Here is a 72,089-nt window from a genome sequence, read left to right as displayed (position 1 = left end):
GACTCTTGCGAAGCGGGAGCAGCGGTTGGCTCTAATGTGGAGTTGGGAGCGGCACAACCACGTCTGCTTTTATCTTGGAGTGGGGGCTCCAGCGTGGCGGGATCCGCTGGAGCCTAAGGCTGCCGGGAAATGAGTGCGTGCTGCTCTGGGCCCAGCGGCCTTCTGTATCTGAAGGTTCGCAGACTGGCTCGACGGCTTAGTCATCCGAGGTACTGCTGGTACGGGAAGCGTCAAAGGTGGGCTGGGTCGCGGGTGACTTGCCTGGTGGTGATCGATGGCGGTGGTCGGGGGAAGGGCTTGGCCTCTCTGGACATTGCTGGCCATTGCTAGAGCCAGAGAGGAGGTATGGCCTCCGTGGAATACGATCTTGGGTTCGCTGGTTCAGATGTTGATGATATCACGGGCCCTTCTACGAGAGGGTTAGGAGGACTTGGTGAGGCGTCATTGCTTCGTTAGTTATATTCGGTTTGGGTCATGCACCAGGATCTTGACCTTGTGTTTCATGGTATTTCGTAGTGACCGCTGTAGTGTATGTGTCTTCGACTCCCCCTCGGAGGCTGGGGAGCTCCGGCAGGGGTCGGGGACTTCTCTGGAGGTGTCCCCGAAGGCCACCTTGGGGGACGTGACCTTGTCTCTACAGAGCCCCGAGCCGGCTGGTGACTTGGCCCAGGCGGCCAGTGCTGGGGGCACTTTGCCCCCCGCCGGTGCTTCCTATGCGACGGTCGAGGGGGGGCCCGGCCTTGGGGTATTGATTTTGGATGACTTCACGCTGCGCCGGGAGGCGTCAAGGGCCTTCGTCAAGGCCTCCTCTCTTCTCCGGAGTGGAGAGCTCGAGCGATCCTTGGCCCAACGCCCTTTGGAGGAAGTGGAGACACGTCTGGTAGCCGCGGCCCTACAGGTTTAGTGGTTTAGTCGTGATTTACTGGTTCTGGTGCCTGATTCTAAGTAGCTTATTTTGTCATTTTCCCTTCTTCTGTTGTGCCTTGTGGCAAGTAATTTTGACGAGGGCACTGGGAGATGGGGGGCGCCTGGCCTTCGTTGTGGCCATGACGAGGTTGATAGCCTTCGTCAAGCCTTGGAGGAGGCTCGAAAGTGGGCGGAGTCTTCGAAGGGTTGTCTTCGGGAGGAGATGGCGCTCGGTGAGCGTGAGGGTCTCCAGTGGGAGGAGGCTTTGAAGCGGGAGCATGCAGAGGCTGAGGCGCAGAAGGCTGCCGAAGGCCTTCGGGAGGCCAGGGAGTTTGCTGATGCGGCCACTGTGGCCTGGGTGTCGACCGAAGGTGACGCTAAGATCCTTCGGGCTGCGGTGGGCGAGGTGCAAATAGAGCTGGAGGAGGCTCGGGCATCGGAGGGAGCACTACACTCGGAGTACCATTGGTTAGCTGTCCTTACGTTGGAGGTTGCCCAGATCACCTCCGATGCCCTGAGCGGCCTTGGGCCAAGTGTTCGCCACTCCCTTCTGACTCGGAGGCGTCGGTGATGCCGCTCTTCTGGCTTCGATGTGCCGCAAAGGTAATGGTTAGGGCTGCGAAGCATACGCGAGGTCTAGCACAAGCGTGGCTACGGTGCTCCAGCTGACCCTACTGCACCAAGCGGGGGTTTGGCCCCTCAAAGTTCTAGAGCAGCCTGTGCCGGAGTCCGTGATTGAGGGTTTTTGGCCGGAGGCACCTCCGGTGGACATCCGGGCAGCTCTGGAGAACTTTCGGCATAACTTGTGGGCAAGGCACGGCCAAGGCATGACGCTGCGCTAGGTGCTACGGGAGGTCTTCGTCCACGTTCTTCGTCGGGGGGCCCAGCACCTCAGCTGGAGCCTGCAGGCGCGTTGCAGCTCTCTGGAGACCCTTCGCTTCACGACGTTGTCCCGCAGGAGCAGTCTTCGTGTGTGGATTCCCCGAAGGTGTAGCTCTGTTGCAGGCCGTCTGTTTTTTGTTTCTTTCTTTCCGAAGGGGGTTAAGGTCTTACTATGTTGACTACCCCCTTCTTCTTTATCTATTTGGGCTTTTTTTCTTATATAAATGGAGTCATGTCTGCCTTCTTGTGGTTCGCCTGTGTTGTTCTGGAGTGTTCGTACCTTCGAGGCTAACTGGAGCATGATCTGTGTGTATAGGTGCGACGGCCCGAAGCCGGAGGGGACCTCGCTCGGATCTGGGATGGTGCCTCAGGGGAGGGATCAAGTGTGTCTGGGGCCACGCCATCTGTCCGACGGCAGAGTTGCTTTGTTATGCTCCATGATTCTGAGGGGCGTGTGGATTTGAAGGTGGCTGCCGATGTCTTGGTCAAGGTCGAGCAGGAGGATCCCCTTGTATCTAGCCCGGATGTATGTTTTGCTGTAATGGATGACTAGCGTGCAACTTGAACAGCATGGGAGGTTGCTAGTTCACGCTTCTTCCAATGCCTTGTCCTCCCTCAGGATCCTGATGGAAGGGTGGCTTTGGAGATTCTTGAGCCTATCCTAGCTGAGGTGAAGGTGGAGGAGGTGCAGGCTGTAGAGTCCCCACCGGAAGAGCAGGAGGAGGATGAGTTGGATTTCTCCAACTTTGACTCGTATCACTTCCTAGCGGGCCCTTCGTCTTCACGAGGCCGAGGGGTCTCTGCTTTAGGCATTGGTTCCCTCCATGGAGGGGATTCGCGTCGACCCCCTGTGCGTAGTTACCAGGCTCCATCTCCAGGTCCTGTGGTGTTTCTAGGAGGCATGGCGGTAGAGCGCCCTCGTCCTCCCATAGTGTTCCAGGGAGGCGTAACAGGTTACTGAGTTTGCTAGGCATAGATTCGATGTACAGTGGTTAGCTAAGTGTAGACTATTTGTCTGTCGTGTATGAATAAACATACGTTGTGTTAGTTTTGTTTTTATAATTTTATCGCATCAATGCTTTGATATCGTATTGACGTTTCGCATGTGCCCCCTATCCGAGCTCGTTCGCATTTTCTGGCTTGTTAGAGGCCGCGGGGTGTGACATCCGAGGGGTACAGCGTAGCGTTAAGTGTGAGCAGGGAAGATATAGTAGGGGTGAGATGATTTTGGCACAGAGACATTTAGTATTCAAAGTGCCGAAGGATCAATACATTTAGTCTTCAAGATGACGGAGGGTCTTATGCCTATCCGGCACGGAGGCAATGCCTTCAAGATGCCAGAGTAGTCTTTGCCTCTCCGTCACGTAGGTTAGCTAGACCTTAAAAATATTAGAGGGATAAATGCCTTTTTAGCATGGAGGCTTAAGCCTTCAAGATGCCGGAGCGGTCTTTGCCTCTCCACCACGTAGGTCAGCCAGGCCTTAAAGATGGAGGAGGGATATACTTCTCTGGCACGGAAGCACTGCCTTCAGGATGCTGGAGGGATTTAGTTCCCTTGGCACGGAGGTAGTGCCTTCAACATGCCGGAGGGTCTTACCCCTTCAGCAAGGAGGCAGTGCCTTCAAGATACCGGAGGGTCTTAGTAGGCTCTGTGTGGGTTTGATTTTGCGGGGTAGGTGTTTTCTGGGTGGTGATACCTCAAGGTAAAGTGGTTATTTGTGGATGGGTAATCTATGGTTTTATTTGTTTTTGCACCTTTGGAGAGGGCGGAGTCTGGCCCCCCTACACATAGTATTTCTGGAGGGTCTCCGCATTCCAACTGTGTGGTAGGGAGTTCCTTCTGTGTCGGCCAGGTGGTAGGAGTCAGGTCTGTTAGACCTGAGGACTAGGTATGGACCTTCCCATTTACTGTGCAGTTTTTCCAGAGCCAGTGCACGTCGAACTACTAGGTCGTCGGGTTCGAAGCTTCGTGGCGCCACCTTAGGATCATACCACGTGTTGGTTTTCGCGATGTAGTGATTGAGCTTCTGGACGGTACGGAGCCGCGTTACTTCGATGAGATCGAGGGAGAGTTCTCTGTCTCCTGTAGTTTGTGGGAGTTGTACCGTAGCGAGCATCCCTTGACCTCGGTGGGGGTCATGGCTTCGTTGCCATATAGGAGGTGGAAAGGGGTGAACCCTGTGGCTTGCGTGACAATGGTGCGAAGGGACCATAAAACCTTAGGGAGTTCCTCGACCCACAAACCTTGAGCTAGGCTGATGAGTCGGCAGTTTAAGTCGGAAAAAATGTTGCCGTTGGCCCGTTCAATGGCCCCATTAGACTGAGGATGTTGTTGGAGCAAGAGTTCGTCTTACCCCAGCAAATACGGCGATAATTTCTTCTAAGGAGGAGACTCAAGCTTGGAGACGAAGTTTGAGCGGAAGGAACACCACAAGTATATTGATGGTAGAAAAATGGATCGATCTCGGGGGAGAATCATAGGTTTGCTGTGATGCGTGTTCTGTGTCCGTCACCACCGCTTTTTGTTTGCCTTGTCTCTCTCTCTCTATGTCTTTTTCTCTACCTCTTCCCCAGATGACCATGGCCCCCAATTTATAGGGTCATGTGTAGCTTGGCGTACAAGTTATCATAATGTATGAATATTTGGGACCTGACCGAATTACTGGGACTTATCTCGGATAACTACTTTCTATCCTATCAGGGAGGTAAACATCCACTTTGGTAACTATCGTGGTGCCTGCCCTCTTGAGTGCGGCGAGCCAGTCACCAATTGCGGCCCGGCGCCGCACTATCAGGGGTGTCAGATAGCCTCCATTACGCCAAGGTGTCAGAGTGGCACCCATTAACCTAGGCCTTTAATGTCGGTCACTTCTTGGCAGGCAAAGCACGACTGGCGCTCCCATTTTGGTAGATCTTCCCAGAGAATGCTGAATCACCCTGCTGTCTTCGGGAAGCAGGGCACCAGAAGACTGGGGGTTCGAGGAGGCTGAGGCTTCGGGAGGCTGAGCCAGTTAAGCCAAGGGAAGGCTTCGCAGGTACGAAGAGGTACCATGAAGTGATCTGATGACCTCGGAGGTCGAGCTTTTAGTTGAGGATCCGTAGATCAAGGCTCCGGGGGGACCTGGATAGTAATCTTCAACCATTATCCTCAGGCTGGCTTATTTTCCCCCCAACAGATGTCAAACTGTAGCGAAGTATAATTCAAGGCTGAGGTTGTCGCAGGATTATCTAAAAGGCCCGGAGCTGAATTGTGTGCCGTTGTCAACCGTGAGTTGTGATGGGACACCGAAGTGGCAGATTATGTTTTTCCAGAAGAATTTCTAGACATTCTTTGATATGATTGTCGTGAGGGGTTCGACCTCGATCCATTTGGAGAAGATCTCCAATGCTACCACCGCATACTTAAGGTTGCCTTTGGCACGGGGCAATGGGCAGATTAGATCCATGCCCCAACGAACCATGGGCCAGATGGGAGCGATTGGCTGTAGGGGAGCTGGGGGCCGGTGGGTTTATCGTCCCATCCATTGGCATCCTTGGCAGGTGCGAACGAGGTCTTCTGCATCGGACATGATTGTAGGCTAGTAGAGCCGCTGGGAGAGGGCCTTTTCGGCTAGGGCGTGAGGCGCCAAATGGTTGCCGCAGAGGCCCTCATGTATCTCCCAGATGAGGTTTGCCCCTTCTTGTCTGGCGATGCAGCAAAGGAGGACCGTAGACACCTATTTTGTAAAGGGCACCTTCTATGAGACGGTAGCCCTTGGCGCGATGCTGAATGCGGCGGAGCGCAACTAGGTCATCTGGCTCTTATGTTCTACTGAGGAAGGTTAAGAGGGGAGTTCTCTAGTCAGAAGTTTCGATGGGGAGGATGGTGGTGGCCGTCTTGTCAAGAGTTTTAGCAGCGGCTAGTGTAGAGTCTCGAGAATGGTGCCCAACAGTGGGTCTTGGCCCGTCGCGGCAGCTTTTGCCAGGGTGTCTGCCTGGCCTTGTCCGTTCGTGGTATGTTGCGTATTGATATGCCGCGGAAGTGTTCTTTGGCTTTGCGAATGGCTTCGAGGTATCTTGCCATGTCCAGATGTCAAACTTGGAAGCTTTTGTCGACGTGGCTGATGATGATCTGAGAGTCGGTCCAAATGCTAACTCTGGTTGCCCCCAATGCTCAGGCCTTCTGGAGGCCTAAGAGCACAGCTTCGTACTAGGCTATGTTGTTAGTTGTCTTGAAGTCCAGGCGAGCATTGAACTGGACCTGTTGGCCTATGGGGGAAATGCGGACCTCGCCGGCTCTGGCGCCCATGGAGCCATATGCTTCATCAATGTAGATAGTCCAGATGTCTTCGGGAGGGGTAGTGGTTAGTTCAGCGGGCGCCAGAGTCCATTCGGCGATGAAGTCTGCCAAGATTTGGGATTTGATAGCGGTGCGGGCCACAAACCTTACCACAAAGGGGGCTAGCTCTACCACCCATTTGCCTATGCGTCCCGTCGCCTCCCGGTTGTGAAACATGTCGCCAAGTGGGTAGGAGATTGGGACAGTGATGTCGTAGGCGAGGAAGTAGTGCCAGAGTTTGCGTGAGGACATCAACAAGGCGTATGCTATTTTTTCAAGCTCAGTGTAGCACATCTTGGCCCCGGCTAAGGCCTCCGAGACATAGTATACGGCCTTCTAAGCAGAGTGATTGTCACTATTTTCCTCTCGTACCCGGGCAGCACTGACGGCAAAGGCAGAGATGGATAGGTATAGGAGTAACCTTTCACCGGGGAGGGGCATTATGAGTGTCTCGAGGCGGGAAAGGTGGGTCTTGAGGGCCTCAAATGCCGCCTGGCACTCTAGAGTCCAGCTGAATGGTTTGGAGCCCTCAGCATTTTGAAGAAGGGATGCTCGGCGGATTTGGCGAGGAAGCGGATGAGGGCTACGAGGCGGTCGGCCAAGCGTTGTACATCTTTTGGATTGGTGGGAGGTGACATCTCTGCGATGGCATGGATCTTGCCATGGTTGGCCTCGATGTCTCTCCTGGAGACGAGATATCCTAACATTTTTCCCGCCTTGGCGCCGAATACGCTTTTCTCCAGGTTCAGCCATATGCTTGCAGCCCAGAGGCTATCAAACGTTTCTTGTAGGTCGGTGACGTGGTCGGTTTTGAGTTGGCTTTTCACCACGATATCATCCACATAGGCTTCGACATTACGGCCCAGTTGCTATTGCAGTACCTTTTGTACTAGGCGAGAGAAGGTGGCCCCAGCATTTCGAAGGCCGAAAGGCATCCGGACGTAGTAGTATACCCCGAAAGGGGTAATGAAGCTGGTATTGCTCTCATCCTTTATCGCATCCACACCTGGTGGTACCCAGAGTATGCATCCAGGAAGCTCAGCTATTCGCAGCTGACAGTGGAATCTACTAGTTGGTCAATGCGAGGAAGGGGGTATGGGTCCCGAGGGAACACCTTGTTTAGCAATGTGAAATCGATATGCATATGCCACTTTTTGCTGTGTTTCTTGACTAGGACAGTGTTGGAGAGCCAGTTGGAGTGGATTACCTGTTGGATAACACCGGCCTTCAAGAGCTTCTAGACCTCCTCTTTTGCCGCCTCTGCTGCTCTGGGGAGAGTTTGCGAAGCCCCTAGCATACGGGATGGGCCTTCGGGTCGACCTGGAGAGAGTGTTCGATAATGAAACAGTCGACTCCCTGGAGGTCCTGTGGTGAACATGCGAATGTGTCAAGGTAACCCTGTAGAACGGCCAGGAGCTGGGCTTCCTGCTAGGAGGTGAGGTCTGCCCCTATTTGGAAGGCCCGGTTAGGTTCGTCTAGGTGTATGAGGACATGCTTTATGTCTCCCTCTGGTTGTGGCCTCGGAGGGCCGTGGTGCCCGGGATATGCCAACGGAGAGTCCTTGGAGCCCTCTTGGGTTACTGCATGGATGTGGCGACCGGGGAGTGTGGCAGGGTGCCCGTACTTGATGGGCCTAGCCAGGTCCTAGTCGCCGAGGATAGCTATTAGTCCCTAGGGTCCAGACATTTTAATGCAGAGGTAACTTTGATTGGGCACGGCTCCGAATTTGTTCAGGGTTCCTCATCCCAGGATGGTGTTGTAAGCGTAAGGTACATCACAATGTCATAGGTGATTACTTATGTTCGTGCTGCGGGGCCTTCGCTAAAGATGATTGGGAGATCTATTTGGCCCAGTGCGTTGAGGGGGCCCATTGAACCCTTGGAGGTCTCTGTGGCCTGGTGAGAGTCGGCTTCGCGGGATTCGAAGCTGGTCGAAGGCCTGTATGAATAGGAGGTCCACCGAGCTGCCTCTGTTAACCAGGATTTTCCGGACCTCGACTTCAGTGATGTTAGCTGAGATGACAAGGGCATAGGAGTGGGGAAATTTCACTCCCTTGGAGTCATCGATGGTGAATGTCACAGGGGAGTCGGTCCATTTGGGGGCCTGTCAATGGATGCTGGTTGCTCCGATGTGGTACACCCTGTGTGCATAGTCTCACCACTGCCATTTCAAAGCGTAGCTGGAGCACCCTGCGTCCCCTCGTCATTGTATCATCTTGCGGATGACTAGGATGACCAAGGTATTCTTCTCGGAAGGTAGTGAGGATCCAGCAATTGTCGGTGTTGTGTCCCCATCCCGCACATGTAGAGTGCACTAGGATTCCTCCTCGGAGCGCTGGTTCGGACCGCGGCCTCGCTCGGGATGCCTCCGGGGCGTCCATGGCTGTGTCCCCTGGGGTGGTTTTGGTTTGGAGCCCCGCAGCTGGGGCTGATATTGTTGATGTTTCGATATTGCCGCTGCCGCCCCCTTTGGGGCCCGGAGGTATGAGCCTCCTCGAAGCCCCTCTTCGCTGGGGGAGAGAGGGCGTGTGATGGTCCTACCTCCGTGGGTGACTTCTCGGGGTTGACACGGGAAGTATCGATAGCTCGTGAGCGCCTACGGCAGAGGTTTTCCTCCTCTACGTGTGCATATTCCTTGAATTTTCTCATGAGGACTTCCACCGTGCGTATGGGATGTCGGTTTAGCCGATCGTACAGGGGGCCTTCGGCTAGGCCCTGGGTCACGGCATCGATGACCGAAGAGTCTGATATGCCACTAATCTGGGCCTTGGTCTGGGAGAACCTTCGGAAGTAATCCCGGAGTGTTTCGTCTGGCTCCTGTCTGATATTGAACAGGCTTCCAAGGTTACAGGCTCAATGAAAGTTGCCTGGAAATTGCTGCGCAATAGGTCTCATAGTTGGGACCAGGCATGAATAATGCCATGGTCCATTGCCCAGAACCAGCGTATAGCCACCCCTTCCAAGGCGAGAGGAAAGTATTTAGCCATGGTGACCGGTCCGCCCCCGTTAGCTTCTATGGCGAGGGCGTAGGACCGGACGAACTCATCAGGATCTGAATCACCCTGAACTTTGGGAGCCTTAGGGTCTGAAAGCCCTCTGGGAAGGGCGTCCTCTGTAGGTCAGTCTCCAGGGGAGAGCCGTAGTGTTGCATGGGATCCTCGCGACATCGGCTTCATGGCTCCAAAGGCCGAACATGCGGGGCCCTAGTGTTGAAGGGTTCATCCGCCAATAGAGCTTGGATTGAAACAGCGCCGGTCATCACAGGGGCGACGATGGTCATGCGAGTAGCATGCTGCTCGACCTGCAAGGCTGTTTGTAGTTCCTACATACGGGTCAGGAATGCCGCTAGGCATGATTGACGCTTAGATGGAAGGGTGTTTTCAGCGGTGGTGTTCGCCGCGGCCCTTAGGGGTGCAGCGGGGACCCAACCCTACTGGTGCTATTGCTGTGTGTTCTCCGGGGTAGGGAGCCCCTCGGTGCTGACCACAGCTGTGGTCATGGCTGGGTCAGTGGTGATTGTAAGGCCCTCGTTCCCCCCAGTTGGGGGTTGTCGTCGGTGCGACCTGCGTCTAGTCGCCTGGACTGCCGTATAGGTGTGACCGGGGGGTCAGTTGCCATCACCGCGACCTTAGTGGTCTTCTTCTTGGGTGAGCATCCTACCTCTTATAGCACTTCTGTGCTTGAGTCCCCATGGACGACGCGATGTTGGAGCAAGAGATCATCTTGCCCCAGCAAGTACGGTGAGAGTTTCTTCTAAGGAGCAGACTCAAGCATGGAGACGAAGTTTGAGAGTAAGGAACACCGCAAATGTATTGATAGTAAAAATATGGACTGGGCTAGGGGGAGTATCACAGGAAGACTTGTGATTGTGCTCCTCCGTGCTGTGTTGGGTGTGCCCTTCTGCTCAGACGACCATGTCCCCTTATTTATAGGGTTGGGCATAGTTTATCGTGCAAGTTATCGCTATGCGCAAAATATCCAGGATCAGGCTGAGTTACATGGTCTTATCCTGGATAACTACTTTTTACCCTACATAAGAGATAAATATCTACCATGGTAACTATTCGGGTGCTTGTACCCAGAGAGGTGAGCCGGTCGCCAATTGCGGCCCAGTGCCGTGATGTCAGGGGTGTTAGGATAACTTTCATTGTGCTGGGGTGTCAGGACGGCACCCACTAGCCTAGGTAATTAATGCCGATCACTTCCTTACAGGTAAAGGATGACCGCCGTTCCTCTCCTGGTAGATCTTTCTTGGAGCCCGATGGCCTACCCCGTAGCCTTTGGGAAGCCTGCACAAGCCTCGAAGATGGGGGCTCCGAGGGGGAGGCATGGCTCCGAGAGACAGAGGCCTCGGGAGGTATGGGAGATGGAGGCTTTGGGAGGCATGGCTTCGGGAGATGGAGGCCTTGGGAGGCATGGCTCCGGAAGATGGAGGCTTCGAGAGGCATGGCTCTGGGAGATGGAGGCTTCCGGAGTCATGGCTCTGGGAGGTAGTTACTCCGAAGCCTAGAAGTCAGAAAGCGGCTTTCGGGAGACGTGGGCCCATGGGCATGAGCCAACGAAGCCATGGGGCTGTTGGGGGTCCTTAACAACGACCCCCCACAGCATGCTACTTCCACTACTCGGGGCCATTGCTCTAGGATATTAATCCTATCAAGAGCACGAGGCTCTGATACTAATTGAAATGATCGAATGGCGTAAGAGGGGGTGAATTGGGTAAATAAAAAAATATTTCCGATTTTCAAAACAAGTAGCAACCTTAACCTAGATGCAAAGAAAAGCGACTACGCGATAAAGCTAAGGAAAGGGAACCAAAACAGGCAAGCAAAAACAAGAAGAGAAATGCCGAAACAAAAGCTTGTGGGAAAGTAAATGCTCAAAGTAAATACAGGAATGTAAAGAGATGGACAATACAACACAGGATTTTTTTTTCCAGGTATAAAAGAGTTGGCACTCCACCCTAGTCCTCGTTGGAGCATCCACTAAGGATATCGCTCCCCCTTGAGTCACCAAAACTCAAATGCTCTCTCATGCGGCCACTTCTCCATCTCCAGATTGACAGGCATCAAACCAAGTACAAACTCTTCTCGAGTCTTCCACAAGAACTCCAAGAGCTCACCGAGAACACCTTCAATCACCAAGACTGGCTAGGTGTTGCCAACCATCAAGAGTAACAAGCCAATAGCTTCACTTCACCAAGATCAAGCCTAGACTACAGCTAGATGCACACTTGCTACTCTCCAAGCACTAATGACATCCTTAATCTTCAATTAGGAACTTGGAAATCAACTCAAGTGCTCTATCTTGCTTCTTGATGACACACACAGTGTATAAACTCCTCCGAGTCGCAAGTGCACGGAATGATACCAAGTGGAGGGGTATTAATAGGTTCGAGATCCAAATTATAGCCATTGCCTAACCACCTGCTTTTTCTGTTAACAATGGATGATCCGGTGAGTATCTCCTTCCTTACACCGGACAATCCGATGAGTACAAACTTCCATTTCCTCTGTGCCAGCTGTTGTTAGCAGTTAATGCTGATAAATAGTCCGGTGACAACATACAGTAAACACATACTCATCCTGTGAGTGCAACCTAGAAAAAACTGACATTGCAAACCTCTCTAGAAAATATACTCCGGTGATGATTTCACGGCCATCACCGGACTATACAGTGGTTTAACCTTTTTTGTACTCGTATCCTTCTTTGGTAGAAAAACTCCGGTGAACATATGTTTCTATCACTGGTCAATCTGGTGAGTAGAACACCTTTAGTCCAACCAAAAACATTCCTCTCTGGAAATATTTCTCCAGTGATCCATTCTAGCTTTCACCGCAGCATCTGGTGAATGAAGTTTATTTTCTTGAAGAAATTGTTCTTTGCAGGAATTTGTCCGTTGAACTGAGCTTCAACATTTTTGCTTTGGAATTGCCTCAGCAAGAAAGGGTCTGGTGTACTCATCGTTGCATCACCGCTTAATCCGGTGAGTTAAATTTCACTGTTTCTTGGGCAATTCCACCTCTGCTGTGAATAGTCCGGTGAACTTACTGCACTAGCACCGGGCCATCTCCCGAAGGGTGTGCTCGTATATCGTGTCGACGGATCGCCATGGTGGTTCCAGATCTCCAGTTGTAAGTTTTGGTGGCGTATTGCAAAATTTTTGGATGGAATCACCTCAGGAGATCCATCTAGGACCATAGCAACATTAGAGCAGTCGATGCCTAAGTTCGAGCTCTGGTAGCCCGATAGGGCTACTTGGCTCATCCTGGACAAGACCCATACCATTTTCTTGAAGTCCTGGGGCGACCAAATTGACGAGCCTGCGAAGCACAATGCCTCAACACCAATTTCCATTCATGTTTTTTGCGATGACATTTGGGAGCCGCTAGATTGGAAAATTATCCTCTGGATGAAGGAAAGAAAAATCCTACTGAGCTTGACATCTGAGGTTGTTCCACCAGTACCTAGGATTACCCATCTAGGCCAAATTTTAGGCTTTCACCGAATGAGCTCATCATACGACCGGGATGAGTACACGGTGCTAGAGATTTTTTAACACAACGCAATTTCCAGTACGCTCAAGTCCCTTGAAGGGAATTTTAAGTGGTGTTCTTATAGGTGGCTGTTGCCCAAGCTTTCCCCTTATATATGTAATAGGTTTCCTGGTATGCTTTTGGTTGGCGATTGTAAAAATATTTTACTGATATTTTGCTTAATCTAATATGCTATTGCTACTATCTCCTTATCGATGAAATAGAGTTAGCATGAATAGATGCAAACTGATTAGTACATTCTATCACCACTTTCTAGATTGTCTGATTATATATCCGTTAATGCCTAAAAACTCAATTAAACAAGCCATTAGAAGTGTGGCCTTCGAGTAATTACTCGAGGCGGCTAAAAAAGGAATAAGGAAAAGACTAGTGTAAAACTACAAAAAGAACACTTGATGGCCTTTTGCAAACTTTTAGTGACTTACCCATTTGATCAGCATACGAATAAGAACTCGCTAGAGATCACACACAAGACTGACTAGGACTTTCATAACCTTTGTTGGCCATTAGGCGTGAGATGTCTGACAATCTCGGTGTTGTTATGTCTTATGAAGTGTAATTGTCTGTCATTGACTCAACACATGCCTCCGTTGGTTCTATCCAATGTGATCAACGCAAACCCAAATAAATTTTTGCAAAAATAGTTATAGAATAATATGGTATTATTCTGCAGCCCCAGACTCTCTGGTCGAGGAGAAGATTTCTCAAGTAGCGAGTACGAAAAAACATACCTATACCATTGAAGGAATATAGCGTAGCCCTTGACCTTCCACTCGATGACGGAATATGGTCCGATGAATGGGGCACCACTTCTTGCCACCTCGACTCAGGCCTTTACTATCCCTAGTGTTACGCAACTTACTCCTATCGACTACGGCTACTGTCGTGTTCGGACCTTTGCGCTTGTTACCAGGCTTGCCCTTCTAAGCCTCGTTCTTTGAGGACTCAGGATTATCCTTGCCAGGCTAAGGGTTTTTGGCATGTACCTGAGCTTTGGCTTTCTTTGCAGATTTTTTAGCCAACTCAAAGAGCTCCTTGACCGTCCGGATCTGACGGGTAGCATGCTTCCCAACCAAATCTGTGTTCTTAATGCCTCTCTTGAAGGTGATGACAACTGATTTGTCTGAAATATCCAGGATCATGTTTATCTTGTCACTAAATCGTCGAATGAAGTCTTGGAGGGACTCGTCTTTTTCTTAGTTTAGTTGATGGAGATTGTTCTCCGTTCCTAGGTGCTCAAAAGTACCCTGGAAGTTGGCTATGAACTGAGCTATCAACTCAGCCCATGATCGGATCGAGTTGGGAGATAGGTTCAACAACCAGGACCTTGTCGGTCCATCAAGTGCAATTAGTAGGTAATAGGTCATTACCTTGTTATCACCTCCTGCTGCTTGGATAATGGTTGTATTGATCTGCAATCAATTGTTGGGGTTGAGCTTCCTGTCGTACTTCTGGATCAGGCCCGCCTTGAACTTCTCGAGCCACCATATTGAGCGGAGCACTGGGATGAAGGCTTCACAACATCTATCAAATTCCTTGGGAGGTGGAGGAGGAAGACTGTCACACATGTCCCTTCGAGCAGGGGAGTCACATCGACCATTATGTCCTGAAGATCTGCGATCGTTGTAGCGTCGACCATCCTATCTGTGGTCCTCATGATTCTTCTTGATAACCTCCTGTAAGTCACATCTATTGCGAGGGATGAGATTCCTTAGGTCTCCCTGATTTCTACGCTCATGGACTGGGCAATTGCAGTTTGACCTGCAAGGTTGTACTCAGGGTTGACCTCCCGAGCTGCCTGCTTACGACCCTTCTAGTCGTGAGTGTTCGCGTCTGTGGCTCCTAGAAACAGGACCTTATCGACTGGGGGACCTATAGGCACCAGGATCGTTCACTCAAACAACTTGGATCTAAGACACATCAAGTAGGGTCCTAACCTGATTAACCATAGGGGTTAAAGGATTTGTTGAATCCAACTCCAAAAGAGATCTCAGAAATAGATGGGCTCCCTGTACATTAGCATCTGGAGTGCTAAAAACGTCAATACTGAAGCTCGGCTGATGTCGAGCCGACAAAGCCTCGTGATGGCTGCTTTGAGGGAGTTCGTTCCTCGATCTAGGGACCGGTGCTGGTGGAGGCATGCCTATTGGAAGCTGTTGTTGAAGACCAAGAGGTGTCGGTCCTCCTATGGTTCGTCGATGATCGACGGTATTAGGAGCATATAGAGCTCCAGCTGTAGATGTCCCCAGCGGTATATCTCCAACGTTGCCGGCATTGGTGGCCACCGTTGTTGGATCCTTGGGGATTGCTGTGCCATTATTCACCATGGCGTTTGGATCTATCGCCATATGATCGGTAGGTGGGACCTTGGTTCCTCTAGCTATAAACAAAAATCGATCTGTTGGGCTACTCTGGTTGTCGACGGAGCCATCGTCACCACTCACATCGCTGTCGGTGTCCATAAACCACAGAACATTAGGCTCCTTGGGATCCCATTCAAAGTAACCCACCTCGTGGTACGCATCCAATGGGCTAGACTTGTACCGGTGTGGATCAGTCCACCCTGATCGTCACAGCGAAAAATCATAGTTCCGAACGTGATTTCCGATCCAGTCGGAGGCGATTCGAGAATGATCGCTGGCAACTCAAAGCGGTCATAGAAGCCGGTGTCAGAGAATACGATGTGAATGTGCACTCGAAACATAGTCGATCCTGAAAAGCAAAAGACCCTTACCTGACACGCTAACTGTCAAGGGTTTTTCCCTGACAATATGTGTGTGAGAATAACGGGGTTGTCTTCGTGATCCAGGAATCGAACAAGAGACGAGGCACAAGCGATGTATACAGGTACGGGCACCTGATTGGAGTAATACCCTATGTTCGGTGTGGTTGATGATATCTGTATTCGCTCAAGTACAGACAATGTGTTTAGACCTATTACAAGCAGTAGATGGGATCTAAACTAGACTAATAACGAAGTCGCCTAGTTTCTCCTGGGGCCCTGGTGCTTATGTTGAGTTACAGATGAGTTGTGTTCCTCCGGAAAAGGAGTCTCCCTTCGGGGGTTTGGATCCCCGCCTTATATAGGGGCCTTGTATCATCTTCTATCTCACTGTAATTGATAGAGAGTACTTCATCTTGTCCACCAAGAAATATCAGATAAATCTGGTTGGGATACTAGTTATTCTCGAGTTTGGTAACCAATCGAGACCTTCCTAGTACGCGCCTTCTAGGTGTTCTGGAGTATCAGGTACCGCAGATTCGGTTCTGTAATATCTGGAGTTGTTAAGCATCCACATGGTATACCTTATCCGTATATGGAATACTCTTTATGCGTTTATACCCCATAATTAGATATTCGATAAAATTTATAACACACTTAGCAAACAATCAAGACATGTTAGGATATAAAAGATAGGCATGATGATGAGCCCATGGCTCCTTCGGATATGATCAATACCGCAAATAATTCTCAAATTATACAAAGTCCAATTACAAGAGCACGTGAACGACAATTAGACTACCAGGTGAATACAATTCTCGCTGTTCATGCTTCCTTGGATGGATTCGTTTTAAATTCTTGTGATGTTTTATTGCTTAGGAACGTGGGAGAAGCACCACAACCTTACCCGAACATCACCCCTTGAAGGCTAAGTCTACTCGGACTCGAGGCTGAGCTCTAGTCGTGGTCGTGGTTGAAGTTGTGGTCATGATCGAGTCGTAGGACAAAACGTCAGTAAAACGGGCATAACTCTCTCAAGAAAGTCCATTTGAAAGGATCGAATGACCCAATAGGGGGGTGAATTGGGCAAATAAAAAAATACTTCTGATTTCTAGAACAAATAGCAACCTTAACCAACCTTAACCTACATGCAAAGAAAAGCGACTACACGATCAAGCTAAGGAAAGGGAACCAAAACAAGCAAGCAAAACCACAAAGAGAAATGCGGATACAAAACTTTGCAAAAAAGTAAATGCTCAAAGTAAATACGGGAATGTGAAGAGATGGACAAGAGAACACCAGATTTTTCCTCGAGGTATAGAGGAGTTGGCACTCCCCCCTAGTCCTCGTTGGAGCATCCACCAAGGATATCGCTGGCCCTTGAGTCACTAAGACTCAAGTGCTCTCTCATGATTGTCACTTCTCCATCTCCGGATTGGCGGGCATCAAACCAAGTAGAAACTCTTCTCGGGTCTCCCACAAGAACTTCAAGAGCTCACCGAGAACACCACCAATCACCAAGACTGGCTAGGTGTTGCCAACCATCAAGAGTAACAAACCAATAGCTTCACTTGACCAAGATGAAGCCTAGACTACAGCTTGATGCACACTTGCTACTCTCCAAGTACTAATGATGTCCTTAATCTTCAATTAGGAACTTGGAAATCAACTCAAGAGCTCTCTCTTGCTTCTTGATGACACACACAGTGTATAAACTCCTCTGGGTTGTAAGTGCACGAAATGAAACAATGTGGAGGGGTATTAATAGGCAAGAGATCCAAATTATAGTCGTTGCCTAACCACATGCTTTTTCTGTTAACACCGGATGATCCGGTGAGTATCTCCTTATTTACACTGGACAATCCGGTGAGTATTAACTTCCATTTCTCCTGTGCCAGCTGTCATTAGCCGTTACTGCTGATAAATGGTATGATGACAAAATCACCTTTCTGTCCAACCAAAAACACTCCATTCTGTAAATATTGCTCCGGTGATCCATTCTAGCTTCCACTGTACCATCCGGTGAATGAAGTTTGTTATGCTTCGAGAAATTGTTCTCTACAGGAATTTGTCCAGTGTACACACCATCTTCATCGAACCATCCGTTGAATCAAGCTTCAACATTTTTGCCTTGGAATCGTCTCTGCAAGAAACGGTCCGGTGTACTCATCATTACATCACCGGATAATCCAGTGAGTTAAACTTCACTGTTTCCTGGGAAATTCCATCTCTGTTGAGAGTAGTCCTGTGAACTTACTGCACTAGCACTGGGCCATCCGGTGTAACACTTCTAACAATTTTGCACACGTTTCACCCAAAAAACCATCTGGCGATTTCTTAGACTTCTTCATCGGAGCATCCGGGGAACTTAACATCTTCCGACTAGATGAGCAAACAAAGCTACGGTGAGTAGATTTTTGCATCACAGTACCATCCGGTTATGGTAAAATTCTCTGAGCTCATCCAATTCAAACTTTCTTGAGTTCTAACTTCTCGACATCTCGACCATAAGCTTCTATGAGCTACCTAGTGCTAGAATTTCACAAGTGTGCATCAAACTAAATTTAGACTTACTAGGTCAAGCTACAACTCTTAGCGCCTCTTTATAGTACGATCAATGGACTAAGGAAAAATAACCTATACTATTCTAAGTGTCCTTTATCTCCTTTGTGACACTTAGAACTAGAAGATCCTTAATCTTGATGAACATATCCTTGGATCGTCCACAAAGTTGCTTTAGGGACCAAGCATACCCAAATATCATTGTGAACTAAATTTTTGATACCCTTTAAAACAAATTGTTAGTCACAATGATACGGTTGTCATTAATCACCGAAACACTTACCACATACCTAGGGGCCTAGATGCTACAATCTCCTCCTTTTTGGTGATAGATGGCAACACATATGAGAAGATATTGATATGAATTAAAGTACACCCTATCATGCTAGGCAATGACAGCATACGACAATAAAACATGCTAGAATAAATAGAATTAAGCACTCAAGAAATTAAACACAATGAGATGAGAAATGAAACACATCGATTAAGAACCAAATGACCTGTCATTACATCAAAAAACATAAGATCCAACAAGCCGAACCTAGCTACCCAAAAATCTAAACTCCCCCTAAAACAAAAGCTCTCTAGCCACTCAAGCTAATAATCTCTCTCCAAAACTCCCCCTAACACTAGACTCTCTATCCCCCTTTGGTATCTATGCGCCAAAAAGAAATAAACAACTAAGCTTCTAGAGCCGGAGGAGGCGAGGAAGGCGACACCACCGAAGATGGTTGAACCATGAACTGGGAAGCGTCAATCTCGGAGTCGGAGGACGAAGAGATGATCTGGGTGGAAACGGCATCGATGTTAGGAGGGACGGTCCTACTGAAGGCTGAATAGAAGCTGAAGGAGAAAGAACCTCTACGTTTGGTCAGGGGTCGGAGCTGGAAGAGTCAACACCTTGAGCTGCCATCTCCTGGTCAACCTGACTGAGCACAACCCGAAGGGTAGGGTTGACATCATCAAGTGCAGGCTGTGAGGCAGCTGGAGGCACAATGGGAGGTTGCTGAGCTGGACAGTTAGCTGCGGCGAGTCCTCGAAGCTGAGAGGACCAGTGGGTAGAGGTGACGTCAGTGAAGTGAGCACTGGCCTCGAAGATGTCCCGTCAGGTAGAGAAGATACTCCGGTGGTGAAGAGAGCCAACAAAGGAAAGTCTGAGCCCGGAGTAGTCAAAAGTGCGTTGACACTGCTTGGGAGAGGACTAGCGGCTGGAGCAGGTGATGGAGGTGCAGCTGGCAACTGAAAGTCGGTGTGCTGGAATAGGAAAGATAACAAGCGAGCTTTATTCTCTTTGTCTACCTGAAGCCCTGACAAGATGGCCTGCTGCTGCTGCTGAAGTGACTGTAAGAAAACCATCTGCTGCTCCTGCTGGTGAATCATGTCGGCCTGAAGCTTCTCCTGCATCTTTGTCTATGCTGCAAGCTGCTGCTAGATTTGTTGCTGCTGAACAATCTGCTACTGCTACATTTGGTGAAGAATCAGGGCAAGCTCTGAAGGCTGTGCAGGAGGGGGCACTGGACGAGTTAGCTGAGGTACCGAGGGCTGGGGAGCAGTCTGAAAAGATCCTCTTGCATCAGCACCGTGTGACCTAGCGAATGGAGGAAAGCTCAATGTCATCCGAGTCTGAATCGCTTTCCACATTGAAGATATACTGAGGAAGCTCTACCTTGTCCTATGCTAGGGCCTGGTCCTCTGCTGCTGCACTCTCTCGCTGGTCAACTAAGATAAGCTCCTAAGCATGAACCATGGCTCGCTGACCATGTTGTCTATCTGTAAGAACAGAAGGAGCATACTCCTTGAAGCGCGTGGGGGACTCCTCATCGGTCTTGAGGAACTCGGGATACCGTATGAAGTGAGCAAAAAAATGTGATATGAAGTATGTGTATGGCTGCTGTCTAGCCAAGGACATCTCCTCTGCTATGACATCCTCAATCTCACACAACATCAGATCCACGATGTCAAAACGGTGATGAGTGAGGATAGACAGAATCAACCACTGTTTTCAGGCTGGTGATAGCCTCTCCGTAGCCAATCCACGGCAGCAAACTACATCTCGAGGCCATGTGGATGGCCTTCGCTACAGGTATCAGCATATCTAGCAGTCGCAGCGAATCTAGAGGGAAGGGCTGTCTAAAGAGCAGCCTGATCTCCTCATCAACGGGGAAGATGCCACCAACCAGAGGACGGTGAGGGGGCTTAGCGTTTGGATGCACGGCCTCGTGCAGATACCTGGAACTCACTTGAACCCCCAGAGCCTCAAGCAGACTGTTCCGATATAATCTGAAAGTCTCTCCCTAGAACATGAACCGAATGAAGTTCCTCTCTGGTGCAATCCATGCTATGGCACAGAGATGAAAGTCCAGGGAAGGCGTCAAAGTGCTGTCTCACGTCTACTCTCCTTGCAGCTAACTGCATATAGTGCCAATTGAGCATCTTGTGCTGGTTCAAACTGACCTTTTTCCTGAGATAGGAGTGGAAGAAGCTCTCCTACAGAACTGTCCAGAACCTGGGATCAATTCCATCATCCCTGACCCCAGGAAACCACTCCTCGACTGGCACAAAACGCAACTTCTTAATCCTCGAGGACTTATACGAAGTCACATCTATCAATCCGACATCTGCCTCTGCTTGTGGCTGCTCTGTCTACTACTGCTCTGACTGCTCCTCGACTACCTCAACTGGCTCTGGCTCCTAACAAGCCCTCTTTCAGCTGCCTGACTGGCTGGAAGGCATCGATCCCAACCTCCTGGCAGGACGGGTACGGGTGGACCGACGTGGAGTACAGGAGTCGTCGCGAATCGCGAAACCCTGCTGAGTGTCTGCTGCCTCAGCTACTGCAATGGCTATATCCCACTACTTCTGAGCTTTTGACTTCTTCTTTGGCTGCTCAATGGCCTTGCCCTTACTCTTATCAGTGCGCTCACGACCCATCTGACAGATAGATAGATGATAATAAGATGAGCGAACGCATTCGGTATAAGATTTGCAAGAAATTGACCCAAAACTAAATCCTAAGCAAGAATTTAGGAGAATTTTGATGAACATGCTAAGGATTAAAGTATGCGACAAGGCAATGATCAATTCCAAAGGATATGACTTTAGTTTGAATGAATTGCTCAAAAGGCATATGAATTTGGGGCAAATTTGCTTGATATAGACCTAAACTTGAAAGAATTGAGCACATTATCCACAAAATAGATCAACATGCCCTAACACATGATCAATGTAAAGGATATGGTTCTACTGGCAGCAATTGATCAAGAATTTGCTCGAATTTGGGTTGAATTTGAGTGAAATGAGCAAATTTTGATTGAAATCATTTCGAATTTGAAAGATTTGAGCTATTAAGAACATATACAGAAGAACATGCCCTAAAATTGCATGGAATTGAACAAATTGAAGGGAATTTACATTGAATTCATCAAAAATTGATCAAATTTGCCTCAAAATCAATCTAGGGTTTGCAATTTGGAGCAATTTAACGGAAATTGTGCTCACCGTGATCAAGAGGACGAAGGAGAATCTGGAAAGGGAAGCTCAGCGGCCGGAGAGGAGCTGGAGACATCGGCGGCGAGCTCAGGCACGACGTTGGTGCATGGGAGAGCAGGGGCGGCGATGGTGGCGCGCAAGAGAGCAGGGGAACAGTGACAGTGATGGCTGCAGTGAAGCAACGACGAGCAGGCGGCGATGAGACGTGGGGGACGGCGAGAGCTCAGCGGCGATTTGGTGAGTATGGCTGGTGACGCACGCAAGCGAAAAACTAAGAGGAGCCAGTCGAGAATGAAACCATATATGACAGGTGGGTACAGAGCACAGGACAATTTTTCCAGAGAGCATCTCAAAATAGAGCCGAGACCTATATCAAACACCGAATGTTCCGGTGATGTTCCATTGAACACTGAACACATGCACCGGACGAAATTCAGAACTATTTATTTTTGCTACCACTGACTTAACACCAGAAGGTCCGATCTTGGATCCTTTGCAACCACAGACCTTTTCTGACTTGAACAGGCACTTTCACACACTGGGTTATCCGCTGGTTCTGATTTGCACACCGGATATACGCAATGGATCTTTTCAAGGATAACTAAGCTGACTCAAAGAGCACTAGATGATGCGCTGAGGAAAAAGAAGGAAGCACCGGATCATCCAGTGAGAAGAGAAAGATCCTGCTGAACTAAAATCTCTCACTAGGTCCAAACTTCGAACAAACAACAGCAAACACAAATTTTGGACTAGTTTGAGTGACATCTCACCTTCTCAAACACTCATTTTCATAGTTTGAGTGACATCTCACCTTCTCAAACACTCATTGTCATAGTTTGAGTGACATCTCACCTTCTCAAACACTCATTTTCAAATAGTTACCAAAATGGCTATAGCATACATAATTTTGAAATACATAATAAGAACCAAATAAAAAAGGAAGGAGAAAACTCCACAGGAAATCTATGAGCCATATTTCCTATGACTCAATAGGTATTAAGCACTTACGTCTTTATAATCACACTCATAGAGGTGTATATTCATATAGAGAGCAAACAACAGTCTCAAAGAGTGATATCCTCCTTTGTGAGCTTTCTACCGCCAATGCACATGCAATGCATAATAAGAGCATGAAAGTAAACATGACTGCAAACTATATGGCATGTGAATGCATAGCATAAGATAAATCTATCTTGCCATATTACTTCCCTTCTCAAGCTTCATCATGGTGAACCCATCAATATACCTTGAGAGAAACTAAGGTACCACCATCTCAAACAAAACTCATGTTCACCACTATCTTGAGAAGGTTAGACAAGCACCTATCATGAATGCATCTATATGACAAAGCATCACATGACGTTAGAAGCATCTATCACGTTCAACTCACTTCACAATCTTAAAAAGGTGGCTTTATCTAGAGGTTTTGTGATGATATCCGCCAATTGATCTTCCGACCTTACAGCACTAAGAGAGATATCACCATTAGCAACATGGTCTCTAAGGAAGTGATGGTAAATATCAATGTGCTTTGTGCTAGATTGTTGAATGGATTGTTCGCAATTTTTACGGCACTCTCATTATCACCAAATTCTAATAAGGTTTATTTCATATAAAGGATTTGAGCACAACATGCTCTGGCGGCTATGTATTCGGCATCCGCTGTGGACGAAGCTACCGAGTTTTGCTTTTTAGAACTCCATGAAACTAGGGATCGCCCTAGCAAGTGGCACCCACCCGTAGTACTCTTACGATCCACACGACATCCGGCAAAGTCCGAATTCAAGTAACCCAAGAGTAGAAAACTAGCACCTTTCAGGTACCACAAGCTTATGCTAGGTGTATGCTTTAGGTATCTAAGGATTCTTTTAACCGCACTAGGATTAGTTTGAAAGCAAGTGCACATGCATACACTAAACATATTATCGAGCCTAGATGCGGTAAGGTAAGAAGTGATCCAATCATAGAACGATAAAACTTTTGGTCAACCAGTTTACCCATTTCATCCAAGTCAAGATGTCCATTCGTAGGTATTGGAGTCTTGATTGGCTTGCAATCATCCATCTTGAACTTCTTGAGGATGTCCCTCGTGTACTTCTCTTGATGGATAAACGTCCCTTGCTTCAATTGCTTGACTTGAAATCCAGGGAAGTAGTTGAGCTCGCCAATCATCGACATCTCGTACTCTCTAGACATCATGTCACCAAATTCCTTGTAGAACTCTTTGTTAGTTGAACCAAAAATTATATCATTAATGTAAATTTGACATAAGAAAAGCTCTTTGTAGATGATCTTTGTGAACAATGTAGTGTCCACCCTCCCGATATTGAATCCTTGGTTGATGAGGAAGTCACGTACGTGCTCATACCAAGCTCTTGGGGCTTGCTTGAGTCCATAAAGCGCTTTGTGTAATCTATACACATGATTAGGATATCTAGGATCTTCGAAACCGGGGGTTATTCAACATGAACAAGTTCATTAATGAAGCCATTTAAGAATGCACTCTTCACATCCATTTGATAAAGTTTAATGTTATGATGTGAAGTGAATCCAAGAAGGATACGGATGGCCTCAAGCCTTGCCACGGGACCAAATATTTTGCCAAAATCCAAACCTTCTACTTGTGCAAAACCTTGCGCGACGAGTCTTACCTTGTTGTATACCACCATACCATATTCATCTTGCTTGTTGTGGAAGACCCACTTAGTTCCAATCACATTCTTTTCTTGAGGTCTCTCTTCAAAACCCATACTTCATTGCAGATAAAGTTGTTGAGTTCTTCTTGCATAGCCATCACCCAATCTAGATCCTTAAGAGCCTTATCTACATGTGTGGGTTCCAAACAAGAGATAAACGAGTAATTTTCAGAAAATGAAGCATATTGAGGAGAGCGAGTTTGTACTCCCGTAGATGGACTCCCAATGATCAAGTCAATGGGGTGATCCTTTGAAATATACGTATGCTTCACTTGTGGTTCTTGAGGTGTATCTTGCGGTGGTGCAACATCTTGAGCTTGATTTGCTTGAGAGATATGGACATCATGTGATGGAAGTAGTTGATCATCCTTGTCCTCATCTTCATCACCTTGGGCGCCATGGAGGTGTGTGGAGTGGAAGTAGAAGGTATATCTTCATCATCCTCCTTAGGCTTGATATCCCCAATTGCCATATTCTTCATTGCATCTCTCAAGGGTTCATCACCTACATCATCACAAGAAAGACGAACCTTGGGAGCCATTAGATTCATCAAACTCCACATTACATGTTTCTTCAACAAAATCGGTGGCATTGTTGAATACTCGATATGCTTTGGAGTTAGATGCATAACCAACGAGCAAACCAATATCACAACTGTTGGAGCAAAAGATCGTCTTGCCCCAGCAAGTACGGTGAGAGTTTCTTCTAAGGAAGAGACTCAAGCTTGGAGACGAAGTTTGAAATGAAGGAACACCATGGATGTATTGATCGTAAAGATATGTACTGGGTTAGGGGGAGTATCACAAGAAAACTTTGTGATTATGCTCCCCCATGCTGTGTTGAGCGTGTCCTCTTGCTCAAACGACCATAGCCCCTTATTTATAGGGCTGGGTGTAGCTTAGCGTGCAAGTTACCGCTATGTGCAAAATATCCAGGATAAGGCCGAGTTACATGGCCTTATCCTGGATAGCTACTTTTTACCCTACAAATGAGATAGATATATACCATGGTAATTGTTGTGGTGCTCGTACCCAGAGGGGTGAGCGAGTCACCAATTGCGGCCTGGCGCCATGATGTCAGGGGTGTTAGGATAACCTCCATTGCACTGTGGCATCAGGACGGCGCCCACTATCCTAGTTAATTAACGCTGGTCACATCCTTGCAGGCAAAGTATGACCGGTGTTCCTCTCCTAACAGATCTTTCTTAGGGCCTGATGGCCTAACTTGTAGCCTTTGAGAAGCCTGCCTGAGCCCCGGAGACGAGGGATTTGGGGGGAGGCTTGGTTTCGGGAGGCATGGCTACGGGAGGTAGTTACTCCAAAGCCTGGAAGTCAAATAGCGGCCTTTGGGAGGTGTGGGCCCATGGGCATGGGCCAGCAAAGCCATGGGGCCGTTAGGGGTCCTTAACAACAACCCCTAACAGTCTCCGGCGGTCCCTGGCTTGCTGTCGATGACTCTTAATTCCTAATATAGCTTGGCTTGCCTAGAAGAGTCGACCCACTTGATCTGAACGGTCCGTCCGATGAAATGATGACAAGGGGCACTGAATGCGCCCTGTGAGAAGAGCGTGACTACACCATGTCAAGCAGACATGGGACGCGTGTCGTCCTGTGGTTAGGGGGTTGCGGGAGGGTGGTTCCGCTTCCCTACGATCGTGGCCTGTTAGGCCAAGGGAGAGGGTATATGCTAGTTTTTCTAGGCTAGGGGAGGGCCAAGGGATCGTGGCCTGATAAACCTTTATAAGGGGATGGATTTCTCTAAGCGGCCTTTTTGCCCGTGCCATGTTCTCGTCTGCCCTTGGCCTCCATCTGTCCTTTCTTTACGCGTGTGTCTATCGATTGCTGCTCTTCTTTCTTCTCTGAAGTCTAGCACCTTTTGCCATCTTCCTGTGCTCCGTATGGCTTGCTCGAGTGCCTCGGGTGGAGTAGGAACTCAGGCGGCGAGCGATATCGTCGGTGTGACCGTCGCAGGGGCCCTTTAGGTGGCGCCGGGTCACGCGTTGTTGATGGGGCTGCCGCTTGGGGTGGAGCTCCACCACGCCAGTAGGAGTCATCCCCAACAGACCACAATTGCTGGGGTTGTCCGCCATCAATGATGAGGAGCTTGACCGGATGGTCATGGAGGGGAAGATTCCCTCTAAAGCCATCTTTCGACCTACGTTGGACAAGGAGGTCCCGGAGCCTCTAGCCCATGAAGTCGTGGTGTTCGAGGTGCCGCTGCTCCCAGGAAGCGTCAGACATGGGCCGGGAGCATGGCCGACCAATACGGAGGTGAGGGTCAGCTCGGTGGTCGTGAGCAGGCGAAGGGCCTGGCCTCCCCGAACATTGCTAGCCATGGCCAGAGCCAGAGAGGAGGAATAGCCTCCATGGAATAAGATTTTGGGTTTTCCGGTTGGGACGCCGATGACGTCACGGGCCCTTCTATGAGAGGTATTGGGAGACATGGTGAGGCATTGTTGCTTCATTAGCTATATTTTTTTGGGTCGTGTACCGGGATGTTGACCTTGTGTTTCATGGTATTTCGCAGTGGTCGTCGAGGTGAATGTGTCTTCGACTCCCCCGTCAGAGGCTGATGTGCTTTGGCAGGGGTCAGGAACTTCTCCGGGGGTGTCCCCGAAGGTCGCCTTGGGGGACATGGCCTAGTCTCCGTGGAGCCCCGAGCCGGTTGGCGACCTGGACTGGGTGGTTGGTGCTGGAGGCACCTTGCCCTCCACCGGGGCTCCCTCCGCGATGGCCGAGGGGGGCCTCGGCCTTGGCGTATTGACTTTGGATGACTTTGCGCTGCGTCGGGAGCCGCCAAGGGCCTTCGTGGTGGCCTCCTCTCTTCTTTGGAGTGGAGAGGTCGAGCGATCCTTGGCCCAGTGCCCCTTGGAGGAAGTGGAGGCGCGTCTGGTAGCGGAGACCCTGCAGGTTTAGTGGTTTAGTCATGATTTAACGGGTCCGGTGCTTGATTCTTAGTAGCTTATTTGGTCCTTTTCCCTCTTATATCATGTCTTGTAGCAAGTAATTTTGACGAGGGCACTGGGAGACGGTACCCGGCCCTTGCCACGGCCCGTGATGAGGTCGACGGCCTTCGTCAAGACATGAAGGAGGCTCGGAAGCGGGCAGAGTCTTCGGAGGGTCGTCTTCTAGAGGACGCTTTGAAGCGGGAGCGCACAGAGGCTGAGGCGTGGAAAGCTGCTGAAGACCTTCGGGATCCCAATGGAAGGGTGTCTTTGGAACTTGTTGAGCCTATCCTATCCGAGGTAAAGGTGGAGGAGGTGCAGGCTGCGGAGTCCCCGCCGGAAGAGGAGGAGGAGGATGAGCTGGATTTCTTAGCCTTCGACTCATATCCCTTCCATGAGGGCCCTTCATCTTCCCGAGGCCAAGGGGGATCTGCTTTAGGTAGTGGTTTCACTCTTCGTGGAGGGGATTCGCGTCGGCCCCCTATGCGCAGTTACCATGCTCCATCCTCCAGGTCCCATGGCGTTTCTAGGAGGCATGGCAGTCAAGCGCCCTCATCCTCCTGTAGTGTTCTGGGGAGGCCTAATAGGTTAGTGAGTTTGCTAGCCATAGATTCGATGTACAGTGGTTAGCTGAGTGCAGACTCTTTGTATGCCGTGGATGAATGAACTTGCCTTGTGTTAGTTTTGTTTTTATAATTTTATCACCTCAATGCTTTGATATTTTATAGATGTTTCGCCTGTGCCCCCTATCCCAGCCCATTTGTACTTTGTGGTTGTTAGCGGCCCTGGAGTGTGATATCCGAGGGGTACAACATAGCGTTAGGTATGAGCAGGGAAGATATTGTAGGTGTGAGATGATTTTGGCACGTAGACTTTTAGTCTTTGAGGTGCCGAAGGATCAATACTTTGTACAAATCCTTTTTGGCACAGAGGCTAGGCCTTCAAGATCCCGGGGACATTATCCCTTCGTCACGTAGGTCAGCCAGGCCTTAAAGATGACAGAGGGTCTTATGCCTGTCCGGTACAGAGGCAATGCCTTCAAAATGCTGGAGCGGTCTTGGCCTCTCCGCCATGTAGGTTAGCTAGACCTTAAAGATGGCGGAGGGATAAATGCCTGTCTAGCACAAAGGCTTAAGCCTTCAAGATGCTGGAGCGATCTTTGCCTCACCACCACGTAGGTTAGCGATGTCTTAAAGATGACGGAGGGATATGCTTCTCTGGCATGGAGGACTGCCTTCAAGATGCCGGGGGGATTTAGTTTTCTTGGCATGGTGGCAATGCCTTTAAGATGCCAGAGGGTCTTACCCCTTTAGCATGGAGGTAGTGTCTTCAAGATGCCAAAGGGTCTTACCCCTTCAGCACGGAGGTAGTGCCTTAAAGAAGTCGGAGGGTCTTACCCCATCAGCACGAAGGTAGTGCCTTCAAGATGCCGAAGGGTGTTAGTAGGCTCTGTGTGGGTTTGTTTTTGCAGGGTAGGTATTTTTTTGGAGGTGATACCTCTAGGTAAGGTGGTTATTTGTGGGTAGGTAATTTATGGTTTTATTTGTTTTTTTTTGGACCTTTGGAGAGGGCGAAGCCTGGGCGCCCTTACACATAGTATTTGCGAAGGGTGTCTGCGTTCCAACTTTGTGGGTAGGGGGTTCCTTCTGTGTTGGCTGGGCGGTAGGATCCGGGTCTGTTAGACCTGAGGACCAAGTTTGGGCGTTCCCATTTGTTGTGCAGCTTCCCCGGAGCCAGGGCACGTCGAAGTACTAGGTCACCGGGTTTGAAGCTTCGGGGTGCACCTTAGGATCATACCAGGCTTTGATTTTCATGATGTAGTGATCGAGGTTTCAGATAGCACAGAGCTGCGTTCCTTCGATGAGATCAAGGGAGAGTTCTCTTTCTCCGGTAGTTTGTGGGAGTTGTATCCGTAGCGAGCCTCCTTTGACCTCGGTGGGGGTCATGGCTTCGAGTGATAGTGGTGTGGAGGGACCATAAAACCTTGGAGAGTTCCTCGACCCACAGGCCCCGAGCCAGGCCGACGAGTCGGCGGTTTAAGCCGGAAAGAATGTTGCCGTTGGCCCGTTCGACTGCCCCATTGGACTGAGGGTGTCGGACTGCAACAAAGCATAATTTGACATCGAGGTCGTCGCTGAATTGTCTGAAAGGCCCGGAGTCGAATTTTGTGCCATTGTCGACCGTGAGCGGTCGTGGGATGCCGAAGTGGTAGATTATGTTTTTCTAGAAGAACTTTTGGACATTCTTTGATGTGATCATTGTGAGGGGTTCAGCCTCGATCCATTTGGAAAAGTACTCCAATGCTACCACCGCGTACTTAAGGTTGCCTTTGACACGAGGGAATGGGCCGATTAGGTCCATGCCCTAGCGAGCTAGGGGCGAGACAGGAGCAATTGGCTGTAGGGGAGCTGGGGCCAGTGGCTTCATCGTCCCATCCATTGACATCCTTGGTAAGTGTGGACAAGGTCTTCCGCATCGAACATAATTGTGGGCCAGTAGAGCCCCTAGCGGAGTGCCTTGCCGGCTAGGGCGCGAGGCGTCAAATGGTTACCGCAAAGGCCCTCATGTATCTCCCGAATGAGGTTGGCCCCTTCTTGTCTGGTGATGCAGTGAAGGAGGGGGTGCAGACACCTATTTTGTAAAGGGTTCTATGAGACGGTAGCCTCTGATGCGATGCTGAATGCGGTGGAGCGCAACCGAGTTGTCCGGCTCTTCTGTTCCACTAAGGAAGGATAAGAGGGGAGTTCTCCAGTCAGTGGCTTCGATGGGGAGGATGGTGGCGGCCGTCTCATCAAGAGTTGTAGCAGTCAATTGGTGTAGAGTGTCAAGGAAGGTGCCCAACGGTGGTTCCTTGCCTGTGGCGGCAGCTTTTGCCAAGGCGTCTGCCTGGCCATTATCTGTTCATGGTATGTTATGTATTGATATACTGTAGAAGTGTGCTTCGGCTTTGTGAATGGCTTCAAGGTATCTTGCCATGTCCGGATATCGAACTTGGAAGCTTTTGTCGACGTTGCCGGCAACGATCTGAGAGTTGGTCCGGATGATGACTCTGGTTGCCCCCAATGCTCGGGCCTTCTGGAGACCTAAGAGGACGGCTTCATACTCGGCTATGTTTTTAGTTGTCTTGAAGTCCAGGCGAGTAGCGAATTGGACCTGCTGGCCTGTTGGGGAGATGAGGACTGCACCGGCTTCGGCGCCATGGAGCCATATGCTCCATCGGTGTAGATAGTCTAGATGTTTAGGTGAGGGGTAGTGGTGGCTTTGGCGGGTGTCGAAGTCCATTCGGTGATGAAGTCTGCCAAGATTTGTGATTTGATAGTGGTGCGGGCCACAAACCTTACTACGAAGGGGGTTAGCTCTACCGCCCATTTGCCGATGCGTCCCATCGCCTCCCGGTTGTGAAACATGTCGCCAAGTTGGTACGAGGTTGGGACAGTGATGTCATAGGCGAGGAAGTAGTGCTGAAGTTTGCGTGACACCATCAGCATGGCGTATGCTTTTTTTGTGTGCTCGGTGTAGAGCGTCTTGGCCTCGGCTAAGGCCTTAGAGACATAGTATACGACCTTTTGAGCAGAGTGGTTGCCACTCTTTTCCTCCCGTACCAGGGCGGCGCTGATTGCAGAGGCAAAGACGGACAGGTATAGGAGCAACCCTTCACCGGGGAGGGGCATTGCGAGGGTCTCGAGGCGGGAAAGGTGGGTCTTGAGGGCCTCAAATGCTGCCTGGCACTCTGGAGTCTAGCTGAATGGTTCGGAGCCCATCAGTGTTTTGAAGAAGGGGACGCCATGCTCGATGGATTTGGCGAGGAAGCGGCTGAGGGCTGCGAGGCTGCCAGCCAAGTGTTGTACTTCTTTTGGATTGGTGGGAGGAGACATCTCTGTTGCCAGGCTCCGGACAGAGCATCTCTGGAGCTGGGCAGCGACCAAGGCCGAGGGGGTTGCGGACCACCTCTCCCGCCTAGCCTTCGGCTTTGCCTCCGACACGCTATCGCCAGGCTTCGAACGGAGCACCTCCGAATCCGGGCAGCGGCTAAGGGCCGAGGGGTCGCAGACCACCTCTCCCACCTATCCTTCGGCTTCACCTCCAACACTCTGTTGCTAGACTCCGAACGGAGCACCTCCGGAGCCGGGCAACGGGTAAGGGCCAAGGGGGTCGCGAACCACCTCTCCCGCCTAGCCTTCAGCTTCGCCTCTGACACGCCATCACCAGCCTCCGGATGGAGTGCCTCCAGAGCCGAGCAGCGGCTAAGGGCCAAGGGGGTTGCGGACCACCTCTCCCGCCTAGCCTTCGGCTATGCCTCCGATATAGCGTCGCTAGGCTCCAGACGGAGTACCTCCAAAGCCAGGCAATGGCTAAGGGCCGAGGGGGTTGCGGACCACCTCTTCTGCCTAGCCTTCCTCCGACACACCGTCGCCTTCAACCCAGGCAGTCGCTAAGGAACCCGAAAAGTCAAAAACCACCTCTGGAGCCTGTCTCCAAAGGTTCCAGATGGATTTCGCTAGGTCAGAAATCTGGAACAAATTGGGAAGAAGGCCCTACCAAGTGCCGAGCCCGAGGAGTAGGCAATAACTGAGAACGACGAGATCACCGCTACTCCATCCGGCTCTCCTTAGTTACCCTACGTATCTACCACCACCATGATTATCGAGGACACCTATCCCCTAGAAGGAATTAAAATGGTGTTGATATATGTGAAGGCTCAGTACCTCAGTCGTAAAAAAAACTAGCCGTCACCTCCGAAGGGGACAGAGAAGCGCGGTTTGAAGGCACGAAGGCACACATGCATGCGGTCACCCGTTCGAAAGATCCCCTTGCACTCTGATACAGAAGGAGACACGACCGTCCTCGAAGGTCCATATTATATTATTAAACAACTAGTACATCCAGAGGACACATACTGAAGCAACAGTACAGAAATTGCCACGATGAAGATAGATCCCTACGGAGCAAAACCGGGTGAGAAAGAGTACAAGGTGACTAAGTCAAGCCATGAGCCCACAACAAGGTCATGGTCGACCATGAGACATGGATGCCTCACGATGTCACCAAGTATGCCATCTCGGTGACTGCCTTTGCCTCCTTCAGGTCCCGGCAGGGGCCACGCATGGGACAACGTATGCGCCTCATCTGCGGCCTGCCGCTACGGAAGCCGATACAGTAGCCGGCTCCCAAGCTGTCAGAGGATGAAGAAGAGTTTGAGGAGGTAGCCAGCGGGGCCTTCTCCCACACCTTCCCGGCCTCCTCCTTCACACGGCTCCGCAGACGCCTGCTCGCTCTCCCCGCGCAGGAGATCCCAGTCGATCTCCTCATCGTCATCGGAGATATCGATGATCTCAACGGGCATGGCCTCCCCAACCAAAGGTCGGAGCGGAGCGGTGGGCAGCCACCTCCCCTATAGAGATGGAAGCGGCGTGGCCACTGGGGCCTCTGCCGATGATCGAAACAGTCCAGTTCCCGAAGAAGCCATCGAGATCATCGACCTCCTACTCAAGTCAAGGTTAACTGCTCGCTCGTAGGGTTGTGGAGACTCCATCCTGGTGACCCCAACTTTATACCTGGGCAGGGCAGCCACATAAGTCCAGAAGATGAAGCGGAACCAACACTGTGGTGTTCCCCATTGAAAAACCTGGGGGGACCGTGGCCATGCCCCGTCGTTCCTCCAACACGTTGCAGCGCTCCATGATGAATGCCTCATTTTCTCGCACATACGTCCCGTCACATTAATAGTCCAGACTCCTTTCGGCCCGTGACAGGGGCGTGGGCACAAGACCCTAATTGACCACCACATTGTCCAGTCAGAATGCAACAGTGGTACGTCTTATCCTAGCAGGCAAACGTGTAGGATCCTCCAATCCTACACGTAACCTCTACTCTGGCGACCTCAAAGGGCAGGAAGAACCATACCGAAGGAATCCGGATAACCTATATCGGTCTCAGCACGGACCCCGGAAATACACCACATCCGTCGACGTCCCTCTGACCCGGGGTCCCAACACCACGCATGATAGCTCCAACTAGCTCCGGGGCAGATCGCCACCACCAGTACGCCATCAGCCTTGGGCTCGCCATCGACGCCCAGGGTTTCTAAACGAAAAAACTTCTTAAAAGATAGAGAATTGCCATCAGGCATCCTTGATACTATACCAGGCTGGGGTTGGTTTTTCCTCTACATCATCTCCCCCCTCCAAAATATCGGGGCCCGAGAATGAGGGGGCACTATTGGGGGGAAAATAAACCAGTCTAAGGATAATAGTTGAAGATTACCATCCAGGTCTCTCCGGAGCCTTGATCTCCGGACCCTCAGTTAAAGGCTCAATCTCCGAAGTCATCAGATCCCTTCACAGTACCTCTTCATACCTGCGAAGCCTTACCTTAGCTTAATCGGCTCAGCCTCCCGGAGGCTCAACCTCCCAAAAACCCGACCTCCTGAAGCCTTGGTCCCCTGAAGCTTCGACGTCCTGAAGCCCCAGCCTTCCGGAGTCCTGCTTCCCGAAGCTTTCACCTCCCGGTTCCATGCCTCCCGAGGCCTCCGCCTCGGGCTGCTCGGGCCACCTTCCCGAGGTGGAAAGGTGGGTCAGTAGGCCTTAGGAAAGATCTGCTGGAAGGGGAGCACCGGTCGTGCTTTACCTGCAAGGAAGTGACCGGTATTAAAAGCCTAGGCTGATGGGCGCCACTTTGACACTCTAGTGTAATGGAGGCTATCCTGACACCCTGACAGTGCGGCGCCGGGCAACAATTGGTGACCGACTCGCTGCACTCCAGGGGGCAGGCACCATGATAGTTACCACGGTGGATATTTATCTCCTAGATAGGGTAGAAAGTAGCTATCCGGGATAAGGCCTAGTAAGTCGGTCAGATCACAGATATTTGTACATTATGATAACTTGTATGCCAAGCTACGCACAGCCCTATAAATAGGAGGGCATGGTCATCTGGGTAGGGAGGATGGGCAAGACAGCGAAAAAGACACAGAGGTGAAAATACATTAAGTCACACTGTGAAACTCCTCCCAGAGCGATCTATTTTTCCTACCATCAATACATTCGTGGTGTTCCTTCGTCTTAAACTTCGCCTCCAAACTTGAGTCTCCTCCTTAGAAGAAATACTTGTCGTACTTGCTGGGGCAAGACGAATTCTTGCTCCAACAGACGGTATTGATGACTTGACGCGAATGATCAGTTCTGTTGTAGTAAATTATATCCATATAAATAACACATTAACACACTTTCAGGTATGTAACAAAAAGATAGGTACTTTTTTGGGTCGAATTCACTACCAGTCCATTCTATGAGAAGAAAATCGACCGAAGATCGCAATTGACTTGTGTCAGGCTACATAAAGTGTTGACAATGTGAGGAACATGTTTCTAAGATGCTGCTGTTGTGAACGTTGAATACATGACGAGTCAAGGTATATTATTGTCTTCGTGGCTTTGTCTTTATTTCTTACTAGTTACCATACACATGCGGCACGTACATGCTTTATGTTGATATGTTAACAATATTGTATATATCAATATGAATGTATGATATCCTTTAGATCATCCCCTCGAATAAAACATTTTTTAAATGTTTAACAATGTTGTTTGTCACTAAAAAAAGTATCATTATACAACTTGTTACAAGCATGACGGCATTCCAAGTGCATTGTAATGGTACCTATGTTTTAAACGCATGTCCAGCTCTTACAATAGCATGATTGAAGGAAACATGTTTTGAGCGCATGTCCTACTATTACGATAGCAATATCACTCGAAAAAAGAATGTGATGTGCAAATATATATTAGTGAAAAATAACATATATCATAGTTTTATTCTAAATTATTTGTTACAGAGTCCACGTACATCCTAGGTTCACATAACACTAACATTGTAGCAAATAGCCTTCCAAGAGATAATGGCATGTGCAATACTTCGGCATCTGTTATGCTATCATTGGCCTCGATAGGATCTCTTTTCTCGGTGGCTTCTCAGAAGGGTACACAACACCATCCACGTTCCTTAGATACTTGTATGAAGTAGTAACTGCCACATGATTTAATAGCACTCTTACGTAGTATCTTTCTTGCTCCACGGGATGTGCTAAGATGATCCTCCTAAGTTGTATATTCTGTGAATTACCTATATAGTACGTTTCGTGCCAATAAGAAGTCTTGATCCACCTTAAAATACCTGGTGAATATGGTTTTTGAGATACCTTGTTGGTTCAAAACCCGACGTATGTCCATGTTCTCTCGGTAAGAGACGAGACGCATGTTCAGGAGATAAAGTTACAGTTGCAGCACTGGTAGAGAGGTCCCACTGAGATCAAATCCAAAGATTCTCCACAATAACTCTAGTGAGGTTACCCATCTAGCTTCCCTATAGTCATTAACCTCGTTAATTTTACCGCTTCTATCAGCCTCATTGGCAAAAATAAATGCTCTATCATGCCCATACATTGCAACAAGAGCCAGAAATTTTCACCAGCTCACTTCGCTATCAGCTTACATGTCATATACGGCTGGTTCTAAAAATCACGTGATTATAAAAAGAGATGAGTACAAAAGGAGTCTGATAATGTTGCAACGCGAGCCGAAACTTTCAATAACGCATGCACGTGGAATCCCTGTTGCAAAAAAATCAATAATGATGCAACATGAGCCGAAATAATTGCAAACTGAAATGTATTACAACCATAGTAAGATGTCCGTGCATTGCAACAGTTTCAAAAATAATACAACCAATGTTTTGTTTTCGGGCAAACCACCTTACCCTGCTTGCAACTTCGTCTTATAGATGATAATATTGAGATACAAAAATCGAGATAAAAAGGCACAAAATAGTATAAAAAATTGTTTTCTCACAGGAACACATTGTTAGTAAAATTCTTTCTGATAAATTACAACACCGTAGCTACAATTCAGATCTCTTGGACCAAAAAGATCACAAGCAGAAGAATTCATCAAATTGACCTGGTCTTGCTCATACCTTCAGCAACACAATTTGCTATAGCACAAAAGGGTATTGGGGCTGTATACTGACTGTAGCTAACCATCAGTTCGTTTCTTCATTGAACTTACAGGAAACTGTAGCACACATTTGATTATACCTTCAGTAACACAATTTGCTACAGCACAAAAGGATATTGGGGCTGAATACTAACTATAGAAAACCATCAGTTCATTTCTTCATTAGAACTGATAGGAAGTATTGCATAATTTTTCCCATAATTTTTGTACATGGGTGATGGTTTTCTCATAATTTTTCCCATAACTATAGAAAACCATCACACAAAATTTGTCCCATAATTTTTGGACCAAGGGAAGGTGTTCGTTTTAATAGAAGAATTGGAGGGGATATTTTACTTCGGTCGTCACTGTTCATGGGGGCCCCACCCGCCATCCTCTCTTTCTCTCGGTCTCTTCCTCTGTCACTGAGCTTTGCACAGAGGGCGGCACCAATTTTGTGGACTTTGGAGGCCAGCCACATCACCAGACAAACCAGAGCACGGCACTGAGGCGTCGCTGGCGGCGAGCCGGAGCTACGGTCCTTATCCTCTCCCTGCCCTCACTCTCTCTCTGCTCACTCCTCCCTCTCTCCCTTGGCCTCAAGCACAGAGAGCAGAGCGCTACAACAGTGGCTGCCTCCAACTTCGCCATGCCCAAGCATGACTCCGTCGAGCCCGAGCCGCAAGAAGCAAGAGGTAGAACCCAGGGAGCATCACCGACTGCCTCTCACGCGGATTCCACCCTTCCTCAGCCAGATTCACCGCGCGGTTGTCATCTTGCTTGGCTCCGGCAGCTCCACCCCGCACCTCAACGCCGAGCCGCTGACCCGCTACCTCTCTAGCCCATCTTGCTACGTGGTGAGCTCCCTTGTGCCCTCATATAACTAGTGTGCGTGTGTTTTCTTTTTGCCTGTCGCCGGCGCGCTTCTCCGCGTGAGCCGCCCACCGCCACCACCTCGGCGCATGCTGCTGACCGGGCCACCGTCGGGCCCGTTGGAAACTAGCTGCACTGTTGAGTCCACATGCCTGTGTAGATGCTGTAGGAGTGCTCAGTTGGGTCGATTACGCCACCGTTTTGTCGCCGAAGTTCTTGACCGAGCCACCGCCGTTGATTGCCGTCGTTTGCCATCGATGGCCACCCTCCGGTCGTCACTGGCGACCACATGACCCTCAATCGAGTCCCCCGTGTCCCGCTGGTACCATCGATGCCCTCCATTGACCGCGCCACACTGCTGTTCGCCACCAGCGAGTTTGCCCGTGCCATCAGCACTGTGTGCCCTCAGCACGGGTCGATTTTGACCCGTGGTCAAATGTGCCCAGGCCCGTTCAGCGATCATGGCTAGCTCGGCCTGGGTGCAAAAAGTTTTGAACCCATTTAATATTCGGATTTAATCAGTAAATGCGAAATCAAATATTCGTTCAACTATTAAATCGGCTGAGATTTGTAAAATGCATAGAAAATAGAATATTGCTCCAAAAATAGTGAAACCAATTTTGTTGGGTTTGTGTGAGCATAATCTACATGTTAAAAATACTTGGAGCTATGAAATATGTATTTAAATCTCATTGGTTAATAAAACGGGTTTGATCTTCATTAATCCATAATAAATTATTAGTAGCTCCAAAATTGATGAAATCAATTTTATAATTCTTGCTAATTTATGCCATGTTCAGTAAAAATACACACACTCATGCTAAGCATAGTCAATTTTCCAATTAGGGCTAAGCTTTGTTTTAAGCTTAATTAAACCAAAAAAATAGTAAATGTTTAACGATAAGTAAAGTTAAGGAAATTGTTAATGCTTTAAACTCATGTCACGAAGCATTGCACCTCCTTCATGCTCATCATTGCATGTGTTCTTCATTAGTGAATGAAGGTCCAGAGCGTGACACGAGTGTGATCGAGGATGACACCGAGGCACACCACTTCTGCGAGTTCTGTTCGGGAAGTATCGGGCAAACCCCAGAGCAGAAAGGCAAGCATCTAAGTATACTACACCCTTTGTTCAATTTAAATAGAGTCTAAAATTGATAAATTACGCTTTATGTATGTTTGCATATGTTGAGTCCAGCGTCGGGCTGATATGGGTAGAACTTATGTTGATGCATTATCTCTACCTTGACTTATTGATGAATTCTTATCCTTGTAGCCTTGATGATATAGTTGTTGTCTAGCTTCAAGGTTTATTCAAAATGCTTAGCAATGCTTAGGTCCTCACTAGAAGTCGAGCGACGGTGTTGCCGTTGTTCGCGAGCTTAGGGCTTAATCACTGTTTACAGATACAAAGATGAGGTTGAGATGTGAGATTGAGGCGAGATATGGGCGATGTTAGGGGTATCTTCTCCCCAGGAGGAGTCCTCTGGGTAGTTCGGGAGAGGAGATCGAATTCATTTTGAGCTCTCCTCACAAAATTACTTGAATATGGCTTGTGTTTCATTTTTGTCATGCAAAAAGAATACCCAAGTGAAACGAGAATAATCATCAACAATTACTAAGCTATATTTGTTACCGCTAATGCTTATGTAGGTGATTGGTCCAAATAGATCCATGTGAAGGAGTTCCAATGGCCTTGTTTTCGTCATCACATTTTTGGCGAGGTGAGGAGCTCCAATCTGTTTTCCCGCTTGACAAGCACTTCAAATCCTACCTTTCTCAAAACAAACATTTGTTAGTCCTAGGATGTGCTCCCCCTTTAGAAGTTTAGACAAATTTCTCATGCCAATATGGGCTAGCCAACCCATGCTAGACTTAGCAATCAAGCAAGTTTCAGGCCTCACTTCATCTGTTGAAAAATCAACAAGATAAAGTTTACCCTTCAACTTATCTGTGAAAGCAATTAAGGCGTCCTCCCTTCTAGAGATGGTCATACCCTCATTAGTAAAAAGACAGTTGTAACCCATCTCACACAATTGTGACACGGATAACAAATTGTAACTAAGAGATTTAGCTAACAAAACATTAGAGATAGAATGATCATTGAAGATAGCAATTTTACCTAGACCTATTACCTCTCCTTTTCCATCATCACTACAAATGATGTTTTCATGTGATCCTCCATTTTCTTCAAACGATGAGAACAAACTCTTCTCTCCGGTCATATGATTTGTGCATCCACTATATATCACCCAACTTGATCCACCAGAGGAGTATGCCTACAAAATAAGTTTTAAGCCTTTGCTTTAGGTACCCAAGTTTGTTTGGGTCCTTTCATATTAGTCACAAGCATTTTTGGTACCCACACACTCTTTTTCACAATTCTATCCTTTGTGTGGGTACCAACATATAGAGCAACATCAAGGATGAGCAAGTCTTCTTGCTTCTCAAGGATCTGCTCTTGATCCTCTATTGTTTCTATAAGTTCTTTCAATTAAGACATGACATTTTTACTAAGACCTTTAAACATCTTTTCATTACAACTATCACTATCACTATCTAGAAGCTTGGGATGTGATTTTACATTTCGCCCTTTTGCCATGAAGCATGTGGGGGTGTCATCGTCACTCATTTTGCCAAATAGTGATTTTTGTTGGTGTAGGGGCGCAAATGGCGATGGTGGTGACTCCTTCATCATCAGAGCCGGAGTCAGAGTTCGAATCCCATTCCTTGCCAATATGAGCGTGACCAGAATACTTCTTCTTGTATGCCTTGTTCTTGTCTTTCTTGAACGGCTTACTCTTCTTTTCATCCTTGTCTTTGCCCTTCTTCTTGTTAGGACAATCAGCTATATAATGGCCAACTTCGCTACACTCATAGCATGCTCTCTTGGAAATTCTTCTTCTCGGAATATCTCTTTTATACTTGCTATATCCTCCTTTCCACATGAATTTTTCGAATTTCCTCACAAAGAAAGCTATTTCTTCATCATCGGAGTTTTCATCTTCACTTGAACAAGATTCTTCAACTTGTTTGCTCTTGCTTGCCTTGAAAGCTATTTCTTTGTTCTTGGAAGTGGAGCTTTTCTTGGATAAGTTCTTCACTTTATTTGCTTCCTCTTCCATTAGCTCATGAGCAAGTATTCTCCCAAGAACATCACTTGGGATGAGCCTTTTGTAATCTCTCCTTTCGCGGATGAGGGTGACCAAAGTTGGGTTTGTTGGTGAGAAGGCTCTAAGCAACCTCCTCACAACCTTGTGATCATCAAGTTCTTCACTACCAAGTCATCTAATCTTGTTGACAAACACCATCAACCGATCATACATGGCTTGTGGAGTCTCATCATCCTCCATGACAAACCTTTCCAATTTGCCTTCAAGTAATTCTATCTTGGATTCTCTCACATTAGTTGTACCTTCGTGAGACACTTGAAGTGTATCCCAAATTGATTTGGCCTCCTCAAGCCCATCCACCTTGTTGAACTCTTCGAGGCTTAAGACACTAAGTAGAACACTTGTTGCTTGGGCATTTCTATGTATGGCTTGTTCTTGTTCGGGTGTAAGCTCCATGTCTTCATCCCAAAAATCAAGACCTACACACATAATTTTCCAAATGCTCGGATGGAGCGATATTAAATGCATCTTCATCTTGTGCCTCCAAGCGGCGTAGTGAGTATCATCAAAAAATGCTGCATGCCCAGAAGGCACGGAGATGAAGTTGTTAGAAGGGGAATTTAATTTGCTATAATCAATATTAATTTCAACTCCCTTTCTATCTTTGGGGCCACCGGCTGTTGAAGCATCTCCCGAATCCATTTGTCTTCTCGAACCACCATCCGAGGTTTCACCTTTACGACTTCTCGATTTTTTTCTCTCCGGATGCCGACATCTTTAATTCCTCCACGCGGTTAAGCTTTGTAAGAGGTTAGGCTCTGATACCAATTGAAAGTCCTTGATGTTGACTAGAGGGGGGGTGAATAGTCGTTTCTGAAATTTGAAACTCTGATGCGGATCTGACAATGTCCGGAGACTCTGGCTCAATCCGGATACTCCAGTTCCGGAGTATCCGAGTTCACCTGGATTATCCGAACTATACAGGAACTCGAAATCAAAGTAAGTTTAAGTAAATCTAATGAAGTCTATGAGTTACCATTGTCTCTATAAGATGGATAAGTTCCTTTCAACAATAATCTTGCACTCAAATACTCCCAAGCGACAATATTAAGGCAAATCATCAAATAACAATTTGAACGAGTAAATTGCAAGAAATTAAATGGAGACAAGATTTGTTTTTGAAGTTCGGCCTCCTCACAAAGAAGTGCCTACGTCTCCGTTGAGGAGCTCACAAAGAGCTAGGTCTTTTTCAACCCTATCCTCACCCAAGGGACCACAAAGATCGAGCTAGAGTTCTTACTCAATTCATGGGTAATATAAACTTCCCGTGGCACACCACAATGATTGGGTGCTCTACGGGTGACCTCTTGGCGTCCAGAAGCACAAAGCTTCAAGAGAAAAGAATGCAAATCGTAGCTTGGCAAGAACTCAAAATGCTCAAAGATTTTCTTGTTGCTCTCTTGCTCCAAATCTCACTCCACAAACCCAACTCACAAATCTTAGCAAAGATCAAGCACTAGAGGGGTTTGGGAGGGCTCTTAAATGCTCTAAATAGTGTTTGTTCACAGGTGGTTCAGCAGCAATAAATGAAAGGGGGTGAAGAGGTATTTATACACTTTTCCCAGAAACTAGCCGTTACTGTGCTATTCAGATAGACTCGAAGTATTCAGGTTCACTCAGAGTATCCGGGTAGCACAGAAACTCACGCACCTAACTTGTCAGAACTAGCCATTGCACTGACAAGGAGTATCCGGGTAACACTTTGAAGAAAAAACTAGCTAGAACACTAGTTCGAAGGATGCCTGGAAAGTCTAGAAGCATCAGGACCCGGAGACTCTAGACCAACTCAGAGTCTCCAGCTAAGACACCCTTGGCTAACCGAGAATCTTTCTTGGAGTCTCACTCGGAGACTCTGGGACACTAATAGCATCCGGAGTATCCGGACTAATCCGGAGACTCCGGGCTCAAACTTTAAAGTGAAACCGAGACTCTCTCTTGGAGTCTTACTCAGAGACTCTCAAACACTTGTACAGTCCGGAGTATCCAAGCTAACTCGGAGACTCTGGGCTCAGAATTAAAGCCAAACCAAGGTCTCTTCTCAGAGTCTCACTCGGAGACTCTGGGGCACCTAACAGAATCTGGAGTTTCCGGACCAACCCGGAGACTCCGGGCTCAGACAACTTTGTCCTTTTTCCCGGTGTTTGTGAGTAATGGTGTCTCTTAGAATTCATTTTCACAAAATACTTTGAGCACTGAGACACTACCAAGACTACAAAAAGCATCTCTCTTTATAGTACGACATTCCTAAACTTAAATTCAAAATTAAAATGAATTTAACTCTATGAGTTTCTTCATGCCGCTTCTCCTTTCTTTTTGAGAGAAATCAATTTCGTTTAACCTTTTTCAATGGGGCTAAAACCTGTTCATAAACTCGATAAACTCATTAGTCCCTTAATCATTTGTTATCAATTAGCCAAACCCACAAGAGACCTAGATGCACTTTCAATCTCCACTGTTTTTGGTGATTGATGACAACCCGATTAAAGCTTATAAAGGATAATAGAATTCAAAGATTTTGAATTTTAAAGTATATAGTAATGTGTGCATTGTCTTGAAATAAGAAATTGAGATCAAATGCATATATTTAAAGAAATTTTGCGAGAGCTCCCCCTATATCTTAGAATTTGTGGGGGTGCAAAAGTGAGTGAACATGTATATTCGTGATGTATATGACAGGATATTTCATAGAATCTAAGAAAGAGAGAAACAAACATTACATCAACCAACTCATGGCATCACACTAGCACGAATATAGTCTTACGAATTTAAAAGGTTCAACTACAAGCACACACCACACATAGTTCAATACAATTATTATAAATTTCTCAAATATTCAACAGAAACGATGAAGGATTTAAGAATGAAGATAGACAGGACACAAGGATTTCTCTCCCCCTTTGGCATCAAGCACCAAAAAGAAAGAGAAGCAGAAGAAAGATTTAGCTGTTGTCCTCTTCAAAGTCGTCATCGCCACCATCGTCGGATCCGTCTTCATTGCCATTGTTCGAAGAGCTTGCTTCGGCTTCTTCTATCTCCTCCTCATTGTCGGTCTCCTCATCATTGTCGGTCTCCTCATCATCTTGAGCATGAGAGGGACCCACAGCAGCTGTTTGGGCTTCATTGTACCAAGCCCAAGGGTTCTCGAATTCTGGCTCACTAGCTTCTTCTTCATTGATAATTGTAGAGAAGGTGGCTGAATACCAAGATGAGTGTGAATCTCCTTTTGCCTTGCTTCAATTTTCCTCATCCTTACTTTGGTCTCTCGGATTTGAGTAGCATTGTGAGTGCAAACTTGAAATATTGCCTTGAGTGCACTCTTGATAAAAGATTGAGAGCCACGAGAGGATGGAACACGCTTGGGAGCCATTGTTTGTGCACTTGGAGCTGCAGGTGGAGGAGAGGGTGGAGGAGATGACCTAGAACTCACAATTCTCATCCGATAAGGTTCGTGCTTTACTTCCTTGAAGAAATTTTTCTTGACGACCCTTTCAATCATATACATGATGTAAGGTGCATAGGCACAACTTTTGTTGGGAGTATATGAGGTAGCGTGGATTTCCTCCCAAACAAAATCTATCACACTGAAAGGTTCATCCACATTAGACATCCGAGCTAGAAGGTTTCTTGAAATTCCTTGAACATTTGTGGCATCACCTCCTTTGGGATTCAATGTGAGACGAAATAAATTGTTTAAATACTTGTAGTAGGGCTTCATCCTTGCTATCATGCCATGTATCACCCTTCCATGATCCAAATACATAAAGTCCATATCATCTGGTGACAACTGATTCTCATTATGGATCTTAGAGTTGTGCAAGTTACGAACGTCGAAACAAAAGATGTGAGCAAAGGTTTGATAAGTGATTCTATATTTCTCTCCTTCTATCATCGAGAACATGGATTGGTTTTCTTCATGATCATAGGAAAGTGTAGCATAAAATTGTGCAATAACTTCTACAATCCAGTCACACTTCAGACTCATAAAATTCTTGATTTTATTTTCCTCACACGCTGCAATGACGGCCTTGAAAGTTTGATCATTCTTTTGCTCCATGTAATCCCAATCAATCCATTGCATTGGAGTGACAGGATTTTTCATTGTGAGGATCACGCTCTCATAGAAGTCAGCGTGAAACTCATTCCAAAAGTGTGGGTCTGCCATGCTCTTCTCATACTCATAAGGATCTTCATTTCTGTCCTTTTTGCACTTGGAAGCCTTCTTCATATTGTCAATCATTCTTCTTGGTATTTCATGTGCTGCATGAGCTCTGTAAGGCTTGTGTAGCTTCCGAGGAGCTAACACAATGTTCTCTGCTTATCTCTTCCTACCTGTGGATACTAGAACTGGCATCCACAGCTTTCCCTTTTCCACGACTTGCTGTTATAGGGACTATTCCCCTTGGTCTGAAAGTGCCCCTTGCTCTCATAGCTTGTTATTTAGTCAATCCACAGGGCACATTTTCAGATTGTGCCGGCTCCTCTATTCGAATACCTCTTGATTCAAAACTCTGAGGAGGAGTATCGCTTTGACCTTGAGCTTGAGAATCACTTTTGTGTTTCTTCCTCCTCTCATAGCCATATCCCTTGTTCCGATCCATGTCAAAAGTCCTAATGTATACATGAAAGATATATAAGAGAAGGCACAAAGATCGGTTGAGAAAGAATTTGGAATTGAAAGAGTTCTGATAATTCTGATAGACCTGGAGTATCCAGGTAGGCTAACCCGGATACTCCGGGTAGCCCGACCCCGGGGCAAGAATTTAGGGATTGAGCGATTCTTTCTCCACATTGTGAAACCCTTTCTAGGAATTGACTCTAGGGATCATAAGGAACATCTTCACCAAAGGAATTTGATTCTAGAACAAGTTATTTAGAGATCAGGTAAAAAGTACCTTTTAGGGCTAGATGGAGCACGAACAGTCAATCCAGAGGAAGGGTCGGAGATTCCAACCTAGAGACGATGAAGATTCCAAAAAGTTTGCCAAAAATCCTTGGACAAGACTTGAGATCGCCGGAGCTCTCCTCTCACGGTGAAGAGAAGGAAGAAGGAGTGAAAGGATAGAAGAAAGAAGAAAAATAGTCAGGGTCTCTGTATAAACTGGGTAACCCGGAGACTCCGGCCTGACCCGGAGACTCTAGGTGGAGTCTAGAGTCTGAACCAAGACCCTTTCCCAGAGGGTGACCAAGACCCTCCAGGTTGAGTGACAGAATTCGGATACTCCGGGTGGACCTGAAGACTCCGGGTTCTGTCAACTCAACAGAACCAGAAGCTCATAGAACAGTGTCAGATTCCGGATACAACAGCATAGTCCGGACATTCCGGGATCTGAAGAATTTGCAGATTGAATTAGGAGCTGAGATTCGACGGGAAAAAGATTGTTGGACAAATGAGACATATATTTACCACTTGTGATCAGCCAACAAACAAAATTACATAACTATGATCACAAGTAGCAAATTATGATCCAAAGATCGAAGAGTCAAAATTTTCAAATATTGCACACAAGAGTTTTTGCAAACCACTATCTACTAAAACTACAAATCTACAACAATCAATTGTATGCAATATATCAAGTCTCGTTGCGAGAATCTAGGATATTAAGCTCACATCTCAACTCGCAAAACCTTCGCTCATCTAGTGGGACTTTGGTCATATTATAGCTGTAAGCTTTCAAGGTTTGACTCATCCAAAGTAGTTGAGCACAACAAGCGCCCGTAGCAACATACTCGGCTTCGGCGGTGGATAGGGCTACGGAATTTTGTTTCTTTTATGACCAAGGCACCAAGGACCGACCCAAAAATTGGCAAGTCTCGGATGTACTCTTCCTATCCACTTTACAACTGGCATAATCGGAGTCCGAATAGACGATAAGTTCGAAGGATGAACCTTTAGGATACCTTAAGCCAAGGTATGGAGTATGAACTAAATATCTAAGAATTCTCTTAACAGCCATTAAATGACACTCTTTTGGAGCAGTTTGAAATCTTGCGTACATGCACACACTAAGCATTATATCGGGCCTATATACACAAAGGTAAAGTAAAGAACCAATCATGGAACAATATACCTTTTGATCCACGGCCTTGCCTTCTTCATTTAGGTCGAGATGCCCATTTGATTGCATTGGAGTCTTGATGGGGTTGGTATTCTCCATGTCAAACTTCTTAAGCATGTCCTTAATATACTTGGTTTGACAAATAAAAGTTCCTTCCTTGAGTTGTTTGATTTGAAATCCTAGGAAGAACTTTAGTTCACCCATCGTTGACATCTCGAACCTCTTGGTCATAATCCTACTAAACTCTTCATAAAATATTTTGTTAGTAGAACCAAATATAATGTCATCGACATATATTTGGCAAACAAATAAATCGTTATCGACATTTTTAGTGAAAATGGTAGAATCGACTTTGCCTATTTCAAAGCCTTTCTTGATAAGAAAATCCCTAAGGCATTCATACCATGTTCTTGGTGCTTGCTTAAGCCCATAGAGTGCCTTATGGAGTTTATACATGTGATGAGGACATTTGGGATATTCAAATCTGGGAGGTTACTCCACGTACACCAATTCAGATATTGGCCCATTTAGGAAAGCGCTCTTCACGTTCATTTGATATAGCTTGAAATCATGGTGAGTAGCATATTCAAGTAATATATGAATTGATTCAAGCCTAGCTACGGGAGCATAAGTCTCACCAAAATCCAAACCTTCTATTTGCGTGAAGCCTTGAGCAACCAACCTTGCCTTGTTTCTAGTGACGATCCCATTCTCATCTTGTTTGTTGCAGAAGACCCATTTGGTGCCAATTACATTTTGGTTTGGTCTTTTCACCAATGTCCAAACTTCATTCCTCTTAAAATTATTCAATTCTTCTTGCATAGCCATCACCCAATCCGGATCTCCAAGTGCGTCTTCCACCTTCAATGCTTCCAAAGAGGAAACAAACGAGTAACATTCACAAAAAATTACAATTCTAGAACGAGTGGTTACTCCCCTGTATATCACTAAGTATGTTATGCACGGGGTGATCTCTTTAGATACTTTGATAAATTCTTGGGTGTGGCACTTAAGATTGGGGTTGAATGTCTTCTCCTTCATCATAAAGAAACTTGTTGAAATCATCATGAGCTTGATCTTGACCTTGTTCTTGATTTTTATCTTGCATTGGGGTTGATGTCGACAGCTCTACTTGAATTGATGAAGACGGTTGACTTGGGTCATTGTTGGCTATATGTTGCTCTTGTGATTCTTGAGGCTTCATTTCTCCAATTGCCATCTTCTTAATTGCTTCACTTAGATTTTCTTCATCACCTAAAATATTAGAATCAACTTGCTCCACTTCAGAACCGTTAGATTCATCAAATGTCACGTCACATGAAATTTCAACGCAACCAGAGGTTTTATTGAAAACACGATAGGCGTACGCATTTGATCCATAACCAAGCTTAAAACTTCATCTACTTTAGGGGCAAATTTAGAGCTTTTTGCTTTCTTATTAAGAATAAACCATTTGCTACCAAAAACTCGAAAGTAGGATACGTTTGGTTTGTTACCGTTTAGGAATTCGTAGGCGGTCTTCTTCTTCAAGATCTTGTGGACATACAATCGGTTGATTGCATGGCAAGCGGTGGTAACGGCGTCCGTCCAAAATTGATCCGATATCTTATATTCATCAAGCATGGTTCTTGCCGACTATATGAGAGTCATATTCTTCCTCTCGACAACCCCGTTTTGTTGACAGGAGTAGGGTGCCGAGAATTCATACTTTATTCATTCTTCATCAAGAAATTCTTCAATTTGACTATTCTTGAATTCTCTTCCATTGTCACTTCTCACTTTCTTGATCTTCACATCGAATTCATTTTGAGCTCTCCTCACAAATTTCTTGAATATGGCTTATGTTTCACTTTTATCATGCAAGAAGAATACCCAAGTGAAACGATAATAATCATCAACAATTACTAAGCCATATTTGTTACCGCCAATGCTTATGTAGGCGATTGGTCCAAATATATCCATATGAAGGAGTTCCAATGGCCTTGTTGTCATCATCACATTTTTAGCGAGGTGAGGAGCTCCAATTTGTTTTCCCGCTTGACAAGCACTGCAAATCCTACCTTTCTCAAAACAAACATTTGTTAGTCATAGGATGTGCTCCCCCTTTAGGAGTTTAGACAAATTCCACATGCCAACATGGGCTAGTCGGCGATACCATAGCCAACACATGCTAAACTTAGCAATCAAGCAAGTTTTAGGCCTCACTTCATCCGTTGAAAAATCAACAAGATAAAGTTTACCCTTCAACTTACCCGTGAAAGCTATTGAGGTGTCCTCCCTTCTAGAGACGGTCACACCCTCATTAGTAAAAAGACAGTTGTAACCCATATCACACAATTGTGACACAGACAATAAATTGTAACTAAGAGATTTAGCTAACAAAATATTAGAGATAGAATGATAATTGGAGATAGCAATTTTACCTAGACCTATTACCTCTCCTTTTCCATCATCATTAAAAATGATGTTTTCATGTGGTCCTCCATTTTCTTCAAACGATGAGAATATACTCCTCTCCGGTCATATGATTTGTGCATCCACTATCAATCACCCAACTTGATCAAACGGAGGAGTATACCTACAAAACAAGTTTTAAGCCTTTGCTTTAGGTACCCAAATTTATTTGGGTCCTTTCATATTAGTCACAAGTATTTTTGGTACCCACACACTCTTTTTCACAATTCTATCCTTTGTACAGGCACTAATATATAGAGCAACCACTTTACCATGGTGGTTCCTCTTGAGCATATAAGAAGCATAAAAAGAGGATTGAGGCACATGAGCCTTTTGTTGCTTCACTTGAGAGGTGTGATCGGCTTGCTTGCCTCCTTTGATGAATTTTAGGTACTCCTCGCCCTTGATCAGAACACGCTCATTTGTCTTGCTTGTATACGTGTCAAATCCGAGGCCTCTCTTTAGCTTGTTATCTTTGGTCTCAATGGTCTTGTATAGTGCATCCTTTGATTTATAAGTTTTAATACACCCATACTTGACCAAGGCATTTAGCCTCTCATTCTCTTTTTGTAAAGCTTGCAGGATTCAATATTAGTAGCACAAGCATTTATATCAATGTTATAGCACCGAGAACAACCACTGCTTGTGGAAACACTAGAGAGCAAGGTTGCATCATTAGAGTGGGATGAGCTATTTTTGAGGATATTAATTTGTGCTTCAGGAGTTTTATGACTCTCATCTAAACTTGAAATTTTTTCTTGAAGTATAGAATAATTATTCTCAAAACTAGCAATTGAGCTATTGGCCAAATTTAGCTCTTTGGTCAATATCTCAACCTTCTCCTTCTCTTAAGCAAGAAGTTCCTCGAGTTCAAGGTTTCTCTTCTTTTCAAGGATGAGCAAGTCTTCTTGCTTCTCGAGGATCTACTCTTGACCCTCTATTATTTCCATAAGTTCTTCCATTTTAGACATGGCATTTTTACTAAGACTTTTAAACATGCTTTCATTACAACTATCACTATCACTATCACTATCTAAAAGCTTGGAATGTGATTTTACCTTTCGCCCTTTCGCCATGAAGCATGTGGGGGTGTCGTCGTCGCTCATTTTGCCAAATAGAGATTTTGTTGGTGTAGGGGCGCGAATGGCGATGGTGGCGACTCCTTCATCATCAAAGTTGGAGTTTGAATCCCACTCCTCGCCAATATGAGCGTGAACGGAATACTTCTTCTTGTATGCCTTGTTCTTGTCTTTCTTGAATGGCTTGCTCTTCTTTTCATCGTTGTCTTTGCCCTTCTTCTTGTTAGGACAATCGGTTATGAAATGGTCAACTTTACCACACTCATAGCACGCTCTCTTAGAAATTCTTCTTCTGGGCATATCTCTTTTATACTTGCTATATCCACCTTTTCTCATGAATTTTTGAATTTTCTCACAAAGAAAGCTATTTCTTCATCATCGGAGTTTTCATCTTCACTTGAACAAGATTCTTTAACTTGTTTGCTCTTGCTTGCCTTGAAAGCTATTTCTTTGTTCTTGGAAGTGGAGCTTTGCTTGGATAAGTTCTTCACTTTATTTGCTTCCTCTTCCATTAGCTCATGAGCAAGTATTCTCCCAAAAACATCACTTGGGGTGAGCCTTTTGTAATCTCTCCTTTCCCGGATGAGGGCGACCAAAGTTGGTTTTCTTGGTGCGAAGGCTATAAGCAACCTCCTCAGAACCTTGTGATCATCAAGTTCTTCACTACCAAGTCATCTAATCTTGTTGACAAGCACCATCATCCAATCATACATGGCTTGTGGAGTCTCATCATCCTCCATGACAAACCTTTCCAATTTACCTTCAAGTAATTCTATCTTGGATTCTCTCATACTAGTTGTACCTTCGTGAAACACTTGAAGTGTATCTCAAATTGATTTGGCCTCCTCAAGCCCATCCACCTTGTTAAACTCTTCGGGGCTTAAGGCACTAAGTAGAGCACTTGTTGCTTGGGCATTTCTATGTATGGTTGTTCTTGTTCGGGTCTAAGCTCCATATCTTCGGCCCGAAAATCAAGACCTACACACACAATTTTTCAAATGCTTGGATGGAGCGATATTAAATGCATCTTCATCTTGTGCCTCCAAGCGGCGTAGTGAGTACCATAAAAAAATGGTACACGCCCGAAAGGCACGGAGATGTTGTTAGAAGGGGAATTTAATTTGCTATATTCAAAATTAATTTCAACTCCCTTTATATTTTTGGAGCCACCGGCTGTTGAAGCATCTCCCGAATCCTTTTGTCTTCTCGAACCACCACCCGAGGTTTCACCTTTCGGACTTCTCGTGCTTTTCTCTCCGAATGCCGACATCTTTAATTCCTCCAAGCGGTTAAGCCTTGTAGCAGGTTAGGTTCTGATACCAATTGAAAGTCCTTGATACCGACTAGAGGGGGGTGAATAGTGGTTTCTAAAATTTAAAACTCTAATGCAGATCAAACAATGTCCGGAGACTTCGGCTCAATCCGGATACTCTAGGTTTTGGAGTATCCGAGTTCACCCGGATTATCCGGACTATAAAGGAACTCAAAATCAAAGTAAGTTTAAGTAAATCCAATGAAGTCTACAAGTTACCACAGTCTCTATAAGATGGGCAAGTTCCTTTCAACAATAATCCTACACTCAAATAGTCGCAAGTAACAATATTAAGGCAAATCCTCAAATAACAATTTGAACGAGTAAATTGCAAGAAATTAAATGGAGACAAGATTTATTCCCGAAGTTCGGCCACCTCACAAAGAGGTGCCTACATCTCCGTTGAGGAGCTCACAAAGAGCCAGGTCTTTTTCAACCCTATTTTCACCCATGTGATCACAAAGATCGAGCTAGGTTTCTTACTCAATTCGTGGGTAATACAAACTTCCTGTGGCACTCCACAATGATTGGGTGCTCTACGGGTGACCTCTTGCTGTCTAGAAGCACAAAGCTTCAAGATAAAAGAACGCAAATCGCAGCTTGGCAAGAACTCAAAATGCTCAAAGATTTTCTTGTTGCTTTCTTGCTCCAAATATCACTCCCGAAACCTAACTCACAAATCTTAGCAAAGATCAAGCACTGAAGGGTTTGGGAGGGCTATTGAATGCTCTAGAGAGTGTTTGTTCATTGGTGGTCAGCAGCAATAAATGAAAGTGGGTGAAGAGGTATTTATACCCTTCCCCCAAAAACAAGCCATTATTGTGCTATTCAGACAGACTCGGAGTATCCGGGTTCACTCGGAGTCTCCGGGTAGCACAGAAACTCACACACCTAACTTGTTAGAACTAGCTGTTACACTAACATGGAGTATCTGGGTTCACCCGGAGACTTCGGGTAACACTTTGAGAAAAAACCGGCTAGAACACTAGTTCGGAGGATGCCCAGAAAGTCCGGAAGCATCAGGACCCAAAGACTCCGAACCAACTCGGAGACTTAAGCTAAAACACCCTTCACTAACCGAGAGTCTTTCTCAGAGTCTCGCTCGGAGACTTCGGGACACTAACAGCATCCGGAGTATCCGGACTAACATAGAGACTCCGGGCTCAGACTTTAAAGCGAAACCGAGACTCTCTCTCGGAGTCTCCCTCGGAGACTCCGAAACACTTGCACAGTCCGGAGTATCCGAGCTAACCCGGAGACTCTAGGCTCAGAATTAAAGCCAAACCGAGAGCTCTTCTCGGAGTCTCACTCGAGGACTCCGGGGCACCTAACAGAATCTGGAGTTTCCGGACCAACCTGGAGACTCCGGGCTCAGACAACTCTGCCCTTTTTCCCGGTGTTTGTGAGTGATGGTGTCTCTCAGAATTGGTTTTCACAAAATACTTTGGGCACTGAGACATTACCAAGACTACAAAAAGCATCACTCTTTATAGTACGACATTCCTAAACTCAAATTCAAAATTAAAATGAATTGAACTCTATGAGTTTCTTCATGCCACTTCTCCTTTCTTTTTGAGGGACATCGACTTCTTTTAACCTTTTTCAATGGGACTAAAACTTGTTCATAAACTCGATAAATTCATTGGTCCCTTAATTATTTGTATCAATTAGCCAAAACCCACAAGGGACCTAGATGCACTTTCAATCCCCCCTTTTTTTGTGATTGATGACAACCCGATTAAAGCTTTTTTTCCAAGGGATGGGGTTGGGGTGTATAATAACCCTTTTTTTTAGTATGCCCGGGAACAACTCCTAGGTTTATAAAGGATAATAGAATTCAAAGATTTTGAATTTTAAGGTATATGGTGAGCTCCCCCCTAAATGTGTGCATTGTCTTGAAATAAGAAAGTGAGATCAAATGCACATATTTAAAGAAATTTTGCGAGAGCTCCCCCTATATCTTAGAATTCGTGAGGGTGCAAAAGTGAGTGAACATGTATATTCGTGATGCATATGACAGGAAATTTCATAGAATCTAAGAAAGAGATAAACAAACATTACATCAACCAACTCATGACATCACACTAGAACAAATATAGTCTTACAAATTTAAAAGGTTCAACTACAGGCACACCACACATAGTTCAATACAATTATTACAAATGTCTCAAATATCCAACAGAAACGATGAAGGATTTAAGAATGAAGATAGACAGGACACAAGGATTTCTCTCCCCCTTTGGCATCAAGCACCAAAAAGAAAGAGAAGCAGAAGAAAGATTTAGTCGTTGTCCTCTTCAAATTCGTCATCGCCACCATCGTCGGATCCGTCTTCATTGCCATTGTCCGAAGAGCTTGCTTCAGCTTCTTCTATCTCGTCCTCGTCGTCGGTTTCCTCATCATCTTGAGCATGAGAGGGACCCTCAGCAGCTGTTTGGGTTTCATCATACCAAGCCTAAGTGCTCTCATAGAAGTCAGTGTGAGCTCTTCTCGGAGTCTCACTCGTAGACTCCGGGGCACCTAACAGAATCCAGAGTTTCCAGACCAACCCGAAGACTCCGGGCTCAGACAACTCTGCCCTTTTTCCTGGTGTTCGTGAGTAATGGTGTCGTTCAAAATTGGTTTTCACAAAATACTTTGAGTACTGAGATACTACCAAGACTACAATTAGCATCCCTGTTTATAGTACGACATTCCTAAACTCAAATTCAAAATTAAAATGAATTAAACTCTATGAGTTTCTTCATGCTGCTTCTCCTTTCTTTTTGAGGGACATCGACTTCTTTTAACCTTTTTCAATGGAACTAAAACCTATTCATAAACTCGATAAACTCATTAGTCCCTGAATTGTTTGTCATCAATTAGCCAAAACCCACAAGGGGCCTAGATGCACTTTCACCTAAGGGAATATGACTCCACTTTCCTTTTGTTGTTGTTAAGGTTTTAATCTTCCGCTCCGTAGTTTCTCTTTGTGTAACTGTTGTAAATAGTTGCATGCTTAAGAACTTGTAATATAACTTTAATTGCTCGCTCTTTCTTAAACTATGTTGTGATGTACATGTTGGAAAGGCATGTGTTTCGATCTTGGGCACAGAACACGTGCTGGGACTACCGGGATGGCATTCTGGTTAATCATTAAGGTGGTATTTATGAATGATGATGCTCCTGATGATTAATTAGAATACTGTTTAGACGATTACTCACAGTGTGGTATCAGAGCCTAGTTTAATGAAGTAGCCTAAAAATATTTAAGACATTGTTTATTATGCATGTCAACCTCACTAAGCAATTCACTAAAGTTTATTTGTGCCTCTTCCTGCAAATATGTATGAACCTGCTATATTATATCCCTAAGTGTAAACCGTGGGCACGAGTGACGCTTGAGTTGTTTGTTTTCGCATTATGGTGCATTTATGATTTATGTTGCATCTATGAAAAGAGCAAGGAACGCATCTTGGTGTTGGTAAATATCGGAGGCTCAACCAGTGTGAGGCGAAGGGTGATGATTGGTTATATAAATGCATGTGATCTTGATGTTTGTTGTGGAGAGACGCGCTCGAGAAAGAAACGGTAAATAGGAGTCGAGCATGCATTCATCGTTCACTATTGGTCATATGCATACATGATTCCATATATAAGGTATTAAGGGTCCAAGCGAACGATATCTGGCAAATGCTTTTAGGTTGTGTCGGAGTTTGACTTTTCCCTCTGCGTCTTGTCGTTGCAACAGGATGTGCTTCCCGCCATAGTCTCAGAGACCTTCCCGAGGGTTCTAACGAGAATAACCCTCCGCCGCCTCCACCGCTGAGCATGGCGGATGTGCTTATGCAAATTGAACAAAACCGTCAAGCTCAGACGGCACTCCTCGAAGCTCTCGTGCGTAACATGGCCCCTCAAAGAGGAGGTGGAGCCGGACGCTGAGATGACTTCTCGGATTTTTTTAGGACTCAACCACCCACCTTCACAGGTGCTGAGGATCCTCTCGATGCAGACCATTCGCTACCTCCCAGTACAAACCCTACGCGACGTACCAGTATTACGCTCCCTTGGCAGGTGCAGCTGGAGCGGGCGGGGGGGGGGGGGCCTGGCGGGGTACTACTTCAGCGCAGGTGGGGCGTCATGCACCGGCGCCGCAGCCGCTCTGGTAGATACGGGAAGAGAGGCGGGCAAGCACTTCGGGTGTGAAATTGTGAGGTTTGTTTTCAGTTTGGAGAGGTCTTTGCTAAGAATCGAAGGACTATGTAGGTATAGGAGGCTTGTTGATGATTTGCTCGCCCGATGATTAGTTGTGCTTCGATTTGTTTGGTGATGGGGCATAGTTGAACACAATTGCGTGAGGTACTTCTGGATAATTTGAGTGTGTACTCAGTTATTTAAAGGATTAATGCCGTTTTCCTGATTCATATTCCTGGACAATATATTTTATGGCTTCATTAGTTCTTGATTTAGGAATTATTGCGCTGCAAAATCACATCTCTTTTAGGCTAGCTAGAAAAAATTAGTGGTACGGAAATTATTTCTTTGCATCTTGAGCAAGAAGGGGGCATCACTTGGTTAGACTTGTTAAATCATAAATGGCCACGATAGGTTCTAATCATACCCTTGTTTTGATGACCAAATGACATGATGAGAATTTTTACCACTTTCACAGTTTAAGAAAAGGAACTCATGATGAGGTCACATTTGTGATTTTTATTATTCTGACAAAAAAAATGCAGTGATCCTTCTCCCCAACCTTGGCTAAAAGTATGCTGGTAGTAAAGCTTTAAATTACGAGATAGCTTACCCCACACCAAATAGCATGCTACAACGTCACATTATAAAGGAACTAGACCACCGCACTAGATAATTGCTTTTTAAAAATGCTGTTTTTCTCTTGGATGCATCAAGCTTGAGATGAACTATCTCAGGAAATAACTGTTGTCGCAACAAAAGGACCTCATAGATCCTACACCTATCAATATAAAGAGGCAGAGCATGGTCACTTTATTCAGTGTCTAAGGCCTATACTGGAAGCATTCCCACACGCTATGTATAGCGCCATCCATTATCTTGGGTTTTTAGGAGATAATCTATATCTTCTGGCCTTGATTAATATATCCCTTTTTCCATGCAAAAAAAAAAAGAATTCTCAAATTTCCCTTTAATTGCACTGCGTACCTCTTAAGCCATTTGATTGCGGCTGCGATTATATTTAGATTGCATTCTTTGCCCATTGTTGTGAAACATAAATTGGTAAGGAAGAAGTTCTCTGTTGTCTCCCTCTCTTCTCTAATCAGACCTCAGAGGCTTAACTGGCAGCATGATAGAATAACTCCCGGCAGCTGGCCATGGTTGTGATACCTACCCAGTCTTTATAATATCAATAAAGAGAGCTGTTTTACCAGTTACCATTACAATCAAAGGAAGCGATCTGAGAAAACATTGGAGATGGTAAATCTGTGCCTTCAATATTCCTATCGTACATCAAATATGGCCATTGACTGTTGATCCACATAATTTTTTATAGTAAATTACAGAAAATCACATGTTTTGTTGTCACAGCTGCAGAAAACCCCACTTTTCTAGTGGTGTTGAACCACATGTTTTATGCACATAACCACATTTTTACCTCCATTTATCTGGTCAACCGATATCCATTCCTTTCACCATTTCCATTGTTAGGTCAGTTCCTTCAGCCTACACTTGCAAGAACTCATTTTGTAGACATAATTTCAATAATACATTGTTTGTTACCTTCATGTGTCTCGTATGTTGGCTAGATCATATTTTGCTTATTTAAGTAGAATTCGAAATTTTAAGCTCAAATTTCTTGGAGGATGTGAAATTATGTTGCCCTATAGAAGATGATACCAGGTCAAACCTTTTTTGGGCATTTGTGGTTCGATATCGTTACAATTCTTATAGGCACGTGCGTGTACAGAATCATGTACGCTGCATTAAGTAAAATTCCACTATGTTTGGAGCCTCTTTTTTTGGTTGGTCTGGAAATATGGTGACAAGATGCGATTGCTATGTCTTCAAGAATTATAACCTCAACTTCAAATATTGATTTGAATTGAATGGAGTGAATTCGGGTACATTTGCCTGATAATGTGTATGTCTGTCTCTATTTTATGATGACCATTCATCATTGATGAATAATCACATTTTATCCTTCCATCTGTGTTCTATGAGTGAGTGCATTTCAGGTGATAAAAACAGTGACTTTTCTGTAGACACGCATTGTTGATAAAAAAACTGCTTTGCAGCTTACTTATTTAAATACCTTTTTTGCCATATTTTAATACTATTATTGTGAGCCACCCGTGTGACAAGATTGATAATATCAACGGCAATCTGGTTTTACGATAATGTGATCTCCCGTTTCTTTCTACTCGATTTGCTTGTCTTTCAGTCACTTGAGTAGTGACATTGCTCATTGCTTCTACTACGCTGTATTATGTCTTCTTTGTTTGGAAGTAGGACCTGTCTCTGGTCTTGGCTTAGCAATTCCACTTCAAGTTCACCTGGTATCTGCCCAGCTGATATGGTTTGGCTTGCTGTTCTGTACCACTGTAATGCTCGTGGTGCTACACTGCTTGTCTTGGTAATCTTCTTTTTCTCTGTATACGTGTGTATTTACAAACTACACACGAGGCTACTGTTCACATGTTTATTGTTCACACACATAACAGGTCTAAGATGGATTTCCCATAAACATATCCTCTTAGGTTGCTGAGTCAAAGCCATAGAGATACTGTTACTAAAATATTGATGAAATAAATGAAATGCAATGGGCACCTACAAAGATATTTACTTCTTGTTGCAACTTATAATGTAGCACGAAGTGCTGAATTTTGTCTTGTTTGTGTTAGATATATATTGCTTTGTGCAATATCCTCAGAAGCAATTATTTGCATATTGTTATCTGTACATGTGTACATATACTGACCTAGAGTCTTCAGGAAATACAAGTTTCTATTCCTAAGATAGTATTAGAGCTAGGTTTCTTTCAGGATGCAACAACTTGCCAAACCTAGATCTAAATCCACCTACCTCTTCCCGCCTACGTTCTCCCCTACTTCGGCTTTCTCGGCTGATCTTCTCGTCAGTTTGGATCTGGCTCTCTTGGTAGAGCTTGCCATATCAGCCTCCCAGACCGGCGTGGTGCTCCGCTCCAGTGCCGTCCTGCCATCTTCTTGCCAGCTCAGACCTGCCAGCACGTCATTCGCCCCTCCTAAGCTAGCGACTACTAGCCCGGCGTGTCATCCACCCCTCCCTACCACCCGCTCGGCCACGTCATCCCGCTTGGCTCCGCTTCGCCTGGCTCTCGTGCCAACATGCACCCCTGGCTGCCATCACACCGTGTGGCCCCACGTTGCCCCACCAACAAGTCCATCTGCCTCGGGCCCTTTGACTTGTGCCTCTAGTCTGGCCTACCCGCATCTGCCTCACGAGGCACTGAAACAATTGACGTGTAAAGACTGACCGTCAAAAAAAAAATTATAGCAGCATGCAACTCTTTTGCACTCCCACCATTGACTATTGCTTCTCCTTTGCACTCTCGCCGTCACTTGCCGCTACTCACTTACCCTCTCGCTGTCGACCGCTACTTCTTTTGCGCTCTTGCCATCGACTTACTCAGGATGTCATCGAGCACTGTTTCAGTTCCTCGGTGCTCGGTAATCTTTAATGATGCCAACTATCGGGACTTCACACAACATATGCTCACATGTGCGGGCTTCATCTTTGGAGTGTTCTCTCTAGTGATGGTCCTTGTCCACCTTCCCCAAAGCTTTTGACAGAGCCCGTGCAACCTTCTATTGACAAAGGAGACAAAGCAATTATTAACATCACCACCACTGCCTATGAGAAGGATGTCTCCGCCTATCAGGAAGCTTTGGAGCTGTATCATGATCAGTTGTCTGTTGATCATGCTCGTGCAACATCTATTCTGGTTACTAGTGTGGAGCCTAGGTTTTCTTCTGAGAATGTTGGTTTCTCTACTGCCTTTCAGATATGGACTCATCTTCGTCAGTAAGGCTGGCAGCGGGTTAGGTTCGGCCCCGTGATTTTCAAACCCAGCGGGGGCGGGGGCGGGGGCGGGTGTTGAAATCACCCCACGGGGCCTTCTGGTCAGGGCCTTGACCCGAGCTGGGTCCAAGGCCAGGGTTGATTGGGCACCCACGGGTGCCCACAGGCCCCGAGCACGATTCTGTCCCGCCGCCTCTACTCTGTTGTCCTCCCGCGCACCATGTGCCACCTCTGCTCCATCGCTATCCCCTGCTCCATTGCCGGGGCCGCCTCGGCTCCGCCTCCCTTCACCCCTCCCGCACTCCATCGCCGTGGTCCCCTCAGCTCCGCCTCCCTTCGCCCCTCTCACGCTTCACTGTCGCTGCCTTGGTTTCGCCTCCCTCTGCTCCTCCCACGCTCTGCCGCCTCGCCTGCGCCTTCCCGCATTATGGACTTGTGGGCGAGTCTTGGGTCCTCAACGGGGCTGAGGCTTGTTTCAGACTGATCTGTGTGGACTTCTACTTTTCCTTATTGCCCCTAATTTTAATAACTCCTCAACATGCATTTTAAACTCTTCTATGTCTTTCAGAGTGGCTTCTATAGGGCATGTTTTGATTATATAATCTGGGTTTATTATGTTAATTTTACATACAATAGAGTTCTTATCCCAATATTTCATTGGTATTTCTCCAATTATTTGGATATCTTCCAATCTTTGTACAATCTTCTCTATATCCTTTTTAGATTTTATGTCTCTGTACTAGTTTGGTGCAAAAGATTGTAATCCTATGCATTCTACACAAAAATTTGTTATGTAATATTCTTCTAAGCTTGTATCAGGCTCGTTTTCTTCTATATTACTACCTTCAAGATTTTCATTTTCAAGATCAAGATTGATAATTTTTTGGTGTTGCGTTCCACCACGCTTTCGTACTTCTGAGATATATGGGAGATTGTCTTGGTGTGGAATAAATGTGATGCCTTGTTCATGTATAATTGTGGTTTGTAAAGAATGTTGTAAAAACCTTAATCCAATTATCATATCGTCGTTTATCATAGATAGGTCTTGTATTTCTGATCCAATAAATTAGAAGTAGAACTAGAAGATCTTAAAGCCAAAATAGAAAATACATATTTGAAAGAAGATAAATTCATAGAAAATACTGAATGCCAAGAGCAAACTATAGCGTTAAAAGATAGTAGAGGAGACAAGATAATCCAGTTAAAAGATGCTATAACAAGCTTTGGAAATAAGTATATAGTTAAGTTACCATTTAAAGAAATATTAGGAATAAGAATTCCAGTAAAGATAAAACTAAGATCAAATATTACCTATAAAATATTGGCATTAGTAGACACGGGATGCACAAAAAATATTATTCATGATAAATACTTTGTAAAATATCCCGAAATAGTACATACGATAGATGCTAATAAAGCAGAGACATCCACTGATATGTCAGGAATAAAGAAGATCCATAACCAGTTAGCATACAATATTGAGGTATTAATAAATGGCACGAAATACATAATAGATGAAATTACAATACGAGACCTATCTATGATAAACGATGATATGATAATTGGATTAAGGTTTTTACAACATTCTTTACAAACCACAATTATACATGAACAAGGCATCACATTTATTCCACACCAAGACAATCTCCCATATATCTCAGAAGTACGAAAGCGTGGTGGAACGCAACACCAAAAAATTATCAATCTTGATCTTGAAAATGAAAATCTTGAAGGTAGTAATATAGAAGAAAACGAGCATGATACAAGCTTAGAAGAATATTACATAACAAATTTTTGTGTAGAATGCATAGGATTACAATCTTTTGCACCAAACTAGTACAGAGACATAAAATCTAAAAAGGATATAGAGAAGATTGTACAAAGATTGGAAGATATCCAAATAATTGGAGAAATACCAATGAAATATTGGGATAAGAACTCTATTGTATGTAAAATTAACATAATAAACCCAGATTATATAATCAAAACATGCCTTATAGAATCCACTCCGAAAGACATAGAAGAGTTTAAAATGCATGTTGAGGAGTTATTAAAATTAGGGGCAATAAGGGAAAGTAGAAGTCCACACAGATCAGCGGCTTTTATAGTAAGAAATCATTCCGAAATAGTAAGGGGAAAATCACGGATGGTAATAAATTACAAAAGGCTAAATGATAATAATGTGGATGATGCATATAATATTCCAAATAAACAAGAATAGATTAATAGGATTCAAGGTAGCAGATACTTTTCAAAATTTGATTTAAAAGCCGGGTTCTGGCAAGTCAAGATGGCAGAAGAATCTATAGAATGGACATCATTCACATGTCCTCAAGGACATTTTGAATGGCTTGTTATGCCTCTAGGCTTAAAAAATGCTCCTGCATTATTTCAGAGGAAAATGCAAAATATTTTAATGAAAATCAAGAGTTTATATTAGTCTATATAGATGAATTGTTAATATTCTCAAAAACTTATATGGAACATATTTCTCATCTTGAAATATTTTTTAGAAAAGTTGAACAAAACGGATTAATATTATCTAAAAATAAAATGGAAATTTGTAAAGAAAAAATAAATTTCCTTGGACATGAGATAGGAGAAGGTAAAATATATCTACAAGAGTATATTGCAAAGAAAATCTTACAATTCCCTGACCTCATGAATAAAAGAAAGGTTCTACAACAATTCTTAGGAATTGTAAATTATGCAAGAAACTATATAGATAATCTGGCTAAGCTTGCTGGGCCACTATATGCGAAGTTAAGAAAGAATGGTCAAAAGTATTTTAACTCTGAAGATATAAAATTAGTAAAATTGATAAAGGAAAAGGTTAAGGAATTAAAACCGTTAGAATTACCTTTAGATGATAATTATTTTATTATCAAAACCGATGCCTCTAAAGAAGGATGGGGCGCTATATTAAAATAAAAACCTAATAAATATTCACCAAAAACAGAAGAAAAAATATGCAGGTATGCTTCAGGAAGTTACAAGCTAAAAACTGTAAATAATACTGATAGAGAAATATTAGCAATAATATATGCAATAAATTCTTTCCAATTATATTTAGGATTCAGAGAATTTACAGTTAGAACAGACTGTGAAGTAGTATGTAGATATTATAATCAAATCAATAGTAAGAAGAGTTCTACTAGAAGATGGGTTTTGTTTGAAGATATTATTACTGAAAATGGCTATAAAGTTATTTTTGAATATATAAAAGGAAAGGATAATAAGTTGCCTGACCTATTTTTTCGATCATCTATTTTGCAGGTATGAAGAGATCCATGAATTTTAGCGGGTTTGAATCTTTCAGTTTTGGAGCTGAAAATAAGCTCAGAATATTTCCGTCAAATTCATATAAATTTAAGTCCAAGGATCATATAATCCTAGATGAAGTCCACGAATGCATACTAGATAATTTCTGGTATCAATATAATAATAAACGAGAAGAGAAGGGATATATGCTTTCAATATTAAACAGTCTTGCTGAATATTTTCATATGATAAATGAATTACTGCCTATATCAGAGAATCCCGAGGTAATAGAACAGAAGCCAATATATGTTGTATATGATGGCAAGGTACCGGGAATATATATATCATTTGAAGAAATATTGACTCAAAAAATAGAAACAAAATTGTCAGGAGGAATGTCATGGAAAAAATATGAAAATATTGATGAAGCTTTAAATCAAGCTCGAAAAATTTTGGGAGTAAATTATTATATAGAACCAGCTGCAAAGGATTATATTCAGAAATTTAAAAGAGCAAAGAATAAAAATACTGACAACAGCAGCACCTTGTAAAATTATAAAAGAAGAAGGATCTTCAAAAAAACCTACATATAAAGAATGTTTGTTGAAAGATGTAGATCCTTTGGATGGGTCATATATAGATTGGAAACTTGAAGAAAAATTTGAATCAATATCACCACAATGGAAGATAGAAATAAAAGAAGAAATTCTAAAAGAGTTAAGAAAAAAGATGAATGATAAATTCGAAGAAATGAAGAAAGCTTATGATGAAAGATTTGAAATTCCACTCTCGGATGAAGATATAATGGATATTGCCGGACATGGGCAAAATCCAAAATAAAAAGTATGTGTATGAATGTATTGATAAGTAATATCAATAATTGAGGCCTAGAAGACCCATGCATACAATACAGAAGATGATATACCTGAAGACACCAATAATCGGAGGCATTCAGATGAAGACAAAGACACCAATAAGTGAAGGCACTCAGGCAGAAGCAAGCAAAAGACATCTTCACGTGGGTTCACGTGAAAACAAACGAAAGACACCTTCACGTGGGTTCACGTGGTTTTCACGTTTTGGCAGACGGCAAGCAAATATTTTCCAGGGCTGGCTATTATCTAGGCAAAATTAAATAATGAGGAAAGAGCCCCTCTTGCGACTATAAAAGGCAGCTTCAGGCACCAGACACGACCACCAGCCTTCAAGCATCCTCCAGAGCAGAGCGAGAGCATCCATAGCACTCTCTCATTCCTAGTAATAGTTCACTTGTAAAATAGGCTATATTGAAGAAGAAAGTTGTACTACTACCTCTGTAAGGTAATCCTCCGTTTGTAAGTAAGTTTTTGGGGTTCTCGAAAGGGAAAACCATTTGTAAGCTATGCTTATGGAAATGAAGTAGTGTTGTGTTTGAAAATCCCTTAGTCTTCTAGTTTGTCTATATGAGATGAGTTTTTATGCTATGTATCCTATAGGAGAAACCTCTTCAGTAGTTCTCAGGTAATCCTTGCATCTGGTATAGCCATAACAGGGAAAGGAGAACTTTGTGTCCATAGAGAAGTATTCCCTTCGGATGGAACTGCCTAGGGTGATGATATAAACTTATCACATATATACATGACTAGGGATATCCAAGGAAAGTTTTGCTACTTCTGAAATAAGCTAGCAATAAGAATGGTGAGTACCGAGTAGAATTTTTACAACTATTGTGCAACCAGCTAATTTGTTGGTCTCGCCAACCTGTAAAGATCCTGATTAGCATCACTAAATACCACTGAATCAAAAGAGGTCACTTTCAATATTGAATATTTTATTATTATTGTTACTATTCGAAATAGTGTTTTAATAATAATTAATCAACTCTTTACTGTTCACACGGTGTGCAAACAGTACTAAATAGTATCTAAATAGTACCTCTTGAATAAAGAACTGCACGCGGAATAGTATCTAAATAGTAATTCCAGAGGATAAGTTAATTCTATATTCTTACACCGTTTTGCGCTTAAGATAAATATTGCTTGTCATTATCCTATTGATGAATAGTAGCTCGAATTTGAATAGTAAAACTTTTTTTAGCTATCGTATAATTATCCTTATAATTATATTGCTCTATGTAATATCTTCATATTATAAGAGGTCTTTTACATATTGTCACTTGTATATGTGTATACATACTTGTCCAATACCTTAGAAAATACAAGTTACTATTTCTAACCATTTGTACCCACAAAAGGCTATACCTTGTGTTCCTGTAACGTTCAGTATAGTCGATATTCAGCTCAGGGTAATTTCCGATGATAGCATCGAGTCTCTAAGAGTGGTCTTGAACCAAACATGTGCAGTCCTTGTTTTGGTACAAAGTCAGAGTTCAGATATAATTAATACAAAGTGACGTAAATGAGGACCGAGCCATGCTCGGTTGGTACAGCTCCAGGGGAGGAGCCAGGGTTAAAAAACCGTCGGTAACCGCTCAAAAATCGCGGTTACCGACCTTCCCGGTCCGGTCCGGTTTCAAAAACCGCTCGGTAACCGAAATTTGAATTCAAAAAATTCGAAAAAATAAAAAAAATTCAAAAAAATTCAAAAAAATCTTTAAAACAACTAGACATAATTCTAAGAACTTCTGTGAAATTTTTTTTCAAAAATAATGTCGTTTGCATTATATTCTATAGGGAGAAAGTTTGAAAAAAATGAAAAAAAATTGAAGCGCGCGGCTCAATTATTAACTCACGTTAAGGAAAATTGTAACATGCAAACACATATTTTTCTTGTATAAAACATATTTTAAGAGAATCTTTAAAATTGATTTCACTTTATTTAGAGTTTTATTAAATTCTCTATGATTTTTACAAAGTTCACAAGCATAAAGTGAATATGTTAAGAAACATCACTGTAATTAATTTTTTCATGTCTACTATTATTGTTTCTACATAAATCATAATATAAATAAGCTAATGAAAGTGGTTTCACTAATTTTTAAGGTGCGATGGGTCAGTTATGAATTAATCTAGTCGCAACACATTTACACAATCATGCATGTTACAATAACTAATTCATGAGTTCATATATTTTTATAAGATATAGGATCATGTAAGAAGACTAACAAAATTAGTTTCATGATTTTTGGATTAGCAAAGAGTAAACTATGCATTTACCTTGGTTTAACAAATAAAATTTCTCACAGAAAATTTTGAACTTTTTTATGAGTATAAATACTTTTATCATGTAGATCATGTTACAAGGAAGCCAACAAAATTTGTTTCACTTGATTTGAAGCTCGGATGAATTAGTTATTGATTTTACAAGATTGAACCCTTTTTTAGGTCTTTTGTTGAACTGCGCTGAAATTCGATAAAACCGCTCGATAAATCGAGAAAATCGAGCGGTTACCGACCCAAACCACTCGGTAACCGACCGAATCAAAAATGCGAGAAAATCGCTCGGTAACCGACCCAAACCGCTCGGTTACCGAGAGGGCAAAAACATGATTTTTTCGCAAAAATTTAAAATTTGCCGAATGAATTTTCTCCGAATTTTTTTGAATTTTTGACCGGTAACCGCGGTTATCGCGTATTTTCAGTTACCGCCGGAGCTCGGTAACCGAGCTCCGGTCGGTAAATGGAACCTTGGGAGGAGCACGCCCTTCCGGGAGGGGGCCCCTTCCCCAAAAAAAAAACTTACGGAAATGGTAGTTATTAGTCAAGTTTGCCTTGTTTGGCACACAATACTGCAGCAGAATTAAGGTTTTGAGAAAGGGAACCTGAGCAAAAATACTATACTTGTGAAACTAGAAAGTAGAAGGAAATGCCAATCTATAAATTGGTGCGTTCAGTGTTGACCTGGCCAAAGGAACGATTAAAAATTCTGTTCCTAGCATACTGGTTGTCTCCTTGTGTAAGCGTTGCAGGATTTTTATTTACCGAAGACTAATTGTTCAATAGATCGTTCTGTTTACCTTCTCCATTCTTTCTGTGATATATGGATGACGACTGTGTGCACAATACTGTTTATACATGCTTTTTGTGGAGAAGGCTTCTGCCATTTTTAATTCCCCGTAGTTGCTATTAATTTTTGCCAATATGCATTTGTTTCAATTGTTCAATCATGACACTTTGTGATCTTCAATCATTTTACAACTTTATTGGTACTCTGTATTTATGGGTATTTATCATTGGTTGGCCGATGTGCATTAAATTTTGTAAATGGACACAATCAATCACATCATGTGTACAATTATGTTATTCAGATTGGTTATCATTAATTGCATCCGCTAATTACTCCATTTAATTGTAAATGTAGGTCGTTTTAGCCTACTCAACTATTTTCTAAATATAAATAATTCTCGAACTTCTATATACTTTTTTCTCTTTTGTTCCCTTCATATCCTTTAATAAATACTACTACTCTCACAAATAAATGAGTTATCTTTTCCAATACAGAATAAATAAAGGGTAACAAAATCATTTGATCTATTTTTTTAATCCTTCTGCATAAATCTAAAATAACCTATATTTGTAATCGGAGGGAGTAGTTGATATACTTTCTTTCACATTCATGGCATTTTGGGCACTCTGTAGGCAGTAGCCGCAAGAGCTTCCAATGGAATGACACAACCAGTTGCAGCCCTAGGCATGCACCATGTTCATTGGAATGCCCATTTTGGGCATCCTCTGCCAAAGAATGTTTTGAGGAAACACATAAAGAAAAAGCCGAAGGTTGTGCAACCATCAACTTGTGAAGTCTGCAAGATTCAGTGCGACACCCTAGAGGTTGTCATGATCCACAAGCAGGGGAAGAAGCACAAGAAAAATCTGGAGAGGTTGCAAGACTCCATCACCCCAAAACCAATAAAGCCCCCAAGTAATGTCATCGGACCAAATGTGGCACCTGCTGCTGTTGCCAACTGCACGGTGCCAGCTGCACAGCCGAAATCCTCCGCAGCAACCCCGGAAGAACTGGAGGTGAAGAAGAGGCGAGTGCTTGAGGCAGGAGCAGCCCGAGGCGAAGTAAAAATCTGCACTGTGTGCAATGGTGTTTTCAACAGTCAGAAAGTATATGAGTTTCACATAGCTGGGCAGAAGCACCAGGCCATGGTACAGAAGCAGCAAGCGCTGCAATTCGTAGTATGAGACCGAGCAACTTCGGTCGCTCGGCTTTTTCTTTTCTCTAGCCTATTGCAGTCTGGTCCAGAAATTTCACAGGAAGCAGTATATTCACAACATTCATGCCTTCAACTGTGTTAGTAGCTAGCTAGTGCTCGCCGATCCCTTTGTTTAGAGCTCCTGTACTCTCCTTGTAGCGTAGCAAAAAATTCAAGAAGATAATTTGTGGAAAGCTGGAACTGAAGTTTGTAATGTATGTCTCTAGCTTGTTTATCAACATGTTCTGGTTGCAGATCTTAAGTATGATGCTCTTGCTGTGTGAATTTACTGCCCTTTCGCTTTTAGAGGTTGGACATAATGTTTTTTTGTCTTTAAGAAAGTGTCCATTTTTTATAAAGAAAAGGTCGATCAGCTTGAAGGTCATGATTATGTCTTTCTTCATGCGCTGAGACAAAGCAAAACTTGGTGATCGTAAGTTAGTTTAAGGAATGCATACGTTGTGAAACCCTGTAGCAATCAAAACCATAGCCCTATGCGTAACCACAGAATAGGGTGTAAGAAGGGCCCGTGAAACCACACCACGCAGTGTGTGGGAAGGCCCGCAAAACCATATCTCGCAGGTGTAACCACCGTGCGCAATGTGTCCATAACCACAGCGCGCAGTCGTGTTGCTATAGTGCTTTGTGAGCGGAATTACCAAATTGCCTCCACCTTGTGGAGGTTATAAAAGAATTGTTCCATTTGTGCTATGTGATTGTGTGCTTGATCGGTTAAGGAACGAACGGTTTCTTAACACAATATCAGCTTGAGTATTCTAAGGAGCTGAAAGGTAAGAGGTAAGAAATCAGTTCCTACTGATGTATTAGTTCTTGCATATGTTGATCCATCCTACTGGTATGATTTGGATTAACACAAGAACATGATATATCCTGAACACAATTGAGTGTGGTGTTAGGACAAAGTCGACACAAGTGTACCAAGTGCTCTTATAAGCATAGTACATCCTCAACTTAAGATTTTTACTAGGTCAAAAGCTTAAGATCTTCATAAAACTCATGGCTAATGTGGCAAGTGGCCACCTCGGGTGCGGCCAAAGGACCAGTTGGTGAATTGCTCACGAATTGACCTTCGTTCATGCTGCATGGCACTAGTGGTAGCGTCGAAGTCATCCACCGTTGCTTGGAGCTGATTCACATCACTTACGAGGTCGCTTGTGTCATCTTCTTCTTCATCATCGAATGGATCATCCTCCGCTTCTTCTTCTTCAGCCGGCTATGGGAGCATGCCAGGGTTGTCTTCCTTCTCATCCTGGGCTACTTGCTCAACATAAATCCAAGTATCTCTTCCCTTGATGGAGAAGAGGTGGGATATAAAGCTTTATAAATAACAAAATAATAGCGACCATGTGAAATCATGAATGCTGAAAAATTGATGCTATTTTGAAATTAACAAAAGCAACATGTTTAGCATAATTATGATATTGTGCGGATTGACGTGAGTCAAGTTGATAGAAACTTGTGCTCAGAAAATTGGTTGTTGGTTTTATTCGTATGCAGGTGTGTCCTGAAGGTGAACGTGGTTAGTGGTAGGATCGGGACTAAATTCTGGGAGAAACTGAAGCTAAGGCGGTCAGGAGGTGCAGCACATTTGGGCTAGGGAACTATGCATATGAAGATGGATTGCACCATAAGACGTATACGAGAATTGTATGGTCTATGCTGTGGAGGATTGTGTCATGTGATGTATGACGTGAAAGTTTTTCTTTTCCATGGAGCATGAATGTGTGTGTGCATTGGAATAAATAAAAAGAAAAAAGAGAAGGAGTATGGTTAAAACTGCATGATGCTAATGCTAGAGTTTTTCAAATAGCTAATGACATTGTAAATTTCTTTCATTCTCTAATTGTCATAATCAAAAGAAATCCATGAATTTTGCTTGTGGCAAGTGTCCAATTCTTTCTAAATAAGTTGATTACTTAAAAGGAACTTTACAACGCTTTTTGAAGGGAAGAAAAAATCTAAACCTGATTTTAGATTCATCTAATACAAGCATATGTAAAGAAGGTTTAGATTTTGATCCTTATGCTCATTATAAGATAATACACACATTGTTGTTAGAGCTCTTGGTAGTTGAAAATTTGAAACACTTCCTAAATCTACAAAGGTTGTTTTTTAAGTCTGCTGGATATTTATCTTCTACAATGAATACAAATGTTGCTTCTTCTTCTAAATGTATACATTATGTTAAATACACTTACACTCATTGTGGTAGAGGTAGTCATCTAGTATATTTTTATTTTAGATTAGCTAAACAACAAAGGAAAGAAAGGTTTCAAGCTATGTCTAAATTGAGAAAGGCACATTTTATCCCTTGTGAGGTTGTCGCACCTCATTTTGTTCCTCAGTTGAAACAATAATCACTTTTTGTTGCTAGTAACACGAAAATGCTAAAACTGATTTTGCTTATAAGAATACTCATGTTTTGCCTACTTTTGGTCATGTGTCTGAGTGCTTAATTGCTAAATATTTTATCACTAACCCCATTAGCAAGGCCTCGACACTGTCTAGTGCTATGTAGGCTTTTGGAAAAAGGGATAGAGAACAAAAGCTTGATGGATTTTAGTTCTTTACTTGACAAAATCGAGATATGGATGATTTTCCATACCCTTGTGATGACCTTTGAGAGGTTTGATGGGTACGAGAACATCTTCACCAAATTTGTGAGCTATTTTATACACTCATTATTTTATATTCACGTATTTCTACTTGTGGTTGAGATGAGATGCTTGTTCATATGATCATTTGTATATCCACGTATGTTTGATCGTGTTATATATTGTATCATGGCTTTTCATATTAAGGATGTGCTTATCATTATTTGTACTTGTGCTTAAAAGAATATACCATGATATTTTAAATATATATCCCCATGTCTCCCTCGATTCCATTGATTATTATGTTGAGGGAGAGCAATTTTTTAAAATTCCTTTTTTGTTAGAGGGAAGATTTTTCTTTCGCTTAACAGTTTAAAAAAAAAAAGAGTTTTAAAAAAATAGTTTGAGGGAGAGTTCTTGAAATCTTTGTCATATATTTCTTTATATTTATAAATATATGACATTTGAAGCCATGTTAATGCTACAAATGTTTTGCATCTTCATATCTATGCATGTGTAGTGTAGTTTCAGTTATGGCCTTTTTAATTGGAATGGAAACTTCAATTAAATCTTGTTATGTTGAACTTTCTTGACTACTTTGATCTTTTTTCTAAAAGTGTTATATGTGAAGTATCAAAGTTATGTGCTAAGTGCTGAGTTATAGTTGATAGGTAAAAGATCAAAAAATATGCTTTGCCATATTTCTTTTTTACGAGACTGCTTATCGTTGCATTTTGATATACACTTGAAAGAAGTTATATATGATCGAAACCATTGATCTTAAGCTTCTGATTATCTTTTTGACATAGGCTTGTCTTGGTTGAAAAGTAAGGCTGATAATGCATATAACTTCTTGCAAATGAATTTTAAGGCTGATGGTGCACATAATTTCTTGCAAATCAATCAGTTTTTTTAAGCACAATAAAGTTGTAAAGTTTTAATATTTTCTAATATTTAAGCAGTTGAGATTGGAAGACCATACCTTGCAAATAAATTGTTAATTATACTTGATGAGTTGTGCTTACCCTTTAATTTTTACATGTATAGATGGGTTGGAGCAATTATTTTTGATAGCATGGTTTGGTCAAGTATTTGCTACATATATGAATAATTTGATGCTTATTATAAAAAAAAGAATTTTATTTTCTCTTTTGTATTCTTGATGAATCCAATGTCAAAGGGGGAGAAATTTAGGATTTTTTTCGTTCCTTTGTTGTTTTTTATTCTTTTGTTAATTCTCTTAGGGGGAGAATTTTGATTTTGAAGAAAGGGAGAGCATTCTTGGATCTTTTGATTGATCTGTTGGTTTTCACTTTACTTCTTGATTTAAAAAAATACATGTCCAAAAAAGTTTTCCCAATATTATCAAGGGGAATATTGTGAAATCATGAATGCTAAAAAATTGGCATTATTGTGAAATTGGCAAAAGCAACATGTTTAGCATAATTATGATATTGTGTGGATTAATGTGAGTCAAGTTTGTATAAACTTATGCTCAAAAATTGATTGTGGGTTTTGTTCATATGCAAGTGTGTCTTGGGGATGAATATGGTCGATAACAGGATCGGGACAATGATCAGGGAGGAACTGGTGTCAAGAAGGTCAGGAGGATATGCAGGGCGTTCGGACTACAGAACTGTGCACGTGAAGATGAATTGCACCATAAGACGTACACAGGAGTTGTACGATCATGGCGTGGAAGATTATGTCATATGACGCATGGCGCAAAAGTTTTTCTTTTCCATGGAGCATGCATGTGTGTGTGGAATAAAGAAAAAGGAAAAAAAGAGGAGGAATATTGTGCATGTGTGCACTATGCTGGCCCTGGTCACTTTGGCAGCCTAGACTGCTGGTGGTGGATCAGCCTAGGTGCACAGGCAAGCCAAGTGGAACTGGGAGCATGCGATAGCGCGGCCTAGTGAAAGTGCATCTAGGCCTCCTAAGTGGGTTTTAGCTTATTGATGACAAAACGATTAAGGAACTAACATGCTTATCTAAGTTATGAACAGGTTTAAGCATTAGTTGAAAAGATAAGTGACGTTTGACGCC

The 72,089-nt window shown here is 44.4% G+C and overlaps 1 protein-coding gene across 1 annotated transcript; it reads left to right on the top strand.

Moving 5' to 3' along the window:
• The first annotated feature begins 26,857 nt into the window (after window positions 1-26,857).
• On the top strand, window positions 26,858-67,414 carry LOC133907200 (uncharacterized). Its single transcript, XM_062349216.1, has 3 exons — window positions 26,858-27,014; window positions 27,128-27,372; window positions 66,863-67,414. The coding sequence occupies exons 1-3, from the start codon at window positions 26,858-26,860 to the stop codon at window positions 67,412-67,414; spliced, it is 954 nt and encodes a 317-aa protein (XP_062205200.1).
• The last annotated feature ends 4,675 nt before the right edge of the window (window positions 67,415-72,089 follow it).

Source organism: Phragmites australis, chromosome 24, assembly GCF_958298935.1.
Source record: "Phragmites australis chromosome 24, lpPhrAust1.1, whole genome shotgun sequence".
NCBI classification, from domain to species: Eukaryota; Viridiplantae; Streptophyta; class Magnoliopsida; order Poales; family Poaceae; genus Phragmites; species Phragmites australis.
This window is presented reverse-complemented; position numbering and strand designations above follow the sequence as displayed.

Bases quoted from the DNA above. Each gene is read 5' to 3' on its own strand.
- LOC133907200 (XM_062349216.1), top strand. From the start codon at position 26,858: ATGGCCGAGGGGGGCCTCGGCCTTGGCGTATTGACTTTGGATGACTTT. The intron at 27,015-27,127 runs GTCTGGTAGCGG...CATGTCTTGTAG, and splicing joins CTTGGAGGAAGTGGAGGCGC to CAAGTAATTTTGACGAGGGC. The intron at 27,373-66,862 runs GTAAAGGTGGAG...GGCACTCTGTAG, and splicing joins TTGAGCCTATCCTATCCGAG to GCAGTAGCCGCAAGAGCTTC.